Source organism: Stegodyphus dumicola, chromosome 5 (genome assembly GCF_044657685.1).
Source record: "Stegodyphus dumicola isolate Sdum_Otavi_A_Nest chromosome 5, ASM4465768v1".
Lineage (NCBI taxonomy): Eukaryota > Metazoa > Arthropoda > Arachnida > Araneae > Eresidae > Stegodyphus > Stegodyphus dumicola.
This window is the reverse complement of record NC_140772.1, coordinates 121,536,610-121,604,252: the sequence shown is the minus strand read 5'-3', so window position 1 is coordinate 121,604,252 and position 67,643 is coordinate 121,536,610. Positions and strand designations below refer to the sequence as shown.

The following is a 67,643-nucleotide window of genomic DNA, read 5'->3' as shown; positions in this document are numbered from 1 at the left end:
TCGCGCGATGAAGATAAAAATGTTTTATTCCTTACAGTGTTGCCACTGCTGGCTTTCAAATAATTGAATTTGTTAATAAAAAATCCATTAAAATTTTATAAAATATGAAACGTAAAACTCAAATTTTGGGGCTTCCAAGGGCACTTGTTTGAGTCGAGGACTACGTTATTCAAAATTTGACGGCCTTAGAGGCCGTTGTTTTTTTCACAGTGAGAGAAACATGCATACATGCATGCAGATTCGTTATTGTTTAATTTCTTTAAAACTAATACAGGCTGATAATATTTGGTGGCAACAACTTGATGCTTTAATTCTTTCATGTTTTACCTGTTTACAACATGAGATGGAATTTCCTGCTCTTACCAGCTCCGTCTAGTGTCCCAATTCGGGTCTGAGATATGTGGAATGCCTTTAAGAGAGAAGAAACTTCCGGGAGTGAGAAAAGTTTCCTTTAAGAGAAAAGAAACTGGCGGGAGTGAGAAAGCGAGTAATACTGTGCCTCAATCCAAACGGAGCCAAAGTGACTCACTGTTTATAGTGGATGACGCAAAATCCCGTTACGAGTCTTTTCGGGCTAACGCCCTTTTGGGCACAAGTTTAAATTCATAATTAAAGCACAAGTTTATAATTTAAGCACAAGTTTAAATTCATAATTACAGGTAAAAATATTAATGCAAAGAATTTCTGCATTTTATAGTATGCTGAGCTAAAAGAATGACGCTTCTTGATTTGCCAGAAGAAAGAGAGAGAAAAGATAAGCCTACAATGAGGAAAAAAATTCTGTGACATATTTAATCTTAAGAACATCTTAAGAAATAGTTTAGAAATCTTAAGAAAAATCTTAAGAAATAGTTTAGAATATTTTAAATGAGCTTAGACCACTCAAAATCTGCATTAGACTAAATATGAGCCAATTAAGTTGAAACCTAATGAATGTTTAGTGTTGAATAAACTTAGTTCTTCAGGAGAATGTGAAATTTTGATGGCTCGGTTTGTTTTTACTTCCTTGTTATTACGGAATATTAAATTATACGCAGTTTTTTCTGTATTTCATTTAAACTTATTTCCTCGAATTTCGTTAGAGATATATATCTCATTCAATTAATTCAGTTCTCATTTCGCGGCAAGGCAAAAATGCGTAAAAACTCATAATATCTTCATTAAAGTGGAAAAATGTAGAAAAACATAAAACACGAAATACAGTTAATTAAAAAACCAATTTTACAATTAAAATTACAGTTTCTACTCAAAAACAAGCAATTCATCCAGCAGGCAAGAAGGTAGATTTTTCGGGGCACAAAACTAAAAGTTTTCTTTTGGTCCCACTCGGCAAAAAGACATTGAAGGAGCAGAAACTGACTTAATTGACTGTTCTGCTAAGTTTCAAATGTAAACAAGTATGGCTGCTATAATAACAAAATTAGGCTTAGCCGCATTTGAACAACTTTTAAATTATTGATAATTCTACAACTATTGAATGCAGATTAACTAAAGGCATAAAAACCTTAACCTGAAGATAAGAACAAAATAATTCAATCATTTTTAAAGCAAAAAAAGCACAATTTACCAGCATATAAGAATAAAAAAACTGAGCTCACGGAGCCGAGTAACAAAACGGGTATATATTTGTATATATATACATATATAAATATATACAAATGCGTACAAATGTCACGCAAAAACATCGTTAAATTCCATTCAATAGCTGCAAAATGGATATTTTCTTTGAAATTTGACACCCAAAAGTTTTCGCGATTGCAATACTTCTGTAATTAAGACACAATAACACGCCGAATAAATACTAATTCAGAAGTCAAACAACAAAAATCAGCGTTATATTTACAAAATTTTCACAGGACTAGTTTCGATGGTTTTACCGAACCACCATCCTCAGCTGCAAAACATTAAAATGATATTTATTATTCATTTTTTTTTCCCCCGATTCTTCTTCATCTGTAGATGAAACTCTATTTTAGAGTATTAGGAACTGCTTAGGATCCATTAGTGGTATTTTTTTTAATTGCATTATAGATTTCAAGGTACATGTTACATTAAAATGCCATTAAAGTAATATGTATCGTTTTTAAGTTTTCAAAGATACAAATGATAAAGCAAAAAAAAAAAAAAAAAAAAAAACTTTCTAATTCCAATTAACTCTAATCTCATCCTTAATAGAAAAGCATTCGTCTCTTCAGTTTTGGTAACTAGAATTTAAAAAAAAAAAATTGCATTTTTGTTCTCTTTGAGGAAATAAGTTTTCAAAAAGTACGGTTTAATTTCTGAAAATGTTCAGTGATTATTCTTTCACACAAAATAATTAATGCACATATTTGCTTTTGATGATGACGGATTAAATGCTTTTGAGTGAAATAAAAGATGAAATTAATAAATTTCTCACAATTTATCCTAGAATATTCTTCTAAGGAAGGATTATTAAACCTCCGTGCTATTTTTATTTCACGTGCATTTTTTAAGAGAGGATTACTTTGATGTAAAATCATTTTCATATTTTGCGTGCTACAAAATACTAGTTAATAATCCGTACAATTAAATAAAAATCATTCTATCTCGTTATTTGAAAAAAATGTTTTTCGATAGTCTGAATGAAGGAATGTTTCTTAATAAGTATTTTACTTAATTTCTGGAGATTTTATAAACATAATTTGGCAACACAGACAACAGACAGACAGTAACACTAACAAAAGATTCTACATTCTACGAGAATAAAATTTCGCACATCAATCTACAGGTCGGCTAAATGGGAGAGTCTTCCTATCTGCTTAAATGTTACAGTGGCTTATGATTGTCGCAGTACGCTTTCTAAATTACTATACCACTCGCCATTTAAACTCAATTTGATATGTGTTCTGGTGAGTGCTGATGGAAGAAGTAGAAGATAAAGAAAAGAATTAACATAAAGCTATAATAAATGCGACACCTCTTTTATTTGACTGATTTTCTTTTATTTTGGTGTTTTTCCTTTAAGATACTTAAAATCTTATATAACCTTATGTTATTAATCGAGTCTTAAATCTTTATAAAAATTTAAGACTCATATATTTTCGTGACAAAAATTTTTGTATTCTGAAAGCTTACCTTAGTTGATTCGCTTTCTAAAGTGGAGCCATGGATATAAAAAACCTGTATCTCAAATGACATTTCATCGTGCAATCATTTCCAAACAATCTGTAAATGTAGGTTATAATTTTTTTTGTTATGTATTTTTTATTTCTCTGTTATCTTTTCAGAGAAAGGTTGAAATGTTGAAATCTCTTGCTTTTAAATGCACGAAAAACTGAGAAAACGAAAGCCCTGTTGCATTATACCAGCCCCCATATTGCTGGTATAATGCAGCATATTCTCTACTCTTTGCTTAATGTTACAGCCGTGAAATTTTCCAACATTTTCCCTGGAGCACTAAAGAGTAAAAAATGCATTATGTAGATTTCGCCTGCACTTCCAAAGTATTTTATTAGATTTTTATGTCTTTGATAACCAAATGCATTTGAAATCTAGAGAGTCTAGTTTCACGTTTCCTACGCTTATGTAGGTTAACTTTACTTTACTTTATTTTCTACATAAGAGTTTCCTACGCTTATGTAGATTAACTTTACTTAGATTACTTTTTTCATTTACTTTTAGGGATTAAGTCATTTGTACTTCATCGCTTCTTGACTTTTCAAAAAGCGAAAAAATATGTAGAACCAAAAATGGTAACAATACATAGCTTGATACTTAAAATATTAAATTTGCTTTTCATTATTATAGCTTAAAACTTCCTATAGTAAAAATTTTTGGTTCGATGCATGTTGAGAAAAAACTTATTTTATGCTTTTATAAATTTAGAAAGGAGAACTATTTACTGTGCTATCATTAGCTAAGAATGTTCACATGCAGTTCTGACATTATGTTAAATGAAACATTTTGTTTGCACGAAGAAAACTAATGAAATTTAACATTACCAATCTACTACAACACTGAAACTTTCGAAAATATCAGAGTTTTTGTTAAAAAAAATCACAGTTATTGTTTAAAAATTTTATCTAAAACATTATTTTTAAAAGAATCCTATTCTTTTCAAATAACTATCCGCGTATGCGAATATCCATCTAAAATATTTATCATGAAAAAGCAAAATGCGTATACACTTTATAAAAAAACACACTTAAAAAATAATCCGATCTCTCGAAATTTTGTATGCAAATTCCTTTGCACCAAATTTGCAAATGATTAAACTTTCGAAGCCAACGAGTATTAATTTCAGTCATAGCACGCGTGTCTACTGCGCAAATAGCATCGCATAAAACAGACAACGGTGTGGACGGTATACAACTCTTGCCGCTCCTACGTTGTCGAAGACTTTATAGATAATTGGACAGCTTCGAAAGTTGTCGCACAGTCGGGATGTGTGACGCGGGCTGCACATACCTGGAAATATACCCCCTCCCCGCGGTGCAGTGTTGGCTTGATTCTATATCATGACAGCGTACTCTGGAGAAAAGCATTTTGAGCTTGTTGAGCTTGACGGTTCCAGAACCCGAGGGAAGGTTGTTTATACGGCTGGACCAAGGGGGATTGCAGGAGTCCTCGAACCGGGGGATCTGGTAGCGTAGCCAGTCTGCTTATTTCGGCTAATATTCTTCGGTGACGGGCAGTCGCGTAGTACTGGCGGGGCGCATCAACGACTAGTCAGATTGCCAAGTGGACACGGTGTTCGTTGTGAGCCTCCCTCCGGGGTGGTCTCTAAGAACCGAAGTGTGCAAGCTCCCGGTGCCCCAGTTCAGTCCTGGGGGAAAGAGAGAATTCAAGTCAAAGTCTGCGCAGGGATTTGAGACACTCTAGCGTAGCAAGGCGAAGCATTTATTTCTCTTTCAAAGAGGTACCGTGGACTTACGACCGGCCCTCCCGCCTATATGTATATAGTATGTTCACGGGTAAGCCCTCAGTTGCATTCAGTTAGCAGGGGAGGTCCGTAAAATGTTAATAATTAATAATACTTGGCAATAAGCCACAACTTGTAATGTACGGACAAAGCTGTGTACAATGGAGCTAGCAACGATAGTTTCTGTAAGGTACTCATCGGTGGAATCAAACTTTGAAAGGCGAAGGTGCATGAATGCGAAACAGAGTAGGATGATTGTGCGACAAGCTCGAATGCCTCAACGACATCGTTCTTCACTAACCAGCGTGATACAACCTCTTCCAGACCACACGTGGCACCTTCCACCATTTCATGACGCTTGGTTGAGAAAGACTTGCGTGCCTTTAACCCTGCAATATCCACAGAGTCGTCCAGAGTTGTGTCGTAGCCGATCACCACGACTACTAGCCAGTTTCCATCGTCTAATGTTCAGCGATGAATTCAGCTTCAGTCTTGAAGCAGATGACCATCCCGTCCATGTATGAAGAGGCCACGGCCAGTAGTCACAGTAAGCCTTTATTTTACAGATGCACACAACTATTACTTCTGGCGTGACGGTGTGGGGTGCTATGTCTTTTGGCAGAAGGTCGCTCCTAATGATCCCGCATACAACTTTAATTGTTCGACATCCAGCTGCCGTTTTCATTGCTCTTCATGGCACAACATTCTCGAACCATTTTCCAAGAGGATAATGCTAGACCCCATATTATTCACGCATCTCTATACTATCTCTAAGCTATTAATATTCTTAATTTGCCAATAAAGTCACACATCCTTCGCCAATCGAACATGTATGCGGTATGTTAGTTTCACGCATATTTAATTTCAATGAAATCAGTTATGTATTTTCTCCCTTTTCCTCATGCCTTCGTGGTGTAACTGGAAGCACGCTCGACGTGCTTTCGTGAGGTCGGAAGTTCGAATCCCGGTATTGCGGATTTCTATAGTTACCAGACATCGAAAAATTCTAAATGACTTTACAAGAAGCTCCTGCATTAAAAAGTTGGTGAATGAAAATTTGTCGGATCTGGTGATTGGGTCCTCTCATCCCTAGTCGCCGTTTTGAACGGGGAGTATAGAAGGTATTATCTCCGTCCTTTTCGCGTGCCTTCGTAGTGTAACTGGAAGTAAGCGTGACGCGTATTCGGGTGGTTCGGTTTTCAAATCCTGACAAGAACATTGCGGATTTCTTCAATTTCATGACTTTACACAGTCACTTTCTTCATATTGTTCCTTTGAAATGAATCCGTGTTTATTGCTTTTAAATCACTTAGTCCGTTAATTAATAACAGAATAAATTTGAAAAAAAAATAAGTATCTTACGCTTTGCCAAATGTTAACAAATTGGTTCGTTGAAGCAAAACGTGCCGTGGTACTTTAGCATACGAGTTTAATTTGGTCTGTGATTGAGCTCATAAGCCGATCTACTCGTATCCTAAAACAAGTTTGCATTTGAAATACATTTAAATGGATCCAGTTTGCCGAATAACAGCCTCAGTATCTTTGTTAATATGTTTCTAAATAAAAATTAATGCACTTAATGTATTTTAAAGAATAGTAATAAAACGTTATGAAGCATAATACAAACATATAAAAAAGGAAATGTAAAAAAAATGAACAACAGAATACTGGGAAATGTACTCTTCGGTTTCTATCAGTGCAGTAAATGTTTTCAAGGAACTGCTGCACTGTATTCATATCTGAGCTCACTGCTTTACGATATTTGACAATAGAGGAAATTTCAGCTCGCCTTTTAAACTTTTAAAGCCTTCCATATTTTATCTTGAATATCGCTTCAGATTCATTGTTTAAGAGATTTAAGAGAAAGACAGAATCATCTTCAGCAAATCAGTGTGTGATCGCCTCGATTATGGTATTTCTTTTGAGCTACTTCTCTTTAACCACACAAACAGCAGCTTCTCGAGCTTTTCATTTACAGAAGCCTGCTGTTTGGATGTTGTTGTAATCCCCTTGGCTGACGTATATATCCTTTACTGCCTCCTTTTACTTCAATATCGTATATATCGTAGAAGTGCTAATTCTCTAACTATTTGGCCAGGTTCACTACACGCACACATTGCTCATTTTTATCAATGATTTCATGCTTTAATTCTGGAGACATCCTCCAGTTCTTCGCATTAGTTATTTATTAAGACTCATTGCCATACAAATTTCATAGTAATTATGTCAAAGCAATTGGTCAGTGACAAACATGTGAAGAATGCGACAAGGAGAACATGAAATATTATGGAGATACGTACTAACGAGCGAGCTACATGAACTACATGAACAAGGCGTGGCAATATTGACGGACATGAACATTATTGACGGACTACTGACTACATAAGCTAAAAGAACTCACAGCCTGTTTGCATTATTTGCAGAGAAACTCTCACTTAGACTCGTGTTCCGAAAATCTTGTATCCAGATACACTAGTACCTAAAAGTATCATTGTATTTTATATTGGGCAGTGACAATACATTTCTTTAAAATCGCTGATATTTTCATTAAATTTGAAAGACAATTTTACGTTTTGCCGAGTGGCAATACAACACTTTTACATTGACGTTCCTGATTAGATATGAAGTACATTAAACTTTGCTGAGTGGCAACATAAAGCTTTTACATCGTTGAGTTTTTATTCAAAAACTACTTAAACTCTTACAAAATCTGAAATAAGTTTTTAAAAAAATTCTAAAATTCAAATTTTAGGCTTCGAAGGTTCGAGTTCGAACGGACAGTTAAGGGTGTTCAAAAATTTGTTGATTCTAGGCGCCACCGTTTTCTTTCCTACAGTGCCATCAAATTCGAAAGACAAAATATATTGAATTTTGCTTAGTGGCAGTACTCTTCTTTTATACCTTTCGGATTGGAATGGGGCAATATCCAGAGTGCTTGTGCAAGGAAAACTATCCCTGTTGAATAAGTTTTTTTTTTTTTTTTTTTCAAATTTTTTTTTTAGTTTAAAAAGTGTTCATTATGATAGTCTATTAAAAAATTAGCAGTTTCACAGAGTTTACATTTTTATAGTAGATATAAATAATAAAGGCAAGTATGACAACTAAATGATTGCAAAACTTAGTCATATTTTCATTACAGTTCTTCCTGGGATATTTTATATTACGAGTATCATATATATCATAATCATAATCGTCAATACTTCATTTATTAATTAACGAAGAGTTTTCAAGCAATTGCTTGGCTAGCATATAGTATATACTTGTAACTGCACAAAAGTAATATGTGGGTCCATTGAGTATGACAGCGTTAGCGAGAATCACCCCGAGATACGGGTCTTGCCTAGCCAAAGAAAGTAATCCCATAAAGTTCCAAGTTCCAGTTTATTTTTATTCTCTTTGTAAATAGGATATCCATTGTTTTTTCAATATTTATTTATATTTTCCGCTAGAAGAAGAGAAGTCTGAAGAGCGTGTATGTGATTTTATATATGTTGTATTACTGTCCTCAGGAAAGCAGTTTGGGCAAGGATAGCTGTATCATCTACGAACATTGCTAGTGTAGTGCTTTGTGTTTGTGGAATGTTATTCACATAAACGCTAAATAACGGGAGCTCGTAGAGAGACGCTTGTGAAACACTGACTAGAATGGTACAGCATGTAGAATGAATATTAGGAATGCACACGACAAAGCGTTTATCAGTTAGGTAGAATTTAATAATGCTTTTAATGCATATATCATAATCTAGATATATATACACTCATGCACGATGTATACATATTTGGGAAACTCAACCCAGGTTTGTATATCTTGTATATGAGTGCATCCAACAGACATGATCAAATCTTTGCCTATGTTTAGTAAAAGTTCGCCAATAATTTTCTTGTTTTGCATTTCACTTGAGACATACTTCACAATTCTGCACATTGCACAAATCTGGCATCGGAAACCAAACTATTTAGGAATGGAAATAATGTTTTCGTCCATGAAGGAAAGAATTCTATTCAGTGTCACAGCTTCCACGATCTTGCTTACCGAAGGTAAGAGACTAACTGGCTGAGAGGATTCTGACAACGATTGTGGCTTGTTTAGTTTTAGTATTGGGGTACCATTGCAGTCTTCCAGATGTTTGCAAATTGACGCAATAATAATGTTTACGGTGTTGGTTGTATTGAAAATCGACTTTAGTGGAAGAGTTTTGAGCATCTTACTGTTGATTCTATCGATCCCAAGGTATTTCTTGGTTCGAAGATTCCTAAATTATAGCGAAATATCTCTTATACTGAGCCTGGAGTAATGTCGGCTGTCGCTGGGACTGTGGCGCAAGGTGAGGTGATAGTGAAACTGCGTGTTCTGTTGTTGTATTATAATACTGTTGGTGAAAAATTGAAATTCCAGATGTGCTAAATTGTTTGGTTTCTCTGTTTTGGTGTAGTAGATTTTTTGGGGCTTTTAATGGCGGAATGCGAGTTGTTGCATTTCTTATATCGAGAGAGAGCTCTCCGTAAAGAGTTGTCATCAACTGTGAGGGAGCTCTGCAGTTAACAGAGAGTTTCTAATTAATATGAATATTTTACGCTTTGCAGACTGGCAACAAAAAGGTTTTAGTCAAAAGTTCTTTAAATTCGCACAAAATTTGAAATAAATAAAAATACATTCCAAAATATCTCTTGAATGACTATGGATAGATCCATGGTCTCAGTCTAAAAAATAAATCATGTAAGACAATTTTAAGACTGCGATAAGTTTGATCGCATGATACCCTTTTGTAAAAATGCATGAAAATAAATTTTTATACGAATATTTCCCATAGCCGAATCACTCGAACAAAAGACGTCAAATCTCATGAAATCAGGTTTGCAGGAGGTAGCCTTAAATTTTACGACCGTATGTGTAAATATTGCTAAAAATAACTGCGTTAAATTTTTAAACGTAAATTTCTAATTACGTATTTACGACAGAAGCGCGAGTGTTAAGTCGACATTCGAAGAAACTCTAGAAACTGAAAGTTTTGGGTTACGTCTAAAAAATCACCTTTTTTTCCCATTTCTTTCTCTTTTTTTCAGATAAAAGTGTATAAGGTATTTCTCCCACTTCCTTAGCGTGCCTTCGTGGTGTAACGGTAGCACGCTGGGCCGGTATTTCAGAGGTCCGTGGTTCGATTCCCGGCGAAGGCGGTTGCATATTTTTCATTTTTTCTGCTTCCAATTAACCTAATGACTCTACAAATGGCGCCCGAACTAAAAGGGTTGTGGATGATGATTCTCCGCACCCCAGGATTTGGCGACTAGGTCCCCTAAAACCCTAGCCGCCCTTTAAAAAGGGAAGTATATAAGGTATTTCTCCCACTTTCCTAGCATGCCTTCGTGGTGTAACGGTAGCACGCTGGGCCGGTATTCCAGAGGTCCGTGGTTCGATTCCCGGCGAAGGCGGTCGCATATTTTTCATCTTTTTCATCCAATTAACCTAATGACTCTACAAGTGGTTCAAATCATGTTACTCTGAAAATTTTCTTCAAGGTCAGTTTTTCATGCTAGTGTAGCATTTTGACTTCTAAAAGATTTTTAGTATGATAAGAAAACAGTTTATTGATTGAAACTTTCTTTTTTAAGCATAAAAGCTCAAACTTCGTGTGTTTTTTGTCACGTAACTAAGTGTTACGTGATTAAAATTATCGAAGTCTGCAACGTCATTTGATTAATTTTTTATTTTTCTTCTTTAAAATATTCATTGGCCAACAGGAAATTGCTCAGAAGATACTCAATTCAGCAATCTTTTTTGAAAAATTCTATGAAATGCGTAACTTCTAAAGGACTGGATATGCTTAGTTTGGATTATTTAGAATGCATTCATGTACCGATAGCTATAGTATTTCTGATTTGATTCGCATGCACTATCTGAAGAAAAGATATAAGTTCTTACACTTGTGAATTCAACAGTCATTGAGAAGTTTTGTAAAATAAGTTTTTTTTTAAGTTGTTTGGGTATGTATTTAAAATGTGTTTCATCAATTAACAAAATTAATGTGTTTTTCAAAGAGGTCTATAAAACACAGATCTGACAAATAATTTAATTTTTCTTAACAATAATAAATCTTTTTCATAATTTTCACAAGTGATTACAATTCATTCATACCTCACAACTCAGTAAAACAATGTCATACAGTTCATACATCTCTATTACGTTTCACACATTGCTTATATTTACATACTTTATGTTGGCAAAATATATCGTAAATTATTTTAATTCTTAGCATTCTTTTCAAAAAGTGAGTAGAGCAAGTCAGTATTAAGATGTCAACCTGTTTACAATCCTTTCAGTATCTACGTTAAACTTTTATTTTACGCCAACAGCTGTTTAAGTTCGAACTCTTGTATTCTTCTTTGGTGGTCGACTCTTCTTTGAAACTCTTCTTTGGTGGTCAACTTTTCTTTGAAACTCTTTTTTTGGTGGTCAACTGAATTCAAAAGTTCATTTCATTCGAATTGTGCGTTGCATACGTGTAGTCCATAATATGTATTTCAGTCGGGATTTCAAGATATGTCTCCTCAACTATTAGGTGGATTCCATAGTTTCTGTAATCCAGTCTAGATGCGACGAGACATGAGTGTAAACACCTGGCAGTAGAGGGCGCGCACATCCAATCCCTGCAGACACTACTCCAATTACGATGAAACGACCTTCTCTTCGAACAACAAGAGGTCCTCCGGAATCTCCCTAAAAACAAAATTCCAGCATAAATATTAACTACGAAAGATGCAGTGTCACAATCTTTGATATTTTATGCTTTATTCTTAACAGAACATAAATTATTCATATTAAATTATTTCTTCATTTTATAAAATATGCGAAAAACAATATATTATGATAAATTTAGAAGAAATGTAAATTATCTTGCAAGTGATAAGGTGTCCTATTGCAATCGATTTTGTTTTGGATTATATGCTATATAGTCAAACAGTCAATTAATCAGACGAAATAAGTGTAGGGTGAGGGGCTAGACGCTTATAATAAATGTAGTGTTTTATTATGGTGTACTGTAAAGGAAACAATGAACAATACAATAAACTTCATTTTTTCATTTCTTTTTTAAATCAATCACATGACCTAGCTTACGGCGTTTGTCAAGATGAATGTCAAGATGGCGTCGAAATGGCGTTGGCAATAGCAAGATGGCAGTAACAAGTTACAATTGCAACGGGGGTTAACTGTTTCATTCTAGCAATATCGATAATTATTATGGAAGCTTTAATTAATAACTCATCGAAAATAAGGAATGAAGGGAGTCTGAGTGGTATTACTGTGCATCGGTTTTCAGTCTGAAGAACTGATTCTCCAACGCTACTACCTCACTTCCCATACTTTTAACACTGCCAGTAGATGATGCAATCAAACATCTAGCCATATTTCGGAAATACTATGCATAATGCAATTATTTTCTTTGCATGAGAATGAAGAAATTAATGTGAAAACATGTTGTTCGATGTAGAATTTCTTCATACATCACTGCTTATCAGTCATGAATAATAAAAGCATGAGATTGTTAAGTTCTCCTGCTTCGTGTTCTAGTGAGATAGGGATGGTTGCCTCAGGATTTTCATAATTTTAATCTTAAATAAAACATATTCAAGTTAATTTCTTTTAGCAAATCTTCCGCCTCAAAAGTATATATAATTTGCATATTGCAAAGATCTATGTAACTTAAATTTTTCTTTACATAATGAATCTTAAGAGCATTATTCTCAACTTTCATAATGTTTTTCTTTTGCATTTCTAGAAGAGTTATTTCTTTCTTTTTCTAACTACTGATGCCTAAGGTTTAAATAAAAGAATACGAAATTTTTCCACAAATACATTCAGATTATTTACATTACTACGAGGATCACATTAGGTAAATGTGTGTGATAGAAATAATTTTATAACTTTGCATTTTGAAAATTGCATTACTTCATGATTTCTTTCTAGTTTATCTTTTATGTTACGCGTGTTTTCTAATTTATCTTTTATATAAATTACATGATAGCTTTTGAATTAAGATTTGTGTAGAGCCTTAGACACAGCATTCTCTAAGAGACCCTCCTTCAATGCTCATTTTCTTGAGAGAAAAACAGGGTTAAGGAAAATTAAAGAATGGTTTTGGGTCTTTCTAAAATCTAGAGCTTACATGTGTGATTGTGAGCCTAATGACAATCTGTCTTGGCCATAGAAATTTTTAAATTAATTTAAAATCTTACCCATTTAAAACTCTATTGTGCGATTCCTTTAATGGAGCGTTTATACAAAGGATAGTAAATCAGTTCCTGTTTTGAAGGCAAAATGCGAACTTCTAAGTCCTTAGTAAGGATCAGTCTACATGGTCGAAGTAATTTCCTGTAGCCTAACAACCTGGTTACATATAGCGTATATTCCGGCGTATAGCTCGCACCGGTGTGTAACAGGCATTTACAATTTCAAACTACATTTTTTAGTTTTTAGGTATATTCGCCGTATAACGCGCACCCTTTTCTTCATGGGAAACCTGAACGATGCATATGCGGTGCAATCATCTTTTAAAGTCATTTATTCGAAGATTTTTTCCCAGTCGTTTGAACAGTGGTATACTAAATTGACAAAGCGATAAGGGGAACAATAGGCCCATTTTCAAATTTTGCTTACGTATACTGTCCCAGAAGAAAAAAAAGAAAATTCGAGATAAATAATATTTAAAGTTTAATTTGAGAAATGCATTGCATAAAGATGACTATTATATAAAAATATATTTCTATGATTTAAAATATAAAAAATGATTTGAAATCTTTTAGATATAAATCTTAAAAAATGGGATCGTAGGCAAAAATGTCCGTCCCTTTCAAGTTTTATGTTATTAGACGCTTTGCTTTGTAACCTAATTTGCTTTTTTAAATAAAGAAGTTTAATTATTTTAAATATGAACTATTAATGTGTTATATTATAATAAAAACTAATTACAGAAGTTTTCGTCTTCTGTAACTACAGAATGGATAACAGTGATGGATAAATCAATAAAAAATAATTTGTCTTCCAATTCGTGTCAAGTTCCTTAACTTCGAGATTATTTTACCCACAATTAGTTTGTAAATCTGCCTAAAAGGGGCAATACATATTCAATGACATACATAAACTAGTCAAGCTAAGTTTGACCACTTTGAATACGTACTATCTCCTTTACACAGATTTCCAAACTAACTGGGGATAAAATAATCTGAAGGTAACGGATTTGACATGAAGTGGAAGACAAATTATTTTTATTGATTTGCTAAAAAATTTCAATTGATTTTTTTAATATTTTAAATTGTAGAAATATATTTATAGTAATTTTATGCAATGCATTGCTCAAATTAAACTTTAAATATTAATTTATCTAGGATTTTCTTTCTTCACTAAGAATGCACTTACTGCCCGAATGATATCTCGGAATTAGCAATTAGCTGTTTTCTATTTTTGTAGTCGTTTCTGTAGTCATTTTAAGCCGTAATTTTGAAGTGAGTATCGAAGGCCAGGAAGAAAAAAAGGGAGGCAACAAGGAGCGAAAAGGAAGCCAAATGCGTCATAGTAGTCTAGAATGAGTGAGTGGATAATAAATGACATGGACTGAAATTAAAGCCGACGTAATTCAAAAATCATGAAAAATATCCAACAATCTGAATGGAATGGAAGATGATTATTTATTTGTGGATCATAATAACAGTGATGGAAAGTTAAAACATTATTCGATGATGTGCCTGAAGATGTAACGGAAAACGAATATGGCGAACTTTTTATGTTATGAGATAAGAAATTTTTTTGAGTTCATAAGGAATGCCATTTTTTTAAACATGCAGCATTTAGGTGCATGTAGAAATACAATTTTTGTATACTCAACTTTTCCTTTTTTTAAATGCATCATCTTTATACGAAACATATAACGCATAGAAGTAAATTTCGATCGTATATTCTGTATTAAAAGTACGTGCTATACACCGGATTATACGGTAATTAAGTAACATAAAGTCCAATTTGAGTAATTTTCCGATAACTTCATTCTCTTAATAACTATTTTTACTAGGGCTTATGCCATTTATTTGAATTGTGAATGAATTTTGCACTTTTTTAAATTTAATCAGATCATAAATGCTTCAGTATCATAAATGCTTTTCACGTACTAAATCAGAGTGTACTTTACTGAAATAAGCAAAATGATATTTATAACGTTTTGCTATAACAATGTCAACCTTGTTCCTGTATTATTCTAATTATTGAGCCTATTCCTTAACGTAGGAGCTTAAAAGGAGCGTCTTTTTCCCTTGTTTTAACCAGTGGTTTCTACAATAAAAGCTTTTCTTGTTATAACGCTGAAAGTATCTGCTGAGAACAGATGCTAGCCTATAAGAGGGAAAAAAGTAATTTTCCTCTTCTTAGAATTCTTCAAAACCAATCTTTCTAAAATATCTTTCCCAATTTTGACACTGTTATTTTCTATTTCGTAAGTCTAAAGCGATCGAATTTTCAGCTTTATCTTTCAGTTTAGAAAAGAATCAGAAAAACCTTTATGAGGTGCCCTTCTTCTTTGCTAACATCTTTGCTGATGTCCTCTAATATAAATTCCTTTTTAGTACATTTTATTGAAAAATATTTATTTTAATCTACTTAAATCATTTTTATGCTATTTTTCAATATAATATATGTGATGACTTCCGTATAAATACTTCTTTATACTTGTCTCCAGGCAGATAAAATAAGCTATTTGAGATAATCGATAGAAATAGGACTTAAACACTGGAATATGCATAATAATATAAACACTATATAGAAAAAAATATTCTGCATTTCTTTTAAAATCTATACTGTTAATAAAATATTTATTGAAGATTACAAATAGAAAGTAAAATAAAAGTATCTGATATAGACAACACGTGACTTCCTTGAACGGGCTAGCAAATTATACGTATTTTTTCAGGCTAGCAAACGGGCTAGCAAATTTCTGCACTTCACTTAAATTTACTTCCTCGAATTTCATTAAAGATGTATTTTTCACTCAATTAATCCAGTTCTCACTTCGCAGCATGACAAAAATAAATAAAATTCAAAACAGCTTCATTAAAATTGCAAAATTCAGAAAAACTTAAAACACCAAACACAGTAAAAAGCAGTTAAAGCAACAATTTTTAAAATTAAAATTAGAGTTTGCAGGCAAAATCAAGCAACTAGGCCAGCAGGCAGGAAAGCAAAATTTTCGCTGCACAAAACTGAAAGTTAACGTTTAGTCCCGCTGGACAAAACGATGCTGAAATTGGTGCACCAACTGAATTCAATATTCTACTAAGAGCTTCAAGCATACACAAATGGCGGCTTCGTTAGGCCTACCGCAGCTTAAACTTTTAAATTGTTGATAATTTTATATTCATGCATGCAGATTAATTAAAGGCATAAAAATCTTAATCGGGACATAAGAACAACATTATTCAACCACTTTTAAAGCAAAAAATGCCCAATTTACAAACATATAAAAATAAAATATTGAGCACTGAGTTGGGTAACAAAGAGGATATATATATGTATATATATGTGTGTGTATACGTTTGGTGCAGCCAATTGCAGCGAATAAGGTACGTGCACGTAGATGTTATAGCAGTTTCAAGTGCAAAATTTCTGCGCTTTACGGCTACTTGATTTTGAGCTATGCGAGATATATACATACGTACAGACGTCACGAAAATGTCTTTTCAGAATCCATTTTACAATCCATTAATTCTGTCAGCACGTACAGGTATCACACAAAAACATTGTATAAATGGATTCGAGAGAGGTGAAAATGGGTATTTTCATTGAAATTATGATACCCGAAAATTTTCACGATTACAATTCTTCGTACAAAGAAGTAAAAAGACGAAACGAACATGCTATACACTTCCTCAGATAAGATATGGGAAATGAAAAAAGCTGTTAACTTTTCGGCGGTTGCGAGATAAGCAATTCTGTCTTCCCAAATTGGCGCGATACCTGTCAGTCGTAAATCTGTAACGCGAGCTGTTTCGTTTGCGTCCACTGCAGTGGGCAACTGAAATGCGAGTTGAGTTCTTTCATGATCATCAAAGGGTTAAATGTGAATCCATATTTACGCGCTGCATTTTGTAAAACTATTTCTTAGAAGAAAAGTAATGCAAGAATGCCTCACCTGGCATGAATCTCGTTTTCCATCTCTGTACCCAGCACATATTTGGCCTTCCTGGAATGTGATTCTTTTCTTGGCTTCGTCATAAAGTTCCTGGCACTGGGTACGATTCATGACTTTAACTTCTACTTTTTGAAGTATGGAGGCTCGTTTTCCAGCTATATAAAAATTATACTGGTTTAAAAAAGGAATGGTGAAAGATGAAATATTAATATAAGTTTCACTGAGACCTTTGTACTTTAACTTGCAATATGTAATTACTGATGTGACGTTAAGAATGACGTTCTTAATGCATTTTCTACTCTATTTCTTTTTTACAGTAACGTATGCGTACATATTGTGCAAACACTTACGCTTGTTCTGCGAATATGTGTTTTTTTTTTTAAGCCCTAGTAGTATGGAATATGGAATGCATCTGCATCTCCTAAAGATAACCCATCTTTCAAAAGTACATTTGTAGTAGAGGAAACATGGGGCATTAGAAAAATGTTGTTTTAGGCATTTTTGAAGCAAGAGAAGAGAAAAATGGGCAATGCCTTCGCTGGGACTCGAACCTGGACCTCTCGTATACGCGCCGAGTGTGCTCCGTTACAACACAAAGGAAGCAGAAAATACTTTATATACTCCCACTTTTAAAGGACTTCTGCAGATTAGAGGATCCAGTCGCCAAATGCTGGTGGTGACAAATCACCATCCACCACCTTTTTATTTCGGGCTCCACTGTAGGGTCATTAGGTTACTTTAATGTTGGAAACGTGAAAAATGAGCAATGCTTTCGCCGAGACTCGAACCTGGACCTTTCAAATACGAACAGAGTGTGCTGCCGTTACACCAGAAAGGCATGCAGAAAGGAGGGATAAAATATTTTATAACACTTCCATTCATCGTATTTAAAAGCGACCGATTGTTTATGCATAGAGATACGTTCGTTTGCAGATTTTTATGATTATTACATGACATATCCATTACATTGTATAGTGACGTCTCGACTTATACACTGAGTAAGTTCGGATACATCGCCAACATGCTAAATAAAATCCAACATTATTAATACTATTTATGGAAATTAAACCATGAGTACGGCTTATTCAATTTGAAATATGTTTATCGAAAAGCATAATGTTTCAAAATATGCAAACAAAACTATACATTTAAATTATCTTTGGAAGGTGACATGCACGTTTTACTGTCCACTCACAGAAGAAGTTCTTATACGAATACAAATGTTTTGTGTATGTCTCAAAAACGTTTTGTGAAATATAACCACTGAACAAATAGAGTTTAAGAGCGCTATGCCCAAATAACAAAAGGTTTGAAAGGAGAATGGTTGAATTTAGCCGTACAGATGCAGGCTTATTTGATATTTTGATTACAATATAATAAAATTACAATTATAATAGTATTTAGAAATAAATCCAGATTTTTGAATTTATATGAGAGTTATACTGTAGTCGAACACTCTTATAACGAGAGTGAGGGGACCGCGATATTTGCTCGTTATAACCGAGTGCTCGTAAAAAACGGGTTCGTGGAAAAAAATCATAAAATTCATACATACTTACTATACTATAAATACTTTGTAGGGATTTATATTTATTTTAACTAATAATTTAAATTTTAGTTCAGACTTTCCTATAAGCCTTCATTTCCCTAATTGTTAGTGCCAGAATAGTTAAATTTGGTAGCGCGCGTGACGTGAATGCAAATTCTACTTTGAGGAGAAAAAGTTTAAAAACTGAGGTTTTAGAAGGGAAGTGAGAGAGTTGGGCTAGCTGTCGTCTCTGCTGTAGGTACAATTGCTGATTGCTGGTTCAAGTGGCTAAAATGCATTTATCTGCTGCCACTAGTGATAGAGGGGGTCGACGTTCGGTATCTCGCTGAGCCCTGTAGATTATTTTATCAATTGTTAAACATTTCAACTTTTGATTTTCAATTACCTGCTTTTCGGTTACCGCCCAAGTAGAGGCGAAGTTTGTTAGCGTCAAGTTGACGCCGGGTAAATTTTAAAGAGTTAATAAAGGGTTTGAACTCTTCTTCTGTGTAGTTTCCTGATACTACTGTATCCAGATAGAGGTTAAATTGCCTGGACACAACAACTTCATTTATTTTTTATATCTGTACAGTACAAAAGAAATTGTTTAATTTGCTTTGAATTGCCTTATTCTCTGTTTGTGTTACTGGTCTTCGGAAAAGACTCATGGTCCAAAAATCATCGTCATTTGCACCCCTATGTTTTCTCTTCTATCAAAAAGTAACAAAAATCGTCAAGTGCTTACGTAAGTTTGATTAAATATTTCTGATGATCCCTTGGTTCATAGGCTAGAAAATGCCGCAGAATTCTGTGGTAAAAATTCAATCCTGATCATTCCCCAAAATAAAAAAAAGACCGCTGTCACGCCTGCACAGGATTTATGGCTCATCTCTAAATTTCAATTGACTTATGAATGATTTCTTTTAATGAATGTTAAAGAAATTTTTCCAAGAGAGGATCAGCTGAGCTGGAGAGGTGGAACTCAATAAAAATTTTACGAGTCACAAAACTATTGCTCGCTATAACGACAAATGTTATATAAAAATATACGCTTTTTTATATAAAATAAAAGCGATTTATGCTCCTATAGACTCCGCAGGTAAATTTCATTCAACGAATAAAAAATTCCATGCCATCATCTGACCATTCCTGACGCGGATTTTGAAATATTAGAATATGTTATTTAATTGGCACGTATGCGATTTAGAAGAATGATTGCTCCTGAGATTTAATAGCTCTACTTCTAAATTCAACTCATCCAGTCTTAAATACTAAAAGTTTTAAAATAGTTTTGCCAGTCATTAACACTGTACTGAGAAAATTACAGTTCCTATATATCATTTTAAAGCAAAAAATTGTAGAGTCACTAAGTTTTTTTTTTTTTTTTTTTTTTTTTTTTTTTTTTTTTTTGACGCAGGAGACATAAAAAATGAGCAATGCCCTCGCCGGGACTCTAACCTGGAGCTCTCGAATACGCGGAGAATGTGCTACCGTTACATCATGAAGGCATGCTGGAAAATATATGCTCCCCCTCTTAAAGCGCCCTCGGGGATTAAGGGACCCAATCGCCAAATCCTGGTGATGACGAATTATTGTCTTCCATTTTTTAGTTCGAGCGACACTATAGAGTTATTCGTCTTTTTGAAGCAGGAGACATGAAGAAAGAGCAATGCCCTCGCCGGACCTCGAATCTGGACCTCTCGAATACGCGCTGACGCGTTACACTACTAAAGCATGCTGGAAAGAGGAAGAAAATAGCCTATGAAATATCGAAATGAAAGTACAAAAAAAATATAGAAAGCTTGAAATTTAAATGTTCTACGTTCTGTAGTTGGGCGGGGGAGGAAACCTAAGAGTAACAGAGATTTTTAAATCTACTCCTATAAACCAAGTAACGACATAAGGTCAAAGAAATTTTAAGACATGCGTCTAAAATGATGAAAATGCTAGTTCAAATTCTCATATTCTCGATAAGGAAAATGATACTTATCCAAGGTTTTGGTAATTTCTCATATTTCTTTGTGTTACTAACTCAGTTGTCTCTGGTGAAACTAGAGGTCCTAGAGGAGTTGCAGAGCAGTAGTTTAGCTAGCCGTGTTGTCATGAACTGCTGTTCCTTTGATCCAACTTTGTACTTTCTTTTATGATAAATAAACCTGTATACTTCTACTGCGAGTTGGATCCGGAAAAAGTTTGAAATAAGAATAAAAATCTAATTTAAATAATCCATTTGTTAGTGTAACGTTTTACAAGAATTAACCAAATTTTTTAGTTTTTTTTATTAGACTGTTTAGTTTTAGAACTGTTTTTAAATTTTTGATGAATACATAAGCGTCACTTGCGATATGCTCTGAATATCAAATAAAATTTGCTTTCGTGAGTACTTTTTATTGTTTGTGATGTGCAGCTATGCTTGAAAGTTGATGCCAAAACATCCTAAATATTATATAATTACACTCATGTCCATAAATTAAGGATAATGCAAAATCAGGCAAAGGAAGAGTTAGAAGCAAAACAAATTTGACTTATTTGTAAAGCTTATTTATTAAACAAAAGGTAAAGGGCAAAAAAAGATGCTATATGTTTGACATTATTAAAAAAATTAGCGATTTTTTCTACCTGGAGCAAATTAAAAAAAAAAAAAAAAAAAAAAAAAAAAAAAACTATTTACAAAAAAACCAATATTACATGGTTGGTATGATTGTTAATACATTGTATGTCTCCCAGACGATGCAATACAGTCCGTACAACGCCTAGGCATGCTGAATATCAAATTATCGATCTGATCTTGGGGGATATTACACCATTCAAAACGCAACGCTCTCCGAAGTTACGGTAGACATGTAGGAGAAGGTTGGCGGGCTGCAACACGTCGGCCAAGCATGTCCCACACGGGCTGTACTGGATTCAAGTCCGGTGACAATGCTGGCCAGTCCATACGGGTGATATCCTCCGATTGAAGGCATTCGCTTACGATGGTTGCACGGTGAGGACGGGCGTTGTCATCCATAAACACAAATTGCGCGCCCATGGCGCCCCGAAACAAACGTACATGTTGTTCTAGAATGACGTCCCGATAGATTTGGCTTGTCATGGTTCCAATTTGAACATGCAGGTCAGTTCTGGAACCCAGAATAATTCCACCCCAAACGAGCATTCCTGCACCACCGTAACGGTGTCGTTCAATGATGTTTCCTTGGTGGTAACGGGTCCCTGGAGTCCGTATGAAAGTCCGGCGAGAATCAGACTGCAAGCTAAACCTGGACTCGTCGGAAAACATCACACAAGCCCACTGTTGCGGTGTCCATAATGCATGCTCTCTACTCCAGGCTAACCGCAGGCGAAAGTGAGTTGCAGTAAGTGGAACGCATCTGACAGGTCTACGAGCATATAGCAATTGCCGTACCAGTGGCTGAAGAGAGCTGACGAGACAGGTCTGAGGCTGTGCTCCACCTGTTTCTTTTGGCAGTAACTGCCAAATACCGGTCCTCATTCGGCGTTAAAATTCTAGGGCGAACTGTGTGTAACGTCTACTCACATTACCATCATCTTGGAATTGCTGCCAAAGCCTGGAGATGACACTCTGGGCAATTCCAAGTTCGTCTGATACTTCTAGTTGGGTACGCCCACATTCCAGACGGCCGATAATTCTACCACGTAAAAAATCATCCAAATGCGTCCTTTGTGTTATAGCTAGTCAGTTATTGCACTGAAATGCTTATAAAGCGCCTGCGAACAATTTTACTTTTTTGCCTGTATTCCTTATATATCACTCTCTTACACTCTCGTCAATGTGACGTACCATCGGTGTTATCTGGTTACTTCCTGGAATTTGCATATGATTCTTGAAGATGTGTGTTGTGATTTTACAGGTGATATATTTATTTTAGAGTTCGATTTCCACGTGACTCCGAATTATCCTTAATTTATGGACATGAGTGTATATTGGGTTGTCCGGAAAGTTCGGACCAATTTTGAAGGCAAATTGAAACGCAGGAGTTTTAAATTTTAGTACATATTTATTAAATTACATAGGGGCCATCTGTTTTACAACCCTTCTCAATCTTTCGGGGAATTTGAAAATTCCGTCCTTCGAGAATTTTTCAGGGTGACAAGAGTAGAACATCCGAACCGAGCTCGAACAACTTTTGCCGAGTTATCAAAACACATCGAATCTTGAAAGTTCGCCAAATATTATTGCCAATGCTGGCACCTTTACATGGAATTCGAATCCGCACCCTAGAGCACGGACTAGTAGTCAATCTCCTCTAAGCAATATACCATCCAGAGTGACAAGTAACGAATTGCTGTTTTGAAGATTTTAAATATGGCTGAGAATTCTGCGATTCGGCGTTTTGAATGGTGCCGAAGACATTTCGAAAAAGATAAATAAAATACATTTTGAATGATGCATACATATGTATTTAAATGAACAGATTTGTAAACTTAAATTCAATATATACAACAAAAACAGATTTGGATGTGGTTCAAATAAATATGGCTAAAATATAGTGAAAATATTTTATATTTATATTTATTTTTACTTGCATAAATTAGTGAAGATGCATCACTTAACAACCGATATAAAATAATGGCTATTGGATAAGATGTTCAACATAACATTGTAGAGACATTAGGAATTTTCGGAGGCCGGATTGATGAAAAACAGCAACCGCCTTCGCCGGGAATCGAACCACGGACCTCTGAAATACCGGCCCAGCATGGAGAGCCACTACACCACGAAGGCACGCTAGGAAAGGGGGAGAAATACCTTATAACATTTTGACGTTCTTTTTTTGAAGTGGTATTGCTAACGATAAAATAAAATTAGATGGCGTTATTATACATTATCTACATTTTTCATACGTATTTTGTCTATTCGTGAATTTTTAGAGTAATATAAAAAACTTAAAATGCTTCTATATAATCTATAAACTCTAATTAAATATACTTCTTACCGTTTTCTTCGTTGTATCCCCAACCCATAACAGTTGCCATGCTTCCGGTAAAGTCTTCATCTTTTTCTGGTAAACAAGATGGCCAAGAATAACTGTTGTAATCAATGGGCTTTTGCAATTTAAGCAATGCAATGTCATGATTGTAACGTCTTGGTTGATATAGTTCCGGGTGAAGGATGATTTTATCCACTGGAATGTCCGCTTCTGTGTGATTTGTTTCTGGCTTGGTGAGATCATATTCCCCAACTCGGACTGTGAAATGTTTTCGGGAGAAGCTTAAATTTGAAAAGTATGTTAATTTTCTTTTTATGCAACAAAACATATACTCACATATGAAATTAAAATACGAATGAGTATAAAGAATAATTTTGGTGATATTAATAATTCACAGTTTTTATTTCTGTAACTCCCTATAAACAATAGTAAAACCTAAATGCATAAAAATGTTTGAAATTTAAACAAGGTTTCATATCCCGGTTAAGACTTTTTTAATCAAATCGCTTGTTTTATTAAATATGCCCAAAATCAACATTCCCTAATTTTCAGTATTTGAATACTCTTGCCATTGTGATGCCCAAGACTAACACTTTCAGTGTTTCACATGTGAATCTGTTTTCTTTTTTCTTTGGGTAAATATTTTGAAAAATTAACTACTAACAGAATTACTTGGAACCAAAATAATGAAAATCTTCTTAGAGTTGATCATTATGATTTCACTGCTAAAAAATGTACTGAAAACGCACTTTTGCGTCTAAGCAACATTGTACAGAGGGGAAAGACGAGAGCTTTGTATGTTGTTTTTATTTTTCTTGATACTGAAAGAGACTTCAGTAATGCATGACGGCCTGCCAATCTTAATTTACTGACGAAAATGAAACTGCTTCATAATGTATTTAATGTTGTTGCTGATTTGCTGAAGGATAGGACTGTTAAGTTTTTTCTATGTGCCATCTCAAAAATTCGTCGACCTCAAAAGGAATGTCCTTAGGGTTCTGTGTTGAAATTGAGCATCGCCACTTTCGTATTAGAAATGAACGTAGTGTTTATATTTCTGAACATCTCTGTATACTTAGCCAGGATAGATTTGTTTTTCCAATTATTTAATAGGCATTGATTCTCTCTTCCCTGAAGGCTCTAAAAAGTACTTTATCATGTAATGGTATTGTTGTTAATATACAGCAGTAATTTGAAGATTTACTGGAGAAGGATATTTCTTCTTCTTCTTCTTTTTTTTTTTTTTTTTTTTTTTTCATTTGTTCGTGAGCATGCAGGAATATATGGAAACGAGAGAATCGATTCACTTGCCAAGATGCAACTAAGAAAACATTAATGTTGATTTAAATATTCCAAAATCGTACTTTAAAAAAATTCAAAGCTAAAATCATTGAACACTGAAATTATGATTATATCGCATCTGAAATTACGAAAAAGCTCTTTCCGACTATCTTTGAAAGACTGAAAGATTAAAATTTATTGCTCAATTTTAGCGTTATGCGATTTTTCTCTGGGCATAGAAATTATAAAAATAGTTTGAATGGTTTAAACCGACATCTTCCAACTTGTGCTACTGTGATTTTGGCGTCCAGCGAAGTGCCTTCTGGTTATTTTTTGATTGCCTCTTGCTTAACTATGCACGAAATTCCAGAAATTACCTGGAATTAATTAGCCACTGAAAAGACATGAATTTGTTTCTCTGCTTCGGCTTATCTTGCTTTTAATGACTTTGTTGACTCTTATTTTAAGTACTGTAAATGACGTACGTCCTCTGTATTTGCCTTTTGGCTTTCTTTCTTTCTTTTTTTTAAATCATATATGTTTGATTTATTATTTAAAATTGATATGTTTTCCTTCACTTGTATTTTGTAAATATTGTGCAATACTTTGTGGTGCACGAGGACAATTGTTTTAAAATTTAATAAAAAATCTGTTTAGTTCACATTAGGCAAAATGCGACTTTATAATGACGTTCGTTTCATGAGAAAACTCTAAGCATTTCGAAGGCCTTGATAGGATATCTTCTTCAAAAAATAAAATCATATTTGAGGTTTTGAAGAAGAAAAACTCGGGACAGTTGATCTTGAGATGTATAGAAGCTTCCTATGAAAAAAAGACTATCTATGGAAAATTTTTAATGTTTATATTTAAAATCGTCCTGCTTCTCATTTACATATATATAATAAAATTTATATAATAATTAAATTTCAGCCACAAGCAGATGTAAAGAATTTTTAGTAATAAGTGCATGCTGTGAATGGAAACGAAACTTTGCCGAGACAGGAACGAAGAGGAAAGGAGACCTTGATGACAATTTGTGAGTTTTGATTCAAATAGGGAACAGATTTAATTGTAGAAAGAACTGAAAAAGACTGAGAAAAGTATGTCGCGCCATGAGCGCACAGCAATATGTGTGCCTGTATGAAAATATGCATTTAAATATTTGTGACCTTTTGCTAATCTTAATTTTAGTATTAAAGAGTAGAAAATGGCGTCACAATTGGGTGAGTTGATGAAGCGTGTCTACATTTTAATCCAAATGACAGCAGAACTGAGCAGACCAACGGCCAGAGAAGCAGATAAACAGGTAAGCAATTTTGATTTCAATCTATATGGCTGTGAATTAGTTAAAAACAGATGAGTAAAGTAATAGCTGTCATTAAACAGAATCTGTTTTGTTTGTAATAATGCATTATCATAAATACTATAATTATGATGATTAATGTTTTTTAATACAAATTTAAAAAATTATTTTAATTCTTCGTAAGTTATGATGTTTCTGCTTATATAATTTATCAGGTACTCTGTGCTAATGCTACTTTCTGTTTGCACTCCCGAATCATATATCGGAATACACAAATGTGTTGTGAAGCCATACGAAGTACATCAAGTACCTTCTAAATCTCCAGATCTTTTCTGATTCTATAATCATTTAATTTTCAGAAAGAAATGAGAAATTGTCTTTTAATTTTCAAGAATATCGATCATGCTTTTAGTGCCAGAAGTCAAAACAGATGCAAAAATTCTAAGCTTTTTTAAAAAGGTGCAAATATAGCTTTCGCTATGGTTTGTGAATATTTTTAATATGCTACTTCAAACGTATTATCACGTTTCTTCTGTATTTGTTATAAATTACGGGTCTGCATAAATATTACTGTGTTTTTCAGAATAATTTTAAAAAAGCGGATACAAAGAAATTTATTTTTGCGGTATTTGAAATAGCGAAATTTATTGCTACTTGAATCCTGTAAATACGCGAATGATATTGCATACATGATAATAAGTACGAAATTATTGAGGTAAATTTGTAAGGTCTAATTATAATTTTTCTAACCAGTTATTTTAACTACTTTTCTGTCAAACCAGGTTTCATTTTCCTGCCAAAATGTAAATTTCCAGTGGGCGCGATATTCAAATTAAGTAGAAAGAAAGAAGTACTTAAGGGAAGGTTTTGGAGGGCGAAATCAGAGCGTGCTCTGACTGCTTGAAGGCCACTTTGCTAACTTAGATTCTCTCAATTAGAATTCTGTGACGTTGAGTTATTCTTGCCATTAAGCTTGTTTACGCCGACTTCAGAACAGCTTCGGGTCAGAATCAGCTCGCGCATACTGTTATACTTCATTAATTTAATTTATCCATTATCTTTAATTTAAACCCAGAATGTTGGCTTCTGTAAACACGAATGAACTGTAAGAACGAGTCTGTGAAACTTTATTGGATTAATAAAAGGGTCATTTACACCCTTTCTTTGTCTCTGTGGTATTTATAAGACAGAGTTTTATCTACCTGTTTTTTAGAGCTCTGATCTAATTGTTCCTAAGATGACCAGATCTTATAAATTTTAATTAATGTAAGTTATTATGATAAAAGCATACGTATATAATAGGCCAAATTTACTAATTATACATGTAGATATGAATAAAGGTATACCTATTTACGCAATGTCCAGCTGTAAGCACCCAAAGCTTTTTCAGGATTACTCCCCCACAATGATGTTGGCCAAACATGCTTCCACCTAGTCTAATTGAAACCTATAATAAATGAACATAGTTAAAGTCAAAATTTATTTTTCTTCTGCATGTGTTTTTCAAATTTATTTTAAGGGATACATATTATAAATATTAAGGCTAATTATTCTTAGACACACTTAGAAAAAGTAACTAAATGTTTTCAAACATGAATATACAAAATCGATAAAAAATGTTTGAACATCGCTTAAAATTCTTGAAATGTTATTGTTTCATTAATCGTTGTTTTGACATAAGTAAATGTTAATGTACCATTTCATTTATCAGTATTCATTCGCTCATGCTCCCTTGGGAGTGAAAATATGCAAAAAAAAAAAAAAAAAAAAAAAAAAAAAAAAACGTAAAATAGTTTTCTATTCACAAAACATTATGAAGTTAAAAATTATGAAAATAGCTTCTGACTAACGCAATTAAAAATGATTCTGTATTCTTTCAGATTCTGTATTGCGCCCAAAGAGACGTTTATTTACATTCATATACATGTTTCGAGAACATTTGGGCTGACGCCCTTTTGGACCAAAAATATTTAAAAACAGCATATCTTTAGAATTTTTGATAGACAGTCTAGCAAAGTCGAGATAAAAAATGATTTAATCCATAAATTGTTGTCCCGGCTCTCTCTTAAATCGTTGAGTTTTTTAAACAAAAATTTATTAAAGTTTCACAAAATAGGAAATAAATAATAAAATAAATTCGAAATTCAAAATTTGGGCTTCCAGATGCCCACGTTCGGGTGGAGGACTGTGCTCTTCAAAATGTGATGGCTCTAGGTATCGTTGTTTTTTTACAGTGCGAGAAACATACATACATACATTCATGCAGAATCTTCATTATTTAATTTCTTTAAATGTAATACAGGGCGATAATATTTGGTGGCAACAATGAGAAAACTGATTCATCGCTTTAGTGATTTGACACAAAATGCCGTTTCGAGATTAATAGCCCTTCTAATAGCGTACGATTTTCTTAATAGCGTATGATTTCTTTTTATAGAACAAAGAACAAAACAAAATTTTGAATTTTGTTTTTCTTGTTTTCTTAGTAGCAAAGTAGGGAAAAGTTTAGTTAGAGCTTGGTTTTGGTGTTGTGAGCGCACGCTGTTAATTCTACCATCTGTTAACTTTGAATATCGGCTTCGCATTCTTGCCGCCGAATTATTATCTCGCCGGTGTAGGTTTCTGACTCAGCCTGCCGTGCTAAATCGAAAAGCGTAATCTTGCATTTGTCTTACCTACATGTTTGGTGCAGCCGATTGCAACCAAAAAGGGAAGTGCACAACTACATGTTATAGCAGACTCATATAGAAAATTTCAACGTTCTAAGGTTATGCGTTTTTGAGTTATGCAAGATACATACATACACGTACGTACATCATGGAAAAAAATTTCTTCTGAATCCGTTTTAAATCCATTTTAGAATCCGTTTTAAGAAAAAGAGTCCTTTATTTTGTCCGTACGTACAAATGTCACGCAAAAACATAGTTTAAATGGATTCCAGGGCTGCCAAAATGGATATTTTCAGTGAAATAGAACACCCGAAAATGTTTTCGATTCCTTTACTTCGTACAATAAAGTAAATAGTGTATAACTGCAAGCGACGCCCCGGATATAGAAACCTGAATTTTAATTTAGGTTTAGTTTTGTTTGACAACTTGGTTTTGTTTGCAAAACTGGAATGTAGAAAAATGTTTCGAATTATAAAGATCTTTTTAAAAGTTAATTTGAATATTCTTCATTTAGTGCTTTCTCCAGCCGCCCAGACGGTATAGAGATTAGGGAAGCCTTACTGCGATACCGAAGGGACCGGGTTCGAATCCCGGAGAAGGCATGAATGCAAAAATTGTCTGTCCATTCATAGGATGCAAAGGTGGCCCACCTATTAGGTGCCTCCATTATAAAGAGACCACCGCATTTGGCATTAGAAGTAGCCGGTGTCGGCACAGACAAGTGTCCGCCATCGAAAAAGAGAAAAACGAGTACTTTTTCCAAGGAGAATGCAATACAAAAAAATTTCGAAACTGTGTAAATAAATTATTACAAATTATTATTGAGTTTTCACCAGATGCACAGATTTCATAATTTTTCATTTAGCATTTTTCATAAAAGGATGTAAAACTAAAATTTCCAAAATCGAGTAAATATTCTCTATTAAAAATTAATATTTTGTGTCTGGTGTAGACACATTGATTCAAAAAAAGAAAATTAAATTTTGTAAAGAAACAAGTGATTTTTATTCAGCATTTTTCCAAAAAGCAAAGAATGCAAGTCTAGTGGCTCGTTAATCATAATTGTCAATAGGTCAGTATGTAAACTTTAGGAAAATAAGATTCTTAGTCAATAAATTCGACCCAAAAAGAAGCCTGTTTTCGTAACCTATTCGGAAATTACATGAAAAGTTCCAAAAACTCGGAATATATGTAAATGCAAGATAAAAAAAAACATAATCTAGTTTAAATGAAAATTATTTAATGACATTATTTATGAAGCACACGCATATTTCCTCTGATTACAAAACAGTCTCTATTTCACAATAAATAATTTCTTTCAATAAATTGCGCAATATTCTTAGTTATATATTTTTGTCGATCTTTGATTTATCGCATCAATCATTTGACTTCCCACTATTGTTTCCTCTTCTTGTCTTTCTTGTTAAATTAATGTTTCTAAATTTCCTTCAGCACTACTGTACTAAATAACTGTTGATTTAGAATTAAAGCAATTTTTATACAGGATACTTGAAAAAGGTAGCTACGGACTATACTCGTATTCACTTCAATAGTGAGTCTAAATATGTGCTAAATATGTACATTAAAATGTAATCGAAAATTTTACGAAAACAATTTTAACAGTGGGGATGGAACTGTTTCTTAAATTAATTATAACTTTTGGTACGAACTCCAATAAGACGAATATTCTGAATGTTTGAAACATTCAGAATAATGAAAAAAGTTCTTAGATTTTAATTAGATAAGTACTAAATAAATCCCATAATTTCATGTGCAAAATTCAGAATGATATTTCAAAACGAAATTACTGACTGAATCATTTTTCCTAAGTTTACTACCGTCGTAAATCAAGAGATCAGTGAAAAATTTAAGAAGGAGCTACAAAATCGAAGTTGTTCATTTTGGAAAATAATGCCTACTATGTAAAACAGAATTCGCAGTTAAAGTTGTGACTTTCTATTTGAAAATATTTATCAGTCGTATATGCAAAGATATGGAACTTCGTGTATTTAACTACTCAAAGCATGACGAATATTTCACAAATTAGAATTTTTACTCTGTGAGAATCATAATAAAAGTTAGATTTTATGTTCGTAGAGTTATTTCCCCTATGGTGTTCAAACTATTTTCATAAAAGTTTCGGTCTTATTTTAAGAAATTTTACGACCGAAAAGATAGATTTAAGATCATCAATATTTAAAGGAATAAGGAGACTGAAATTCTTTTTCGAGCATTTTTATAATACATGTGCTAGAATGACATGCACAGAAATACACAACATCTATCAGTGACAGATTGGATACAATACTGAACACTGGTAGTTCTACTCAGTTCGAACTTCGGTAAATAGGCTGGATGCATGGATGTGTAGAGGCATTAGGTCTTGTTTCTTTGAAGCAGGAGACGTAGAAACGAGCTGTGCCCTCGCCGGAACTCGAGCCCTGTACTTTCTCAAATACGTATCGAGTGTACTTCCAATTACACCACGAAGGCATGCGGTTTAAGAAGAGAGAAAACGCCTTGTATACTCTCCCCTTTTAAAGGGCGACTGGGGATTAGGTGACCCAGCTGCAAATTCTGGTGGTGGCAAACAAGCAGAATTTTGCAAAACTTCATAGAAGCATTGAAGTTTTTTGAAATATCAATCTGAATAGTTGAAACACATTTTTTACTAAGTAATGTTAATTATCCTCAACCATAATATTCACCTCAGTGAGCACAAATTGGCCGCCCGCGAATACGTTTCCCGTTTATTTATTAGCATTATTATGAAATCAAATGATATTGCGATAATTTAATGAAAGTTTTAAGATTTAATGATTTTGAGTTCAATTTTATATTAATTTTGTTACTATTAAAAGCGAACGGAAATAACGCCCTAGAAAATCTTGAAAAAGAGCTAATTAATTGACATTTTTTAATATAAATATTATTGAAATCTTTGAAAATACGTATTTAGTTAATCTTTTCTCTTACTTGGCAAAAGATAAATAACCCGAGTTACGAATTTTTATAATTGCAATAATTGCTTTGTTTTGGAGTACGCTTATATGTGAATGTTTTTTTCGCGCATGCAAATTAATAAGTCTAAAAAACAGACTGATCGAAGAGCATCTGCAGTTCGCGAGGTTTTAGTACTTTTTCTCCACGGTTACAAATTTCTATTAAATTAAAACCACCGAGAAGTATTGCAGTAAGAAATAAAAAAGCTTATGACATTGTAATTAATATTAATTAATATACATATACTTCTTCTGTATGCGTTCAAAAATTAAATAAATACAAGAAGAATAGGTTGTTATTATTTATTCTAAATTTTTTCTACATGGAAATTTTCAAAGTTTATTTTATTTTATTTATTTATTTTTAAAGCTAAAAGTACGTTATTTTAGTGGTTCGGCGGCATGAAAATTGAGTTTGAGGCCAACTACTTACATTATTGTATGATATTTAACTAAATAAATTAAAGCATATGTTTTGAAACTATATTTTATTTTCGGGTTAAAAAAGCAAATTGCCTGGGAAATACGCGATAGAAATTAAGCTTTTTTGATTGATTGCATGGCGAGAATGAAAAAAAATGAAGTGCACAAAATTGCTTAAATTTTTCTTTCATGAATAAGAATTTATTTCAATTGAAGAGAAGTAACTTGAATACGACACAATAATTATTTTATTGCCGACTTACAGAACACGCTGAAAATCCATTTTCCATTTATAATGTGGAAAATAGACATTTGTTCAAAGGGCCAATTTCATTCGTAATCTCTTTCTTCCATGATGACAAACTAAAGCAGTTAGGTAGCAAACTCTTTCTCTGGCACTAAATATTTGAAAGCTTTCAGAAACTCTGTAAAATGCCAGTCACTGTATTATGGATGAATAGCTAGGGAATATGAAAGTTTCCCTTTGAATGTCAAGGTTACGGTCGTTGGTTTTGGGCAGCCACGAATTAACTTCCTCTCTAACTCAAAGGAACGGATGTCACGTAAAAGGTTTAACCGGAACATGCAAGTCGAAATCAATATTTAGTGACCAAGAAGTTCAATACATTTTCTTGAGGATATTTACAGCATGTCGTGTTTACGTTAAGATGGGAACCATGTATATGCTTTTAGTATTCGATCCGTCGAATTCATTCTTCAAAAGCTTTGTTTATATAAATCTAATGTTTGAGCAATGAATTCAAACAATTTTTAATGCTTTTTTTGTGGAGTCATTAGGCTATTTAGAAGCAGGAGATGTGAAAAATGTACATTGCCCTCGCCGGGACTCAAACCCTGGACCTCTCGAATACACGTCGAGTGTGCTTCCAGTTACACCACGAAGGCATGCGAAAAAGAGGGAGAAAGCACCCTTGATACTCTCCCTTTTAAAGGCCGACTGGGTATGAGGGGGACCATTCACCAAATCCTGGTGGTGACGCATTATCGTTCACTACCTTTTGGTTCGGCTGCCACTGTACAGTCATCAGGTTATTTTGAAGCAGGAAACGTGAAAGATACGCAATGTCCTCGCTGGGATTTGAGCCCTGAACCTCTCGAATACGCTTCAAGTAGGCTTCCAATTACAACACGAAGGCACGCGGAAAGGAGAGAGAAAATGCCTTATTGATTGTATATAACACTGACTAAAGTGTAAACTCTCTAAGATATTGAAAAAATCTGATGTGTACACCACATGACTTCCTTGTACGGAATATTAAATTATACGCATTTTTTTTCTTGAATTTCATTTAAATTGATTGGATTGAATTAAATCTACTTCGTCGACAGCGCATAAACCACAATAGAGTAAATGCACTCTTTAAAATTCACTATATTTGTTTACTATAACGGCACTCTGAATGCACAAAATTTATATAATTTGAAGAATTATCGTTCACACATGTTCTATTCAAATACTACAATAAAGCTAAAACGATGTATGAAAGAAATTAAGCAAAAAAAAAAAAAAAAAAAAAAAAAAAAAAAAAAAAAAAGAAAAGAAACAGTTTTTCACAGACGATTTAGTATTTCTCATTCAATTAATTCAGTTCTCACTTCGCGACAAGACAAAAATACATAAAAACTCAAAATATATGTATTAAAAATTACGAAGTAAATCTTAAATACTTATTTCCTCGAAGAAATTCCAGAAAGGATTAAGCATGATTTAATTCGCAATAATAAATGAAGGCGTTATTTTTTGTGTTGCGAAGCTTAGTCTCTCTAGATTGGCAACAAATCTACAATTCTGCTGTTTCAATTGTAAACAAATATGTCCGCCATGTTATTTAAAACTTAACCGCACTTAAACAGCTTTTAAAGTGTTGATAATTGTACAAAAATTGCTTTCAGAATTACGAAAGGGATTAAAACTTTAACCGGAAAATAAAAACAACATAATTCAATCATTTTTAAAGCAAAAAATGTATAATTTACAAACATATAAGAGTAAAGAAACTGAGATCACCGAGCCGGATAACAGAGTGGATATATATATAAATATATTTATATACGTTTGGTGCGGACGATTGCAACCAAAATACGAGGTGCACAACTACATGTTATAGCAGTCCTATATACAAAATTTCAACGTTCTGAGGCTACTGGTTTTGGAGTTATGCGAGATACGTACGTACGCACGTACGTACATACGTTCGTACAGACGCCACGAAAAATTATCTTCAGAATAAATTTTAAAGCAGTTTTACGATTTTTTTGGAGGAAAAAATCTTTTATTCTGTCCTTACCTACAGATATCACGCAAAAACATCGTTAAATTGCATTCGATAGCGGTCAAAATGGATATTTTCGTTAAAATATGTTGCCTGAAACTTTTCGCGATTACAATACTTCCTTTTTACCTCGTACAAGGAAGTAAAAAAAGAACATTTACTTTACTACATGAGTTGTAAAAAAATGAGCAGTCACAGACTGAAAAAAAAATATTAACCATATGTAATAAATAAAGTATGAAATCATATGTGAATAAATGCATGCAAATTAAGCTTCTGTACCTAGTATGTTCGTTTATTGTTTTTCATTTCCAAGAATCGATCATCTGGGGATTCGGAAAACAGCACTTTGAAATTCTGTAAAATAGCCAAAGAGCTTTTTACCTCTAAGCTTTGTTATAATCTTATATTGGTATTTGAATTATTTTAATATCTTTATTTATTTATCTATGCATTTTATCACTTAAAATTTTACCAAAATGTGCTTTTTAACGAGCAGATTCATATAGTTTTGTTTTTCCAAAAAACACTGAGGATTGAAATTTAGCTGACCTTTCTTTTTGCTTATCGCTATAAATATGCAGTAGTTAAACTTAAAAAGAATGTTTTAGCAGCTACGTTTCTTGGAGAAAAAATTAGAAAATTTCTTAAGTAACAATATATGAAGCTGAAATTAGGAAAATATTTTGTCTAAGATTCTAGATACTAGGCATTAAATCTAAATAATTGAATCTGCAATTAGTTAACGAGCTTCTGTCTGCTATAGGAAGGAATCGTCTTTAGAGAATTTTAAGCAAATGAATAACTGTAAAAGTAAATGAAAGTAACTGAAGTATATACTGAAGGGCATTAACCTACGAATTACACTAGAATGAAAGTAATTATAGCTTAATATTTCAGAGATTTACATGCTCTTATATCAAACACATTTTCAATATTTACATACCGATTTAATAATAAAGTAATATTACTTGCCAGAAAGAAAATGTACACTTTGCACAAAAAAGTGTTACAGTTCTATCTTCCGTTCTACTGGGCCGATTGACGAAATTTAGCTTTCGTTTTCCATGTCTTGAAAGTGAGACTTAGGTTACACATTGGATTAATATACAGCATTTTTCTAACATAGGAATTTCCGGATATGACATTGTAGAGTCTTTTAGTACGTTTTGACTGCAGAACTTACAGAAAAGACTAAGTAGAGAATTCTCGCTAAGTATTAGAAGAACGGATGATTGCAGAAGAAAGTTTAAATAATCTTTTTATTTGAACTAAACTTAACTCGGTGCTCATAATTTACCACCACTTTTCATTATATTTTCGTTGAAATATGGTACCCGGAATTTTTTGTGATAGTAATGCTTCCTTTACATCGTACAAGGAAGTAAAAAAAAGATATTACTAAGTATATATGAAATTCAATTAACCTTGAGGAGCTAAAATTTTGAGAGCTAATTTTTAAAAGTACACGTGCGATTTTTTACAAAACTTAACATTTTGGCATAATTTGAATCGTAGAATCGAAATATGAAAAAAATCGATATGTCATTTCAGAAAATGTTCGATTTTGTGTCAAAATATCTAGGTTAGAAAAATGATATACTATATATATATCTAATATATAGCCTAAGTAGCGCTTTTGAGACATGAAAAATGCAAGTGAAATCGATCAATAGCACGGGAGATAATAACTGTTTTTTTCCTTTTTTTGTGTGTGTGTGTGCAATTACACATTTTATTTTTCTTACGATAATTTTTAGATTATTAAGCGATGGGGATATTTGCATATGACTAATAAGACTTCTAAATTAAATATTAACAGAAAGAAATTTTACGTAATGTTTTTTCATTATAAATAACGCAATTCCGCTGTTTTCCATAAAAATGAGAGAATTAAAATTTTTTGCGAAAGGTTAAGGAGCCAAAAATTTTTTAGAGATTTCGGGAATAGTAAACATTTGGTAAATATTCATGAGTAATATTTCTGAAAAGTGAAAAAAATGATGCTTACCATGAAGGGAAACTCTCCATCATATGCATTTTCACCACCTACTATCCTTCCGTTACGTACAGTCTGCTTGCCGCATTCCAGCCCTTTATATTGAGAAAATTGGACGCAAATATTGATTTCATGCATGAAGATAAGGCAACAATACGGAAAAACTTATTAGAATGATGCTAATTATTATTAAAAAAAAGAATCATAGATAGTAATATATATATATTACTGTCAAAGAACTAAGAATATAAAAAAACTAAGAATATAAAAAAACTAAGAATATAAAAATAATTGCCATTAAATATTACTCTTCTACCCATAAGCATTAAAGGGCAGTGATATCCCGAAGTAATGCAATAGATGGGACAGACAAAAAGCGCAAAAGTACGGGGTCTAATTTTGCGCAAAAACACATGTGAATTTTAGTTAAGTAGGATCAAGAAATGAAAAAATATTTTTTTTTAGAAGAAAAGTATGTGATAAAGAACATAATTTGTATATATGTAATAAAACAATCTCTCATTGTATTGAAGCAACAGACTTGGAAATGATGCTGGTCAATAATGAAGAGCAACTTGGCAGCCAAGGCAGATTAAATCTTCATTTTTATTTCAGTAAACATGTTGCGGCCACAAATATCTTGGCACAATCGTTGTGCCTATTTCAAGATATTTGCATTTTTTTATAGCTTTGCAGTAAAAAGAAATCAGCAAGTGTCAGGCCGAAGTGTAGAAGCAAATGCAGCTGTATTCAGGATGAAATCTTAATTCAGAATGAGTTAGGTTTGGTTCTCAATTGATTGAAAAATTAATACTTCTGTAAAACTATTATTGGCTATTCGTGTTTAGTCCCATTTACGTCACCAGCATTATGTAAGAGTCATATGACATGGATTAGTTTTGAAATGACGCTGTGAAGAAAAAGGTTACTATTTTTAAAATACGGAAGCGATATAGCAAATTAAAAATTAGCATAAAGGGACTATTTAAATACTACTTTAAATTATAATTTATAGTTAAAATTAACACATTTTTTGTCTTACATATTCTATTGCTTCATTATATATATATATGATTAGAAAATAATATTAAAATAAAAATGCTGCAATAAAACTGTTATTTCGATATCGATATCTTCATAAAATTTAATAAATTTGTCTGATGATTCATAGACGTTTTTCGAATGTGAAAGGTTTTCGTAACAAGCTAATAATATTTTTGTTCCTTGCTTTGCAGATAAAAACTTTCCTCACTAGAGTTTACGTTCTCCAAAATTCGTAATCCCTTTTTAATTAAGCCAAGACCTCCTGTTCAATTTGCAATTATCATATCAATTATCATTATTGCTTTTTTGGTGGATCTGGTCTAAAGTGTCGGTTTCTGCAGTAGCTATTTGCTTGCGCATCTTTATATAATATCATCGATTATTAGATTTATGAGTCGAATAACTTTTCTGATGTCATCGTTATCAACTTTAAATATAATTGCCTAGCAAAATTGATAAGTTCTTCTTTTACATGAATAACTTGATCAGTTTCTGGTGCTATTTTTATTTCGCTTTTGGAACGCAGTATACAGCATAATCAAAACCTCAAACCTAAAGGCTCAGGAAAATGCTGTAGATTCTCATGGGTAGGATTCTGCTCTATCCAGATGCTTGTGTTAATATCATACAGATCCTTCTAAATTGGAAGCGAGTTGTTGCTTAGTCTGAAACAATTCATAAAGTCTGAAGAAGTTTGAAATAATTTTTTTTATTTAAATCTAAAACGAATATAAAGGCAAAGCTTGTGCGAGAGATGAACCTCCTCTACGTGAGGGTACTTGTATTTAAATTGACATTACAAAAAGCCCAATGCAAATATAATTAACGTAGTCTGAGATTACACACTTTATAGCCTACTTAAGCTGTCTCAAGGTATTTATTGGCGCGAATTTTAAACGTTGGTTAACAAGACCCTAAAGCCGAAATACAACATCGCCAACTGGCGATAGTAACAGTTTGGTATGTATTAGTTTCGGCACTGGATGGAAAAGCTGAAGATGGAAAGCTTATGAGAAAGTTTTGAAGTATAATCGTTAAAAAGGAGAAATATATTTAAAAGTATCAAATATAGTATGTTCTTTGGCAAATGTACTATTATGTCTGGTCTTTTAGAAAAAGCTGGTAGACTTTGAAACAGTCTACCTTTATTGATTTCGAGGGTGATCAGGCACAATTCCTGTTTTCTATTTTTATGCTAAAATAAAGTTCATTTTCAGCCTAATTTAAAATTTTACAATGGTCCATACATTTATTACATTTGCTTCGCCTCGAATTTAGTTTCAGTGTATCTTGCTCCATTTATGAGAAGTAACCAAATGAAGTCTGCACTCTGGATTATAATGTTTTTAAAACTTCATGGCAAATGGTCCTCTGCCTTCAAATTGCGCCTATATAACTTTTAACGATTATTAAGTAATGTATTTCAACAACCATTTCTTTAAGCTTCATCTATTATTATATATTTGAAAATTACAGTACAGTATTGCAAAGTAAAATGCATCCTCATGAATAAACTTAGATGATGCGTTTGATTTCAAATTAGTTCTCGCTATGGAAGAATGACCTTGTTTGCTTGTTGCATGGGAAGAAAGAGAACATAGTGTCTTTTCAAACATAGGCTATAATGCATGGGCAAAATTTGTAAACTTAGGGGCTTCGATTTCTGCGTGGGCATTCAAATGGAGCGAAGTACGCCATTTATACTTTGAACCATCCATATATTCGTGCTGACATTTGAGGAATGGAAAAATTTTGTCTTCGAAAATTAAAAATATAAATAAATATTATTGACCTTAAACAGATTAAAAATCAGAAAAGTGAATAATAATAAATATTTTAGAAAAATAGTAAAATGCATAAATATTATAGGTTAAACTTTGAGTTTCTTCACTATGTTTTATAATCGCGCACTTCGGTTTCCTGTTATAACATTATAGCCGTCACTTTCAAAGACGTTCACTTCATTACGTTCAATTACGATATGATTTTTGATATTCAGAGTAAGAGTTCTTTAGTAATATGTTAGAAAATTTATGCCTGTTTTGAGTTTTAAATAAGAAAAATGAGAAAAAAGTGTGAAACGGAATAGTAGGTATACTAGTAGTTAATGATAAGTTTCTCAGAAATTCTTGTTATGTTCGACGTTTTAGGGAAAAAAAAAACATTCAGTTTTCTCTACGAAAAAGTTTATATTATATATTTTAAACATCTAGTGCAATATTTCATCAAGCTGAAATATTTTTAAACACTTTCTTTGGCCTTCTAGGAAAATTTGAAGGTCTTGAAATTTACTCATTTACGAGGTACGTTTTTTAACAAGGAGTTTTACATGTCTTCCTGCACATTTTAAAAACGATTTTGAATTGTCCTCATTTAAGAGAACATTAAAACACTTCGTTTTAAGAAACATGCTATAACTATAAATCATAAATATAAGAAATATAACAGAACTATAAATGAAGGTGAAAATAAATAGTAGCAAGGCATTAAAATCAGAAGCAAACTAACTCACAGCTACCAACTTTACACAGCTGGTTTATCAAATGTTGCTGCTGGAGTTTTGCTGCAGTAATTATCACTGATTTCATCAAACAAAAGCTATTTTTGGAGCAAAAACCATTTTCCACAAAAAATGTGTATGACAGCAGAAAACCCAAAATTTTAGATACTATACTATCATAAATATAAAAAGGAGGATATCTGTATTACATTTTAATTACATCGATAAACATCAATCACAGCATGACTTACAAAACTTATGAGCTCTTCGGTTTGTTATAGTAGCACGTTTAAAAATTATCTTTAGGAAAAAACATAATTACAGTATTATGAACTGTATAAAATCTTGTTAATTTCATAATGAATATAAACGTTCCAAAGTTTAGTTTAAAGTAAATTTATAGCAATAAAAGAATCTGGAGCATTTCAGACGTTAACGGTCGCCCAAAAGGGATTTTTAAGGTTTTATGCGCTATGGCTGAGCTCGCAGTCTACCACTCTGCTGTTAAACTCACTCTTACTAACCGAAATTTTTTTTGTCTTTTTAGCTTTATTATTAAGTATCATTTTTTTCATCACTTTTCAACAGCAAAATTACAAAAGTTTTAAAAGCAGCATAGGAATATACCTTTAGAATTCTCGATTGATCGTGAAGTGTTGATAGATATTTTCCGTTTTTTTCAGTCTTTTCTCACTTCATCATATCAATTTTCAGGTTTCTTAGTAAGATGGCTTGCAAAACTTTTCTTTTCTGTCAGTCCAAAGGGACAATTTTCTCTGAAGGACTATTAATTTCGTTTTGACATTTTGCTTTGGTTCACTATAAAGGTCGGTTCACTTTTCAAATTGTTGCCACCAAATATTATCGCCCTGCATTATATTTAAAGAAATTAAATAATGAATAATCTCCATAAATGTATGTATTTTTCTCGCATTAGGATAAAACAATGGTACCTAGAACCATCAAATTTTAAATAACGTAGTCTTCTACCGAATAATCTGAAATTTGTTTTATTATCGATTTCCTATTTTGTAACCACTTTAACGAATTTTTGATTAACAAACTCAGCGAATTCAAAGCGAGCAATGGCAACACTGTACGAAAAAAAAAACTTTTCATCTCCAGCGTGCGAGATTGTGTATCGGAAATTTTAAAGCTTTTCTAATTTTAAAAGTATTTTGCGATTATGCTGTCGAATTGAATTTTATGGTTTTATTGCAAAGAACATGATATTTACATAAAATACGATTAAACAGAAAAATCACAAAATATTTAAAAAGGGCATATCTTTAGGACTTTTGATAGACAGACTCGCGCGCTGGAGATAAAAAATGTTTTATTCCGTACAGTGTTGCTACTGCTCGCTTTGAAAGCGTAGCGTTTGCTAATCATACATTTGTTAAAAATTTTGTAAAATATGAAACAGATGAAAGACTTTTTTCAGGCTTTTCTCAGTTCATCATATCATTGTTCAGTTTTCTTAGTAAGATGGCTTAACGTTTAGTGTGTTTACTTTATTTACTGAATATCCCGATCTTGGCGCTCATGCTACATGAAATTCGATTCAGCAGCAAAATCACAAAATATTTAAAAATAGCATATTTTTAGAGTCTCGCGCGTTGGAGATAAAAATATTTTATTCCGTACCGTTTTGCCACTGATCGTTTTGAATCGTTGATTGTGTTAATCAAAATTCATTAAAGTTTCCAAAACATGAAGTAGATAATAAAAGGAAGACGGAATTCAAAATTCGGGCTTCCAGGTATTCATGTTCAGGTGGAGTAGAGTACGTTATCAGTAAACAGTACGTTATTCAAAATTTGATAGCTCTAGATACCATTGTTTTTCCACAGTGCGAGGAACATGCATGCATTCATGTAGATTCTTCATTATTTAATTTCTTTTTAATAAAAAGCGTTAACATAATAAATAACCAACTATAGTGATTCATCGCAAAATGTCGTTTGGAGACTAATATCCCATTCGGGACTAACGTTCCTTTAGAACTAAAAATTAACTAATTAAAATAAAATTAAAAATAATGCTTATATGTAAATTTAAGAACATGGACCAGATTAGATATTTAACTGTTATAATAATTATATGTAAGAAAACTAATATTATTGATCTCATTTCCGTGTCGTCGTTCTATCCGTTACTGATCTCATTTCCGCGTCTAGGCAAGATATCTTCAGATTTAAATTTCGATTGCTTATTTTCGATAACAATAATTTTACAATTATAAAAGAGATAAATACCCATTTAATTTGACAATAAAATGAATAGTTAATTAATAAAAATGTTATCTAAATATTCGAAATTATGATTCATCTAAGATATAATCTTATATACAGCGGATGTAAAAAAATGTCATATATTTGACATTCGAAAAAGATAAACATTGAGAAATTAACAAAATAAGCTATAATTAATGACAAATAAACTGTAATTAAAGGTTGCTAATTTCAAAGAATAAATTTTTACTCGAGGTGATTGCTAATGAAAGAAAAAATATTTCATATATTTCATTAATATATATTATTCACAAAATTAATTTTTCAAGTGAATTATTTGCAATGTGTAACTAACTGTTCGTTATTGACTGAAAGTTTCTTCTAATGTCTTATAAGCAAAAAATAATTCTTTACCTTTTATATTTACAAATAAATATTGGTTGATATAACGCTAAACGATTTCTCATAACTGGGTGAATTTAAGACAAAAGCAATGTGAAAGAACGGGCTTGAATAGTTGTGCCAATAGACTCACCTGCTGGTGCTGCATCTGTCGTCATCCATAACAACAACTCCACTGCAGCAACGGAAATCCAGTGAAAACCCATGTCAAACCACCAGCCAGATGAAGAGTTTCCCAAACATAACAAATCGACGCGAAAGGGAGAGTTTTATATATTTCCGACCACCTATGTCCAAGGATGTGACCCAGTGACCCCTGAAGAGTTCGGGGTGCGCCGAAAGATGCGGGAGAGGACGACGCCCTTGACATAGTACCCACCTGTCGAAGACCTTGTTCGTTGGTTAGTATCGAAAGCGTGATTTATTCCACCGCTTTTATTTTTGTTTAATTGCGTTGAAGATATCAGCGGATATCCGAAGGTTTGGATTTTACGGCATTTGTGTCAATGCCAATGAGAGGGAGAAAGCGACTTTTGAAACGAATAAAGTGATAAAATTTGCAGTGGTATCTTAATACTCTAGAAAATGCAAGAGATAAAATATTAATCTTAAGAAATGGTACTCAGTTGCAAAAAAAAAAAAGTTGTTTTTTCATGAGGTGATGCAGATTTAATACAGAAATATAATGACTAAGCGAAGGGCAGATTTTGTTTTGAGATAAGAAAGATAGTTTCATGTTATGTTATACTCATTTCCTTATATTTCTGTTGATTAAATAAGTTTCATAGCTTTATTATTTAGAAATACCAAATGCATAAAATAACTAACTGATTAAACTTAATACTTGTGAAATTTATTTCTTCTTGCAAAGGTGTTTCTTCCGATTTTTAGCCCAAAAGGGACGTTAGTATCGAATCTATAGCGATATTTTCTGTGGCTTAGCTGATTGCCAGTTAGGGTAAATACTGGCAGCCTTTGTAACATAAAATCTTTAATTTCGAAATAATAATATATTTTTAGCCCAAAAGATAGAATCATTAATAAGATAGAATCACTAATACATGTTTCTCACACTGTAAAAAAAACAATGATGCCTAGAGCCATCAAATTTTAAATCAACGCAGTTCTCCTCTCGAAAATATGAACCGGAAAACCCGAATTTTGAATTACAAATTTATTATCTATTTCATATTTTGTAAAACTTTTAACGAATTTTTCATTAACAAATTCAACTAATTCTAAGCGAGCTGTGGGAACACAGTACGAAGTAAAACATTTTCATCTTCAGCGCGCTAGAATGTCTGTCAGAAATTCTAAAGATTCGCAGGTTTAAAATATTATTTTGTGATTTTGATTCGTGCTGTTGAATAGAATTTTATGTGGAGTAAGTTCCGAGAACGGTATATTTAATAAATGATGTAAATAGACAAAAACATTAATAATAAAAAGACAACAGGTTTTGCAACCATCTTACTAAGAAAACAATATTGATATGATAAAGTGTGGGGAAAAAAAAGAACAGGAAATTAGATGCCAACACTGAACGCTGCGTCGGGAATCTAAACATATAGTGCTTTGCTGATTTTAAAATGTTCGAAATATTGCTGTTGAATTGCATATGGATTGACTGCGAAGAATATTTTGCTTAATAATAAAGCTAAAAAGACAAAATCAAATGCTTTAGTAGGAGTGAAAGAAACAGCAAACTAGTAGACTGCGAGCTCAGCGAAAGCGTAGCTGGTGCGAAAGTTTTCGAAAAGGATTTTTATAAAAAGGTTTCTAGATTTGTTTCAACAATTATAGTAAGGAAGACAAAAGCATCTCTTTTGCTGTCTTTACCTGAGTAGATTTATAAAATATTTGATTTTAACTCTTGAATTATTTCTTCACATGATTGTCTTTAGGTGATTTTGTATGATTTATGTAATTAACCCATTATCTTGTTAGTTTAGGTTTGCTGGCATCTCTGCTTTTCGTAAGTCTTTACCAGACTGCGAGTTAGACACTTATATAAGAACAGTTCTTGAATATTTGAGAAAGGGATTTGGCAGCGACGCTGATCGTTGTGGCGTATCATCGCTTAGCTATGAGAATTCCTGTAGACCACTGCTAGCTGAATTGCGTATGCAAATTAGATTAGGTTGAACGAATGCTAAATGGAATTTTGCACTTTTGAACGTCTAGAATTAAATTACGGTTCTTCCTTATTATAGCGGCCCCCACCTTATTCGGCGACCTTATGAATGCGCCATGATCGCAGCTATGATTTCACGAGTCGCGTATGTAAAACTATTTGACACAATCTATAATAAAAACAATAATACTCCCTTGTTGTTTCCTAAGAATAGTTTTAGCTATCGTTATGACAAGGCCATATTTCTGAAATTGTTTTCAACAATTAATTAAAAACATCATTTTTTTCTAAATATATTATCCACAGAAATTCCAAAAAATATGATTCGAGGCGAAGTCGAACTGTTCGTTGTTTTTTTATTACGCCACTTAGTTAAAACTGGAAGAGGATTTAAAGACGAGGGGGCATTATGCTCCTTGTTAATCTCAATAGGCACCAAAATAGTTAAATAAGTGACAGTTTAATATAACAAATAAATTTCTGCGTTTGCTGTCAGATTTGTTTTAACCTCGTGTTATGACAAAAATCAACGGCATTAGCAGAATGCACTGATCTTTGTATAAAAGATGTATTTTCTTCGCAAAGGTGACTTAAATAGCACTAAAATTATCAGATACTGTAAGGATTTATTTAGTTTTAATAACCAGTTATTTTATGCCTTTGCTATCTTTCTCGTTTTCCATTTTTCTGCCAAAATGCAAATTTCTAGTTCGGGTTTATTCAAATAAGGTTAAAAAAGAGATAGTATTTAAAGAAAGATTTTAGAAGGTAGAATCAGAGTCTGTTCCGCCTGATGAAGGCCACATTTGCTAACTGATTCTGTTAAAAGCAGTGTTCCTGTAGCGTTGCGTAATTCTCTGTATTAAGTTTGTTACGGCGATTAAGGTCTGAGGTTCAAGACATAGTGATAGGTCTTTAGAGTTCTTGTCTAATTTATGCTACCAAAGAAGACGAAACTCCATAATTTTAAATTATAAATAGAGTTATTGAGACCATGGGAAATATTCTAGGAAATAATTGAAGCTATTTGTTTAGAAGTAACCGTAAAATTTATATGCAGAGCATCTTCAAATAAATCTGAACTATTTAATGTATGCATAATTTGTTTCAAAACAAGAGAATGCATTAAGAGTAGGCAGGATAAACATAGCCTTCGTCAGTGGTTCCCATCCTTTGTTGTGCCTCACACTCCTGTAAATATCTGATTGCAGCTTAAAATAATGGAAAAATTCGATTTCACCCTTCCTACAGAAGTATATAACATGGTTTAAAATTCATCTTTCTAAGATACAAACCACTTTTATCACACATTCTAAAATTCTGTTTAGCTACAGGTTTCCAACCTAAAGTAAGGAGTTCTTAGTGTACACTATCAAAAATAAAAAAAAAAAAATATTTGACATTCTTTTAGAAGCATTATCACATACTTTTTGGTCCTAGTTTTTTTATTTTATGTAATAATCAATAAATATTTTTTTACACAAGCGCCACTGTTATACCGTTCTGTTGTAGAAATATTATTTAAGTAAGAATTGGGGTAGACAGTTATATTCCATCTTTATTAAATTTGATCCTGTTATGAAACTGCATCATGATCTTATGAACGTATCAGAATAAACGAAATGCACGATGCACACTTTGTAATGTACCAGTTATGCAGAAATTTGCAAAAAGATATTGGATATGTATAAAAACTGATTGTTAAAGGATTTGTCCTTTCATATTTGAGATAAAAATAAAGAAACAAAGTCACGACCGAAGAATTCATATTTAGATTATCTTGAGAAAAGAACTGAAGATTCAAGACAAAATGTCCATAAAACAAGTGCGAAGGAAATTTATTTTCACCGTGTTCTTACCTTATATATTATTTTCTGTTTCTTTGGTTGTAGAAATACAAATACAAGAAATTTAATTTTTATTTCATTATGTTTCTATTTCTTCCTTTTTTGTAATTCAGAAAGATTTACATGAAGAAAAGAAAAGAAAATGAGGAAAAATTATATACTCTGAAAGCAAAAGATGTCTTCGTAATCCAAACGAAACAAAAATATTTCTGAGCTTTGAATATAGCAACGCAATAACTTCTCTGCTTTTATATGCTGCTTACACTGAAAAACACTTTACAGGTAACAAAGAAATGGAAAGTAAACTACAAAATACTTGGTTAACTGTGATTGGTAAGGAAATGACTAAATGGTAAAGAAATGACTAAATGGTAAGGAATGGTTAAATTGTAATGGCCTAAATATTAATTAATTAATTTCTTCTGAAATACAGGGTGTCCATCAATGGTGCCCTTAATTTACAAATTAAAAATTTCGAAAACAAAGATTATTAGAGGAATACAACAAGGCGGTACAGTCATTGTCAATACTGTAAGACTGTTAGATAAAAGTTTCAAAATAATAAAAAGCTGCTTTGCAAAAGCTGCCGACAGATGGCTCTATATTTTGACGCCTGGTGACTTTGGATTTTGAATGGAAACATGTCTATGTTGTTTCTCAATATTTTCTGCGTGCCGGAACGCTTCAAACCAGTCTCTGCTGCAGTTCTTCGGCCGGATTACTTTGAACTGTGCGGAATAATTCCAGAAACAGTTGACACATTTTCAGGAGTAACTACAGTTAGCCTGCGATCAAAGATCCCTACCAGATCATCGGCCAAATTGCTTGTTCTTTGGACATTTAGCGAAGAGCTTGTGAATGATTTTCCCATCGAGTCCTTTGGGAACATTCAGTCGTGTTTAAAAACTACGCCTTGTTGCCACAGGACTGTGGTCTAACCTCTGGTATTTCAGTACCAGAAATACATGTTGTTCATTGGAATTCACAATTTCAACCTCTTCCTTCCATACGCTAACCTTCTTACAAGTTTCAAGGGTGGAACTGATCTTTCTTAGTCGAAGTACGGATGAATGCTGCGATTATCATGCAAAGCTGCACAACGTATTAAGGCTGTCTTAAAATGGTTGCCTGTAGGGGCGCTTGACATAATGACACAGAGGCTGGGTCGGGATACACACAATAGCAGGTACTGGTATCGTTTTTATACTTTGATACTTGCATTTACATTGGCGTCAGCGTGAACTGTATTACTCTATTACCAGTACCTCAGATACCTTACTCGTTTAGGGAAACTACACATAAATATTCGGCAAAGAGACTCAATGGATGAGCTGCATGTAAAATAAAATAATGAAGGTCCATGCTTGTGTAAATTTGTGTGCGATGTTAGGCAAACATAAAATGTGTTAATGAGTGTTAGCCAAAAATACATGTCAAAAGGAGAAATGAGATGAGAAACACGGAGGAATGTGGGAAGATGTAAGTGCAGAGAAATCTGATTCACTGATACTAGTCACGTGAGGGGTTACTCTCCCAAGTTCTTTATCGTTCTTAAGTACCGGTGTCGGTATCAGTAACCTTATGAAGCGCTATTTATACGCACTACGTATTACGATTAGAGAGCCAGCTTTTTTCAGTTTTTGTACTTATTATTTGAAAACTTCTGTATACGTAATAATCTTAAATCGTTCACATTAAATATACCACTTGTGTATTCCTCTATCTATCTTTGTTTCTGAGATTTTTGATTCTGAAGTCAGGTACTTCTTTACTGGACACCCTGTATGTGACAACTACAATGCAGAAATCTCGTCATTTAATTTCGCACTAAAAATGTTTTTTAGTTACTTAAAAAAATTAGTTTGTTAGTTTCGCAATTATTAAATACATCAGAGTACATTTTCACTTGATGAATATCCAGCTTATCATGACTAGAGCATTGTTCGATCCTAATTTGAATTCTGATTTGAATTTTTCTGTACATTGATTCCGTTACCTGTTGTTTGAATTTCTGATAAAATAACCGTCAAATAAATTTTACGTCTAGAAAAAGACACCCCCCAAAAAATGTTGAATCAATAAGCAACATATGTGTGTCATAATTAATCAAACACGTGATGGGAACCAGTTTAAAGAGAAAAACCATATCTTTTGCCAGGGCTGTGGGTAAAACAATGCAAAACAATAATCTCTGCAGAAAAGTAATGAACAATAAGAGATATTATGAAAAAAGTTTTAGATTACATAGAAAATAATAAAAAAAATAAACAATTAATTCTTTCTTTCATATACCCGGGAAAATGTTTTCAATTTAATTAAGGTTTTTTCTTCTAATTTTTGTGTCCTGAGATTTTGGACAGCTTATATTCTGACTTACATTTGGTTTTATGTGTTTTAATAGGAGGTATTAATTGATTATCTTTTTTTAATGTAGATAGGGTAAAATAGCACTTTTCACAATAGTCTTTATAGTTTAATCTTTATTCTTTTCGGATTTTCTTCTAAAGTCTTCCTTTCTTTATAATGTCTTTTTACAAAAGGTTTTTTTTCCTTAAACGCCTAAAGAATGAAACTGATGCATTTTTTTCCTTGTGCAACCTAGCCGCTTATATTTCGCCATAAACTAATAGTTATTTTATTTACTTTCATAAACAGTGTCAACAATTCTAAAAAAATGCTTCTTATACTTTCATTTAGAGAATTCCTTCCCTTAGCTACTCCCTTAGCTACGTAAAATTTTCTTTCTTAAACTTGATTTAATATCAGCTTGCTGACATTAATATAATTTTATTGCTTTGTTGTTTTATGCCTTTGATTTTATAAACAGATAAAACGAAATAATTTTCATCGATTTCTCTTGTTTCTCACAGTTTGAAAAGGAAAAGTAAACAACACTGAGAAAAAGTATATAATAATAAAGTCTACTGCTACAGTAAATATAAATAATGGAGTATTGTTTTCCCTTGCCTGTGCCATTCGAAACCAACTCTTGATTACAAGCCGGTTTTATAAAGTTAATTTAAAATTAGCTCCAAAAAAACGTTGTTTTCTTATATTAAAATGAATTTCTTTTTTAGTTTTCTAAGGTCATTAAATGTGATATTTAACACAACCTAGTAGATAAATATTGCTGGAAATTTTAAAATCCGACAGCAGATAGTCAAGTACTTATATTCTACATGTTTCATTATTGTAAAAGTTAAGCACTGGGGCTTGAAATATTGATTTTCGTAGTAAAATTCTATCAATGTATCAGAGAATAAGGAATTAACCGTAATTCAAATAATTTTAGTTTTTAAAAATATCTCATATATTAAAAGTCAAAAGGTTGAATTATTTAAGCAATTCTTTAAAAATTATCATCAAATAAAATGAATCCCAAGCAAAAAAAATCTGAGAAAAAGTATTTAAAAAGTACCTACAAATAATTCTTGATTAAACGTTTTTAATACTAATTCAGAAGTCAAACAACAAAAATCAGCGTTAATTTACAAAATTTTCACAGGACTAGTTTCGATGGTTTTACCGAACCATCATCTTCAGCTGCAAAACCGCAAATGAACAAGATAGTAAATAATGTTTAGATAAGATAAGAAAGCCTGGACAAGAATAAGCAAGTGGCGCCATCTGTTGGCGAAACCAGAACTAAAACATAATTTCTCTAAAAGCCGAAGGCAAATTTGGATTGGAATTAGGATCGTTAACTAGAACAGAAAGATTTTTATGAATGTGAAATGCCTCTAGAAAATCCAGTTCTCCAATGGAAGATGTTTTTTGAATAATTTTGGCAGCAGAAAAATTGAAAGTGTGATTTTCGGACCAACAATGTTGAGAAACAGAAGACTTCTGTGTTTCCTTTTTTCTAACATATGCCTCATGTTCTTTGACGCGAAATTTTAAGGCTCTCTTAGTTTGGCCAATGTAAATTAAACCGCACTGGCAAGGAATCCTATAAATACCCCAGGAATTCATATCCGGAATGGGGTCCTTGAGTATAGAAGTTGGAATTTTATTGATGGGAGAGTAAACAACCCGAAAGTTAAATTTCTGCAAAATATGTGCAACTTTATAGCTAATTGATGGAAAGAAGGGAATGACAATAGAATTTTTATAATCTCCTAAAATAAGAGTGTGGCTTTTAGTGTGTTGAGATGAGAATTTTTTAACTGCTTGATTAATAATGTTGGGTGAAAAGCCCCTGTCAATAGCTATTGCTTTTAAATAATTTAGTTCTTCATCAAGGGCTAGTTTGGAGGAGCAAACTTGAAGAGCACGGAAAACATAGGAATAAAATGAAGCTAACTTTTGTTTAGTCGGATGACATGATTTAAAGTGTGGTGGAAGGCAAACCGATGAAGGTTTACGGTAAACTGTAGTACTGAAGTTGGATGTGTTACGTGTGACCAGAATGTCGAGAAACGGAAGAGAATTGCAAGTCTCAAGTTCAAAAGTGAACTGAATAGCAGGATCAATAGAATTCATTGTTGAAAGAACTCTATTTAAATCATCTTTATTACCTTCAAACAGGGTAAAAGTATCGTCTACGTAGCGGAACCATGCCGGGAAGTTTAAAGTTTCAAACAATTTTGATTCATAATAATGCATGTAGATATCAGCCAGGATGGGACTGAGGGGGCTTCCCATGGCTAATCCCTCAGTTTGCTAGTAATATTTATTTTGGAAAACAAAATGTGTTTGTTTCAAACAGAGTTGAGTGAGAGAAATTAGCTCATCAATTTCGATGCAAGAGAAATGAAATTCGCGAAGTCTGGTTTCTAGACATCTTAATGCACCCTCCACTGGGACATTGGTGAATAATGATTTTACATCAAAAGAAACCATGAGTAAATTACGAGGAGAAATGTTTTTAACCTTTTTTACAAACTCTATTGAATTTTTTATGGTGTAAATGTTATTGTCTAATAGAGTGGAAAATCTAGAAACTAAATATTTAGCTAATGGATACGAGGCAGTACCTAAATTTGATACAATAGGGCGGAAAGGAATACCACTTTTATGAATTTTGGGAAGAGCATATAATCTGGCACAATTCGCAACAGATGGGATAAGCGAATGTTTTAAGTTGCTTGAAATGATTTGCGAAGATTTGATCGCAGTTTTTATTTTGGATAAGTCCGAAGGTGAAGGATCTTTAGGGATCGGATTATATGGTCCTTCGTTTAAGAGTTTAGTGACACTATCGATGTAAGTGTTCTTATCCATGACGACTATCTGGCCACCTTTGTCGGCCTTTGAAATGACAATATCCGGGTTAGAATGAATCTCGCGCATTGTAGCTCTTTCTCTCGCAGTTAGATTTGGTTTCAAAGGTTTATTATTGAATTTCACATTATGAGCGATAAGATGCCTAATCATTTCTTTCTGTGAATCTGAAACTTTACTGAACTTGAAAGCTTTTTTGATAGGAGCCAAAATCTTTGGAATTGAGGGTTTACAGGTTTGTGAGAAGTTAAAATTATATTTTAGAATTCTCTCTTGTTTTTCTGAAAGACATTAGAAATATTAACTATTGGCTTGATGTTTACAATGGGAAGATTTTTTGAACTACTTGAACTGGAAGACTGTAAAAGAAGTTTTTCGAATTTAACTGCAAGGGTGTTTTTATGACGGTTAACTGCATTCTCCGTTCTAGACCAAGACTTTTGTTCAAGGGCAGTGAATTTTGGATATGTTTTAGCGAGTTCCAGGTGAAGCTTAATACTCTTAAGTTTTAATACTCTTAAGAAATTAAAAGGCGCCTCAATGAATCGCAGAGCAGACAAAATAGAGATCCGACCAGATATAAATGCGTTTATCAGCTAACTGAAGATACAACTTCAGTATCAACATACCATGCTTTCTTTTTTATGTTATGTTTTTTTATGTTTCTTTTTTATGTTTATAATTAGCACCATGTGCTCTTAAATGGACAGAAGTAGTAACACTACTTGTGTTACAGACGATATTCTGTTGTTTGTTGGTATTTAACATAACATAAGATGAAGTCGTACCAATGTAGGTAACATAGCCAGAGACTTCAGATTAAATAGACTACTTTAGCTAGCTCACGATAATTAATGGTGTGTGTTTAAAGCGTCAGCTAGCAAGATGTCAAAACCAGAATAACATCGGCTGAGTTAGCAATACTGCTGCCAGAAGTTCTAACGCTAAAACATTTAAATTCACGGCTTAAATGCACAACTAATTTGCATTCTGGTAAAGACTATGAAAAGATGAAGTTAAGATTAAGGTTCAAATCATAACCAGTTAATTATTAATTAACATAAAATGAAGAAAAAAGAAAACACTGTTCGTATAGCCATGTCTTATGAATCGTTTAGCTTAAAAAGGTTTCATTCTTTATTATTTCCTCTTTCAGTTACCTGAAACTACTAAAATTCAATAAATTAAAGTTACGTTTCTGATTTTAATGTTTTAATACTTATTTAATTCATAAATATCTGAAAATTGCCATTGTCATTTCATTTACTAATCAGTCTGGTATTGTTAGAGATTCTTAGGTAAAAACGCTCATTATGTAATGGATAAACAACTGAATCAACGGGAATTTCGGAGAAAGTTCTTCAAGAATTTTATAAAAAAATATTCCAAATATTTTCGCTCAGATATGCTGTTAGTCATTAAAATTGCTACATACTGAGTACGTAGCACTGAGTACGTAGTTAGCAGAATCCATACTATTACAATTTGTTCGCATCTGGTTTATTTATTTTTAACATAATTCCTCCGGAACGGGAAATGGAGTTTAGATAGAGGTACTTCCAAATCGAAAAGTCCGTGGGAAGCCATTTCGACCATTCTCGTCTTCGTACGACTTTTAATCAGCAGAGATAATAATTAAAAAGTCTGAAAACGCTAATTTTCGCCCTTATTTTTCCGAGTGACAACAATCTCGCACGTTGGAGATAAAAGTGCTTTATTTCGAAAAGTGTTGCCACTGCTCCCTTTCTAATCGGAGAGTTTGTGAATCAAAAAACTGTAATTTTTACAAAATATGAAATAAATTGAATATTGCCAATCATTAAACATATTATTATAATATAAAGTCATATTCTGACGTTGAAGAAAGCACGCGATTGCATGTGACGTCATTGTACGTCGAAAACGTTTCCCTAATGTCAGCATTTTAAATAAATAACTGCTTTTTTTTTAGCCTTTTTTGTTTCAGGTTAGAATAACTGACACAATATGGTATTGCCACGTTAATCCTTTTTTGATATTGAAAACTGATACTATATTAAATTCAAATCATGAAGTTAAGCGTATTAAAAATTATTTACGAATTGGTTGTTGCTTGGAAAGAATGACTTGCTTTCATTCATATTGGAATGTTTTTATGCATTTTCTTTTCAGGTGTACACAGAACTTAGAAAGTTTGCTTTGGCAGCAGCCCACTCATCTGACGGGCTTGTCCACTAGTCTATACTATTAAAATCTGTGCGTGTTTATCTGTTTGTTTGTTTGTTACGTCATTTGCTCCAGAATGGCGGGGAGTTGAGTTTTGAGACAGGCACCCCCGATTTCTAAAACTAGTGGTAAGCCATTCCGACCATTCTTATTTTCGTTATTTCAATCAGCCGAGATATTAATTAAGAACTCTGAAAATGCTAATTTTTGCACTCATTTTTTCTGAATGGCAACAGTTTCGCACGCTGGAGATAAAAGGGCTGCCACTGTTCGCTTTCAAATCTTTAAGTTTGTTAAGAAAAATTTTTAAGTTTTATAAAATTAAAAAAATAGTATTGCCAAATATTAAATATATTATTTTCATGTAGGGTCATATTCTGACGCAAAAGAAAGCACGTGATTGCATGGGACGTCTTGCATGTCGAAAATGTTTCGTTAGTATCAGCATTTTAAACAAATCGTTGCTGTTGGCAACTTTTCTGTTTCAGGTTAGTATAACTGACACGATATGTTATTGAAGTTAATTCTTTTATTGATATTTAGAGAAAGTTATTATTTTACATTAAATTTAAATCATGAAGTCTTAAGTATTAACATGAAGTGTAAAAGATTTTTGTTTCCTGGTTTGTCAACAAAATAATATTTACGAATTTGTTGTTGCTTAAAAAATGCATTGACTTCATTGATATTGAAATGTTTTTATACATTTTCTTTTCGGAATTATGTAGAATGTGTAAATTTTGCTTTGTCTGCAGCCTGCTCATCTGACGAGCTTGCGAGCTAGCCATTTATTTTATAAATAGAATGGAAAAATAGAATGTTTAACATTTCAGGCAAATTTAAGGTATAAAACAGGCAGAAATCAGTGTCCCGAGAAATCATGTCTGGTAAAAATAGCAGCTGTTATAGACTGGGCAAGAAGTTTAACAGAGTTTCAGTGGTAGTTATGGTAGTTACGGTTCATGCGGCTTCCATTTTGTGTCAGAGTTCATCTCCTATAATAGCTTCAGGTGTTGTTGTCCTAATTTCTCTGCAGACACTGAAGAGAAGTTTTCAGTTAATCAGAGATTTTGAGAACGCGTTGACAGCGGCAGGAGTCCAAAAGAGTGTATACTGAGGAGGTATAACACCACGTGGGAAACGTGTCATCTGGCACTGTCTTTCGAAAGGTGGGATCTCGGAAATCTGGGTGATATGACAAAGTTCAACGGGCATTAAAACATCAGTAACGTAACGGTGGCTGATCAAAGTACCGCATATGTAAAAACTAGCGTTAAACGGCTTATACAAGCCGTTTAACGCTAGTTTAACACCCGTTTAACACCCGTGGCACAGCCTCTAAAAATGCCTCATAAAAACCAGTAAAACTTGCTATTGATACCCATAGAATGTTAATAGTTGTATTAGTTACTAAATGAGTGAAGCAAGATAGAATGTTAAACTAAGGAATCGTTTTTGCACATACTTAAGTACTATGTGAAAATTTAGATGATCATAATTGCATTTAATTAAAGTACAATAATTATATATTAGATTACATAATTATAGTAGACAGCTCTTTTAATTACACTAATTTTTCCTTTGCACCCATTTTTCTGTACAAATATTCATGTTGTTACTTTAAAAATTTTATTCTATTTTACTAATGCATATTGTTACGAATTTTGTACTTAAATAGGTAATTTTAGCAGAATTATAAGTGAGATTGTTGTATTTCTTTCGTAACATGAAAAATCTAAAGTGAAGTTATACCAGAAAATCAAGAATACAGGGGCAAGTGTATTTAACTTTGAGTAAATGGGTATCTCGGTAATTTGACGAGATATTGCGAAGCTGAGAACGGTTTTGGTGATTTATGTTGTTGCCAAATTTGGCGAACAATTGCCAAAATTCGCCAAAGTTGGCGACATTTTGGTCCGGTCCCTGTGTTACCGCAATATGTATTGAAACCACTACATTAGCTATAACCGTAATTCCACTCTTGTATTGCTTTCCAGTAATTTCGAGAAGCAGAAAGTACTAGAAATATCTCGGCGGCCGGTTGAAAAGTATTTAAGGCCGAAGCGAGATCATCTGCTCTCAGTTGCTTAGTTATTGTTGTTGCGAGTTGTTAGTTCCGCGTGAACTGAGATATCCTAGTTAGCTTTTTGTTTACATGAGCTTTGTATTGCGTCATGTTTAACGTTTTTAGTAGCTTGATGCGTAACTACTGATTGTACTCTGTGATACGGTGAACTCCTGTACTCTGTGATACTGTGAACTCCAGTATTTCTGAGGAAAATTCCAGAACTTTGAAGCATTTATTTTGATAAAATAAATTTTATTAACCTATCATCGTACCTGTGGGTATTTATTCTGTTACGAACCCTTAAGCATCCAACAATATATAATCAAACACTTTTATGCATATTTTCGTTATTAATAAAGTTTGATGAATAATATATATAATGGTGTCGTGAATATTTACTGACTTCATGTAATATATTCACGTAACTAGAATCAATGTAATAGAGTAGAATAAAAATAATTTAAACATAGGCATCTGTAGAAGATTAGTTAATTTATACAGCTAAGTATTACATAATATAAATTTGGTTTAATGTTTTAAATACAGGGAATATTCAGCACTTTTTGAATAGCATTTTTGTATTTTACCCACACAGATTTAGTTCCGATATATCAGCTATTTAGCAGATACTCATAATTATGTGTATATGACTGTGACTATATTCATACTTATTTTATAAAGATGGATGTTCAATAGATAATAATGACCCTGCGTCTCTACAACCGTCCTGTACAAATGTGTCTTAATGCAAAGGAAAAAGATAACATGCCTATTTTTACATCCATTGTTTTATTAAACTAGAAAATGTATTAATTTAGCGCATATACAAAGCTAACAAAAATGACCATAAGATATAAGTAGCTCGACACAATCAAAGAATAATCACAAGAGATATTCGCATTTGTAACAAGCATATTATTTGCAGGAAAACATGCCGTTATTGCTCGACCAGAGAGAGATCACTTCGGTGCTACACTAATGGCTGTCCCTGATGAAATCTCGAGGGTCAGTCACAAAATCTCTTCTTTACTGGGTGTAAGGAAGAAGCTGGCAGCCCCAACTTTTGGATCTGCCTGCTGTTAAAAGTTCTCCACAAGTACGTCACGTGCTTGAAAGAACATAAAGAATGAGAAAAGGAAACAAGAAACATAGAGGATTATGAATAAAAATATTTTTTTTCCAAACGATGCTCCTACACTGCGATGTAAAGTTGAATATCACTTTAACGGCCAAAGGGCTTCTTCGCTAAATATACAGACAAAAGTACTGCGGTCCTTGAAATAAGTTTACAAAGAATTTTCTCGTCCCTTCCTTGTGCCTTCGTGGTGTAACTGGATCAAATGTCCAGCTAGCATCAAAAAATCCAGAGTTTTAATCAAGGCGAGGGCGCCTCTGATTGTTTCATCTTTCCTGCTCCAAAAACCTCCTTATATCTGTAGACCTTAAAGTATTTTGGGAAATAATTTGTCTGTACTTGGATTTGGCGACTTTCTTGTTACTTGTCGTTCTTTAATTAGGGAAGAATACAAGGAATTGTTTCTTTCCTCTCCGCATGCCTTCGTTGTGTAACTGGATAGCACATCCAGGTAGGAGATCAGAAGTACGCAACGTTATCGTTGATTGTCTCACCTTTCTTGCTTCAAAAATTTCTAATCGTTCTACAAGTTTCTCATGCAAATAACAATGGAATTTTCCGGCTACAGCACAATAATAGCAAATCAACATTATCCTTCCATTTTTCTGAGATAGATAGCATGGCAATTAAACAATAATAAGAATGGATTTTGTTGCCATAGAATCTATGCTGGTATATATTATGGAATACATTGCCTTGCTCCATTAAGTGAGCAAGATCAAGTAACACAAGAAAAAATTCAGGGAGATATGTTTTAATTATGTTTTCAAAAAGAGTATGCTACACTTCTTTGCATTTATTCATCGTCAGAAGAAAGACTTGCCTATAAAAGAAAGCTTTAATTCTGGAAAGTAGAAAGAAAGCGAAAATTTTGAAATATTAGTAGCTGTGAAAGGGTATGGTTGAGTATGTGGTTGTGAAAATTTTGGAAACTAAGCTGTGGTAGAGTAAATCTCTATTTGTTTAGGACCAGAATTTACTGTTCGAGCACTGAAGAGTGGCGGGTTGCCGTGCAATACAACGCATTTGGAACAGTTAGTACAAAATACAGCATAAATATTTCTTCTAGGTCAGATTATAATAGATTTTTAAAAAGCAATGTGCACTTCAGCTATGGACTTAAAAAAGAAAAGCACGTGCTTATCATTTAATTTTCACACAGTTTTGGAGATCTTACTATTCCTTTTATAAGTAATTCCAGAAAAAAGGAATTAGAATTTGATATTTAACACAAAAGGTTTCGTTTGGGGGTTTAGTTTATAAGGTATTTCTTCCTCCTTCTTAGCATGCCTTCGTGGTGTAGTGGTCAGCACGCTCGACGCGTATTCGAGAGGTCCGTGGTTTGAGTTCCGGTGAGGACATTGCTCATTTTTCATCTCTCCTGCTTCCAAAATTGTTCTAACGTCTCTACAAGTTTTTTATGGCAAAGCACATTAGGCTATCTACCTGAGAGAACGGATGCTTTCGTGGAATATTTTCTAAGGAAAAGTGGCTCGTATGCACTTTCAAATGGGAACACCCACGAAAACGCCCATGCAGCCAGCCTGTTTGCCTGGAATCGAAACCAAATCGGAACTACCAGTGTTCAGCAGTTTTACGATACGGCCGTTGGTGGGTCTGTTTAAAACAAAACGTTATTTAATGTACAATGCGCACATAAGTATGACATTATTTAAACTTTCCTATCTAATCGAAGAACTTAAGTGTAGATTCTGCATACATATGAGTGAAAGTTAAGAATTTCGTAATCATCAACAAATGAAATATTAATCTTCATCTCAAATACAAGGTTACTGATTCAAAATGACTGAGAATGGCTTTATTTTTTTTAATTTTCAGGCACAGAAGAGTGTCAGGTAATACATGAAATGAAAACAAAGCAATTTTACTTCTAAGGATTTCATGTAAACAACTAAAAGTCGGTAGTAAGAATTTTTATATACTTGATACAGAATTGCAGCTTCATTTTTTCACTATCCGTAAAACAGACATAATGCGATGAGTTTTGAACTTTTTTAGATTTGTGCCATATGATACAAGAATAACATCTTCAACGTATCGCGAAAGAAAACGTCATGTGACCTAGAAGGCAACTGCAAACTTGCGAAACACTTATCATCACATCCACTCAGACTGAATCAACGCGGAAGGAAAAACACGACATACTATTAAACAGTTCGGTGACATTCTAAATCTTGTAGATAACCCGCATTTGATGTATAAGAATTAATACATTGTTAGTAAACATTCTCATCTGGAATCGGCCGATAATTCTGAGTATATATTATTTATTTTCTGCAATTATTATGAACTAGCAAATAAAATTCTGGATTTTTTTTTTTCCGTTAGTAGCGAATGATATGTTAGTCATGCGTTGAATCTTTGTAAACCATGGAGTTAGAATGAATGGAGTAAGGCTTTTCCCTATTTTCGATGCAATGAATATATAAACCCATGAAACGTCACGGCATGACGACATCACTTATCATGGCCGCTGCCATAAGCGGACTTCGTTAACATTCTAATCGGTGTTGTTTGCCACGTTAGTTACTCAATACTGAAAGTTTATAAGTCGCCCGTTCTAATTTTAATGAAAACATAAAATATTTTCTGCTTAATATATAGAAAAATCAAAAGGCTCGCGAATAACTTTATCAAATTTTTAGAAATCTAGGCACATGAAAATGTGTAAACGGTAACTATAATTTAAATGTATATATCGTAAAACCTGGAAGATCGCTGGAAGTTTTAATGGTATTGTAAGCAAGCTATGCCTAAACACACTTTTCTGAGCCTATGGACGTTGATATTTGCTTTCAAATTCAGTGTAATTTTATTTAACAATATATTTCGTAGTCTTACTCGTCCGCTGTATAGCAGCCATAATATGACTGATGTTGCGTTGCTAACATTTCCTTGGCTTCAAGTTTTTTTTTTAGTCCTTCTAACTCCATCTATTCTAACAGCCATGATATAAAAGGCGTATCACTTTTCAAATTGTTGCTACTAAATGAGATTTTCCTTTGTTAAGTTTAATGAAATTAAATAATGAAGAATCCGCATGACTGTATGCATGTTTTTTCCACTGTGAGAAAACAACGGTGCCTAGAGCCATCAATTCTGAATAATACAGTCCTCCACTCGAATATGGCCACACGAAAGCCCGAAATTTGAATTTCGTATTTCTTTCATTATCTATTTCCTATTTTGTTAAACTTTAATGAATTTTCGATCTGAAATTCTAAAGATATGCTGTTTTTAAATATTTTGTGATTTTGTCGTTCAATGGAATTTTATTTTGCGTAAGCGCCAAGAGCGTGATATCTAATAAAACACAAAACACAAAACGATAATAATAAGACGACAAAAAAATCCTTTCCTAGTAAGAAGCCTAGTAGAGCATTGACATTATGAAATGCGAAGAGACAAAAAAGCAGAAAATGTATAACAGCACTGAACGCTGCATCGGGAATTCTAAACGTATACTGTTATACTGCTTTTAAAATTTTTGTAATTTTGTTGCTGGATTTTATATGGCATTATTGCGAAGAAAATGATGCTTAATTCTAAAGCTAAAAAATAAAGAAAAAGGGGTTAGTAGCAGTGAGGGTAACAGTAGACTGGTAGACTGCGAGCTCAAGGAGAGCGTAAGAAACCTTAACAGACCCTTTTAGATGACTGTTAAAATCTGAAAAACCTTTCAGATTTTTTTGTTATTTAATGATTAAAATGGCATAGTAAACACAGTTTTGAATAATATTAATTAAATATTCTTGGTAATAAGGTTATTTGCAAAAAATAAAACATGTCCATGTGCTGTTTTCCAAAAGAAGACTAAATGTAAATATGTATTTACTTCTCCTGATGGCGTTTCCCAGAAATATTCCATTGTAGTTATTTATTTGTTCCATGCGAGATGGCTTCGATATTTGCCACATTATTCTAGCTAAGAATGATGAAATGGATATTTTTATTTTCGCTCAATCTGTCACTTAGCAGAGTGGATTAAATATATTTTGGGGAATTGCGTCTGGGAGTAAAACAATGAAAGCCTAATGCAAATCGATTTCTGAAAATGTCAAAAGCACACAAACAATCTCAGCGTTAATGGAATAGGTGATCTTCATGACTGAAGAGAGGATTTGAAGTTAATAATAGATTTCTGATTTGACATTCCTCATGCCTTGTGAGTTATCTGTCAAATAGAGTTGCTTAACATAAATATAGAAGAAACTTGTCTTTACTATATAAAAGGTTATATTAAAATACAGCATTGTTTTTATTCCTTGCACGAAGTAAAGGAAGTTTTCTAAATACGAAAAATTTCGAATATGGTAATTCAAAGAAAATATCCATTTTGATAGCTCTTGAATGCATTTGGACGATGTTTTTGCGTGACACCTGTACGTACGGACAGAATAAAGCGCTATTTTTTCTAAAACGGACTCCAAAACGGATGTCAAAAACGGACTCGATTCAAAATGGATTCAGAAGACATCTTTTCGTGATGTATGTATGTAGGTATATACGTACGTATCTCGCATAACGCAAAACTAGAGAACTGCTATAGCATGTCGTTGTGCGCAACTAGAATATTTTCATGTGAAAGTTATTAAAAACTTTGCATATTATAGATAAAATCTTATAATTTTATGATATTGGTATAAAATCATTATAATTTTGGTATAAATTAATTAACAATTAACGTAATAATCTTATATTAATTATATAAATATAATTATTAGATTTTTAGGTTATTACTCTTGCCTGTATCATATACTTGAAATGACGCTTTATTATAAATCTGATTATTAGAAATGTATGTCATATTTTATGTTATATATGAAATAATCGATTTATTTTATCCTTTTAGGTAAAGCTTAAAAATATATACATATAATATAACTATATTTCACAATTCTTTGCTATTTTTTCTCGTTTCGTTAATTTCTTTTATTTAAAATTTTTATTTATTTTTCGTATTTTGTATTTTGAGTGGCATTGTTAATCACTTTTCACATTCTGTCTGGTATGAAGCCTCCTGTTTATTATTACTGTAATTATTACAATTTATTTAAAAAATTAAGTCTTCAAATGTAAAAGCATTGAAATTTTGCAAACTGTCATGCTTGTTGTAAAACCGATGGAGGTATCCTATTGGATACAAACCACGCCATCTGCTTTAATTTCTCTGATTCGCTTAGTAGCTCACAGCAGCTCAGATACAGAATCGCCCTCTGTTGACGAAATGCTGTCAGAGTCTCTCAGTAAATTTGTCTCGTCGTGTTAACAGGAAAAAGAAAAACGCATTCTTTTAATATATATGCCGGCGTTTCAGGCTAAGCAACTGTACCGACTAGTTGCCATCGAGCTCTCATAAATACAATATTTAAAATATTTACTAGATATTTTAAAGCAACTTAACCTGGCTTTTTGTGGCGGTTGACGGGAAAACCAAAGATTTCTAAGAGAATTAACATAAAAATAACATGCTAGCTAGAATAAAACTTGCAAAGTTTCTATGTTTTATATTTTTCTAAACCAAATAAAGATGCGTCTCCTACATACATACACTAGAGGTATTGTGCAGAAATCGGTGGTTTTATTTTCTCAAAACAAAACGCCAAACATGCCAAACGTTTAAAGACGGTTTTCTCAAAACATTAATTTTTGAGATTCGCGGCTTTGGCAGAGCGCCAAAGATGCAATTTATGCATATAATGTAAGGATGGTGTATATGTGTAATTCAGTGATCTATTTGTATTTATTCTTTAAAATAATACATTAGGAAAAGATTTATGTATGCCCTACATTGACAAGAGTTATCAAATGAATATACAAATTATTTGTAGTGCTATGTGTTTGTGAACTTTTTTATACTATCTCCTAACAAAGAATTTTATTTCAATTTATCCATGATTTATTCATTTTAGGAAGGATTATTTAAACCGAACGGTTTTGAGAAGTATTGATTATTGTCAGTAATACTTGCCATTGTATAGAATATACTAAGGCGAAAGATCATTCAAATCAATTTAATTCCCAGTAAAACAGTTTATTATTAATAGTTTTATTTTTAATTTACGCAATGTGCAAATTAAGGTTCAAGAATTTTCAGACTGATAGGCTCATGTTATAGTATGAACTTAGATTTCACAATAGTCTGTAAATGAAACACTTCTCAATTTTAATAAAAACGGAAATATTAAATTAAAATACCATTAGTAAAATAATAACATTCTCGCAAAAAATGCTCACAGAAAATGCAAAATAATTTAGAAAGATTCCATTCAATGCAATATAATTTAGTCTCAATTCTTTATTAAAGAAAGTATTCACCGAAGAAAATCATTTCACGGCACGAAGAGAATTTTAAACAAAAGCAATTTGCAGAAAATTACATTCTTCTTTCCTTTAAATAAAGTTACTATGGTTGCTATCAAGATTACAAATATTTTGCGTTTTTTTTCCACAAATGTGTTTTAATTAAAATGCCGTTATGTCTCTTAATTCTTCTACATTCTTTCGGTCGACGACTTGGCAACCGTGCTTGCAATTTCGAAATGCAATACTAAACTATTAGATTTAGTTAAATGCACAAACTAATTTTCTAAGCAACTGAAGGAAATGAAAGCAAATAAAGTTTCTGTAACTGGTAATTGTATTCTGCAACCGGTGTTTTGGAATTTTGATAATTAAAGCTCAGAAATCAGTTGATTACGTTCGTTGTAGTTTTAACGTTTAACAGACTAAAAGACATGAATAAGTTTACAAATTAAAGCTATGAATATATTTATAAACTAGAGCTATGAATAGTTTTATAAATACGGTGCAAGGTCGCGTCAAAAAGGCGCCTGACGATCATTAAAACAAGCAGTTCGTCTCGCTGCCTGTCTGAACTGGAAAATTCTTATCTTATTTGAACACCCCTCCAGGAATCGACTACTGATTAGTATCTAGTCGACTACTGATTAGTCTAGTCTAGATTAGTACTAGGCAGTCTCGGCCACGGGTATTTAAAATCAATCTCCACAGGACTGGAGTCATCGCTGGTGATGACTGTTTCAGGCTCGGCAGGGACCGTATGGTACTGTCTTGTCCGTTCCGTTGGTTGTGGTGGAGCTGTATTGTCAGATATTCATGATTGTCCGGGACGAAAAACCCTCGTCGATGGAGATGGCGAATTCAGCGAACCTTTAAACTGCTTAAGTCTCCCAGTGGACGCCTGGAGCCTCAAAACTGCATATTCATATCCTTCCTTGTTTTCGCCTTGGGGGCGCCTAAAGCCGACATCTGTATACCATGACGTAGTGTTAGCAGGCAGGATTGGCGGCCTGGTTTGTTTGACAGTGTTTAAGTTACTTCGTTCTTAAAAACTGTCAAACAGTATTTAAGAAAGCATTGCTATTGCTGTCCGGGGCTAGGGCCCCTGTTGATGGCAGATGTTTTTACCATCCTTTCAGAACGGGGATGTGGAATGTGAGTTGCCGAGTCGACTCAGCTTTGTCTTAGCTGGCCGGCTCGACCGATAAGTTAGAGGCCTCTTGGATCTCCTCTAGGGGTTGGGGCGTTTAACTGTGCTAAGGCAGCCTCGAGCTTGCCAGGTCTTACTGCCCCTTCCTCCTAGCACACTGTCTTATTTGAGCAGAGCAGGAGTTCGTCTCTGGTATTCTCTTCTGTCTATTTGAACTTGAAAATACTTGATGCCGATGGGTATGTGACGGCAGACGCATTCGACAAATTAATTATATTTTTTGTGATTACTTGTTGTAATTGTTTTTCTGCATCACAAAAGGTAAGTGCAGTTACATATAATGTTAAACTTAGGTTAACTTTTTAATTCGGAAAAGTTAAGAAGGAAGAACTTTTTAATTCGAAGTAAAGAACTTTTTAATTCGATTTTAGCATAATTATTCGAAAACTGTTTACCTCTCATGTTTGAACCATTGTAGTATTCTTGGCCGGGTAAATTACTAATATCTAAACCATTTTACTTTCTAAATTAAGATACTTCGTACAAATTGTTGTCTGCTCTTGATGGCTGGCATCAAGGCTACAATCAAGTAAAATAGAAAAATGCTTTGCCTGTTTGACCTTATTTAAAATAATTTGCTTTATATTATCTAATAATTTGCTTTATATCTTTATATTAAGCTAATTTTTGAATTTTATCTCGAAGATAATGAAGCATATTTTTTAGTTTGAATTTTATTTATATATACAGATATGATAGTGTCAAATTTTGAGAAAATTTCTGTACAATTTAAAAAAAAACTATTATTTCTTTCGAATAATTTGTCCCTGGAACCACGGAAGGTTAAGTTTTGTTTCGCTAAAAACTGAATGGCATAGATATAAGTCTTTCAATAACATCGCGCCAATGCTTAGTCCCTTTTTTTAAGTTCTGAAATTCCGAATAAACAGGTTTGTTCTTTCGTAATCGTTCTCAGAAATCGGATTAACGCTTTAGATGTTTGGCAAGATTCGACAAAAGTACATTTAAAATATATACGTTCGTTTTTGTTTTTTGAAAAACTGAAACTCGAAACCAGGTTTTGGTAATAGGTTCAGGACCATTTTCTATTAAGGTTTGAACTTGGGATAGCAATAATGGACTTGGGCCATCAGGCACATCCAAATGCGTATCTACTGCAAAAATTGTAGATTTCAATAGTATTTCTGCTATTGTTTTCGTCCGGCTGCATTGATTAAAGGTAATTCCCGGGTGAAAGCACTTTCTAACACTTTTTGATTATATTAGGTTCTTTTGGTGATTTCAGTGGTAGCTTAGACGTTAATGGACAACTACTGCTAGTAGCGTCAGCTTGGGTATTCTTTGGCTTTTGGAGAAACCGATTAGTTTTAAACTTCGGGTTTATTAAATCTTCCTCTCACTTTCTTTTTCTTCATTACATTCTGATACTTAGACAATTTTTTATGTTTTTCTTCCGATTTTAACCGATTAGTTTTAAACTTCGGGTTTATTAAATCTTCCTCTCACTTTCTTTTTCTTCATTACATTCTGATACTTAGACAATTTTTTATGTTTTTCTTCCGATTTTAACCGATTAGTTTTAAACTTCGGGTTTATTAAATCTTCCTCTCACTTTCTTTTTCTTCATTACATTCTGATACTTAGACAATTTTTTATGTTTTTCTTCCGATTTTAACCGATTAGTTTTAAACTTCGGGTTTATTAAATCTTCCTCTCACTTTTTTTTTCTTCATTACATTCTGATACTTAGACAATTTTTTATGTTTTTCTTCCGATATCTGGGGAAAATTGTAAACAAAAAAAGGTGGAAGTAAAAATAAAAGTAGAAAATAACTATTATAAGGACTATTCACAAGTAGCACAGCAATGTCGTAACGACGTTGCAAACTCGTTGCTGATGTCGTTGCAAAAACGTTGCAATATGTCGTCTTTAAGATGCCCAGATGACCGCGAAACTCCACTGTTTTGCAACCGTTGCAAAGACATCTTTATTACGTCTTTGCAGATACGGTCTTTGGAAGGTGATATTTTGGTTGTGAAAGCATCGTATCACGACGTCTTAAAGACGCCTAAACGTTCGCAAAGTTCCACCTTTTTGCAACAGTTGTGAAAATGTCGTTATTATATCCTTGTGTTATATATTGATTTATGCAGAAAAATGAGCTTAATAATTAATATATTTTTCTTCTTTTTTTAAAATTTTGTCTTCCTTGTATTTATCTAAAGTTTAAATATTTTATCATTTCCTGAAAACCAGAAGATAATACAATTTTTTCTCTTTAGACTAAATATGCATAATTAATAAAAGCCTTAAATTTTTTCAGTACTTTAAACTATAGTTTTTAAATTTCTCTTTAGAGTAAATATGCGTAATTAATAATAGCCTTAATTATTTTCAGTGCTTTAAACTATATTCTTTAAATAACTAAAATTCTAAGTTACTATTATTTAAGATTTCATCATTTTTTTCTCTTAAGTGAGAGTAATTATGAAAGTGGTTATTATAAATATATAACATCAATAGTAGGTTTTAAGTGACTAAAACTGAATTAGACATAAATAAAAGTAAAGATATATATGTGGGTAAAAAAAAGTGTTTCTGATAACAGCATTATCACATTTATTTCTGTTAAATCTCAGAGACATTGAAAATTGCCCCTGTCATGATAAATTAGGAAGCGGTTCTTAAGGTAACATAATCAGTATTTTACCTGAACTCAACTAAAAATTTATGGCGTTTCGCAGTAAAAAATATAACCATTAACTTCTATATCTCCAAGATATGCAAATGAAAGACAGTATAAAGTAGTTAATAAATGTGATAAAAATACTTCATACAAAAATATACCTAAA

General features: G+C 32.9%; 1 protein-coding gene and 1 non-coding gene across 2 annotated transcripts; both read right to left on the bottom strand.

The window, feature by feature from the left end:
* Nucleotides 1–10,936: 10,936 nt before the first annotated feature.
* LOC118201859 (trypsin-1-like) lies at nucleotides 10,937–43,018 on the bottom strand. Its single transcript, XM_035374027.2, has 6 exons — nucleotides 42,817–43,018; nucleotides 36,516–36,598; nucleotides 27,463–27,563; nucleotides 23,539–23,813; nucleotides 17,053–17,207; nucleotides 10,937–11,597 (listed from the first exon to the last, which is right to left on the bottom strand). Exons 1-6 carry the CDS (start codon nucleotides 42,887–42,889, stop codon nucleotides 11,436–11,438), a joined length of 849 nt encoding a protein of 282 aa, XP_035229918.1. The 5' UTR covers nucleotides 42,890–43,018; the 3' UTR covers nucleotides 10,937–11,435.
* Nucleotides 33,044–33,116, bottom strand: TRNAT-UGU (transfer RNA threonine (anticodon UGU)). Its single transcript has one exon. It is a non-coding gene; the product is annotated as a tRNA-Thr (tRNA).
* Nucleotides 43,019–67,643: the final 24,625 nt, after the last annotated feature.

Excerpts from the sequence above, each read along its gene's own strand:
- LOC118201859 (XM_035374027.2), bottom strand. The coding sequence starts at position 42,889 with ATGGGTTTTCACTGGATTTCCGTTGCTGCAGTGGAGTTGTTGTTATGG. Across the intron at positions 23,814-27,462 it reads GCTGGACATTGCGTAAATAG|CTTCTCCCGAAAACATTTCA; the intron begins GTATACCTTTAT and ends TTCAAATTTAAG. Across the intron at positions 17,208-23,538 it reads GGGATACAACGAAGAAAACG|CTGGAAAACGAGCCTCCATA; the intron begins GTAAGAAGTATA and ends ATTTTTATATAG.